This window comes from Psittacula echo (genome assembly GCF_963264785.1).
Source record: "Psittacula echo genome assembly, chromosome: 1".
Classification (NCBI taxonomy): domain Eukaryota; kingdom Metazoa; phylum Chordata; class Aves; order Psittaciformes; family Psittacidae; genus Psittacula; species Psittacula echo.
In genome coordinates, this window is record NC_137735.1 from 133945828 (window position 1) to 134017916 (window position 72089).

Here is a 72089-nt window from a genome sequence, read left to right on the forward strand (position 1 = left end):
AACATGGAAAAAGAAAGCAACAATAGAGAATAATACTTAAACCCCAAACCCTCTAAATTCAATCAATGAAATATTTAAACCCACAACAGGGCAATGAAAATAGAGCTGCAGAAGGATGGTTGAGGCATTTTCCATATACTACATTAAGATCATAGCTCTTGAAGATGCAGTTATGATGATGGGACACTTAGCAACAAAGAGTACGAAATTTTTTCAAAGCATTCCAAACTACCACAAAACTAACCACCTGCCTCTTGAGCTGAAAAGCCTCCAGTGAGTAGCAGCCAGCTGAGATCTAAAGCCAAGATCATTGAGAAAAACTATTCACATACCCCACAGAAGTATTAAGTTCTGTCATTTGGCTCTTACTCCTCCATTATCTACAGTCTAGGGATTAGAAGCCAATCCACCTTTGTGACTCAAAATACATTTTGATTATGCTGCTTCATGATTATCATGCTCCATGGCAAGCCCTCTATGTTGTTTGACAGCAATAAAAACAACAGAACAAATTTTAAAGATATAGGAAGGTGATAGTAGCTTCTCACCATACTTCTCTTGCCATCTCTAATAGAATTAAGCGCAGAGGCAGAATGCAGCACCATTGGGTGCCTACCTCGAATCAAGTGAAGAGCTGTGCTGATACAACAACTAACAAAGTACCTTATTTTGGTATAATGAAATGTTATAAACTTTACTTTGCTGCATTTAAAGCAGAGAAGCTTGTATAAATACTTTAACTCCACTCTTTACTGTAAGGGTGGTGAGGCACTGGAATGGGTTGCCCAGGGAGGCTGTGAATGCCCCATCCCCCGGCGGTGTTCAAGGCCAGGTTGGATGAGGCCTTGGGTGGCATGGTTTAGTGTGAGGTGTCCCTGCCCATGGCAGGGGGGTTGGAACTAGATGATCTTAAGGTCCTTTCCAACCCCAACTATTCTATGATTCTATGATTCTATTTTGCCTTCCAGAAAACAGCTTGTAAGAAAGATACGCATTAAAAGTGAAGCTTGTACCTCCTGGGCCATTGCCCACCTAGGAACATGAAAATCCTCTGAGAATTAAAGGAAAGACAACTGACTTCTTAAGAATCTCTTTCTGAATCAAAAACTAACAGCTCTAGAGCAGAATTCTGGTTGGCAATGAGGCGTAGAAATGCTTTAGTAGCAGCCTTTGGTCAAAATCAAATCAGGAAAGGGACCAACACCTCACAAGAAAGCTGCATGCATTCACTCAGAAATGTAAAGTGTTCTGCTGTCCAGTTAAACCCCTACAGTCCTGTTTCATTGAAGGTTTTTCCTCAATACGCTACCCGAATTCTTCCAGAATGAATACAATATTATATGTCTGTCTTTCCATTGTCTAATAACATCATGACTTAATGGAAGTCATCAATTACTTATTCTAGTCTGACCACAAGAGGCATGGAGACAGAAAGAGGGCTTGGTATTTCAGCCTATGATAATGTATTTTTCTGCCTTTCAATCTGCATTTTTATTTAAAAAATGTATTAAGTTGTTTACTAATCTGCAAACCTCTCAAGTAATAGTTAAGCTTTGGGAATGGAAAATTTTGAAGCTTGTTGAGATGATTCAAACTGATATTTTTTAGTAAAACACTCATTTTGTATTCCTTCCCCATTCATCCTACAGAAAGTAAAACAATACAAAAAAAAGCTTTCCACTTTTAAACCCTTTTCACTTATAAATAGCTTTGCAAATCAAGATTCACAAGGAGAAATGGAAACTGATGCAGAAAAGAACTGCAAGAATGAATGGACAGACTAAGAAATCCCACGCGTTTACAGGAAAGTCTCACCAGGCTGTATCCATCCAGCTCAAAGAAACAGCTAAAAGATGGCCAGATCAGGCTTAAGTGAGCTGCAAGCTTTTCCTGTTTGCTGGCAGCTCAGAAAATAATTGATAAGTTAATTTAAAATTGAATTGGACATTGTAACTATTGTAAATAAGATGGTATCTGGAAAAGAGATCTGAAAACATGAATTTGTTACCATTCAAAGGTAAAGAGGAGGGACATAGCTGTAAGTCTCACAGAACACAATAGGGGTACTCCTCCAGGATACAGGCAAATGAGCTCAGCATCTGCTTTTGTTCAGAGCAAGGATCTAAGTGAAGGTTTAACTCTGAGATTATAGCATTGTTTCGGTTGGAAGGGATCTTAAAGATCATCGAGTTCCAACCCCCCTGCCCATGTGCAGGGACACCTTCTGCTAGACCAGGTTGCTCCAAGCCCCCTCCAACCTGGCCTCGAACACTGCCAGGGATGGGGCAGCCACAGCTTCTCTGGGCAACATGTGCCAGTGTCTCACCGTCCTCACAGTGAGGATTTTTTTCCTAATAGCTAATCTAAATCTCCATCAGTTTAAAGCCATTCATTCCCCCTTGTCTGTCACTACATGTCCTTGTCAAAAAGTTCCTCTCCAGATTTCTTGTCGATCTTCTACTGGACTTCATACAAAATACAAACATGCAAAAGAATGAATTATAAGGATCAAAAACTGTGATACCTAGATTCTAGCCCTTGCAGAAATGAGAGGCATTATGTAAAGTGAAGTCAGTGTAACAAGCCAAAGTAGAAATAACCATTTCAGAGTGTTTACTAACCGATTTGTCAGGGCGCTTCCCTCAGATTTGAGCAGGTCGCATCTACTTAAAAAAGCAGACTAAGTTTGAACCTTTATGTCCCAGGTGCCAGCTAAATAGCCTTTCAACTGGACTATAGAAAACACTATGGGTGTCATCAATCCCTCAGTTCTGTCCATAGGATGACAATGAGAAGCGTTACCTCCAAAACCTGGCTTAGATCTGCTTCATAAAGGAGTTTCTGAAACACTGACATACCATGATTATGTGTTTGTTATCAAGAGAACACAAGCCTTGGCTACCTAATACGCTATTTTAATTTTGCAAATTATTTCCACATTGGCCCTGCGTTCCTCACTTCCAAATGTACAGGTTTCATTGTGTTTTAATGAACTGAACTACACTGCACTTGTCAAAGGCTAAGAAAACATACCACATGCCAGCAGATAGGTGATCACTTGACAAACTGTTTTAACTTGAAATGCTGAATATTAAAGTGAGGCAAATTACCCCATTTCTAAGAGAACTGCTCATTGCTTTCTGAAATCCTTTTGAAAATGATGAAACAGCTAACTCTTTTTAAAGCTGTCAATGAAAGTCAGTTTATCTGAAGAGCCCTTCTACAGCAGTCACCACAGTTTGGCCTCAAAGGACCGTAACACTTGTACTCCGGTAGTTTAGGGTTCTGTATCATTGATACGATTTTAGTATTTCTTTCCTCTTTGTCAAGGATGTCAACTGTTAATGTATCAGATTAAAACACTACAGCTATCAGGAAGTGCTATCAGTTCTTTGCTGCAATTCCACAGAATATAGAAATGCTTCATTCTACCTCTCTTACAGCCTATGCAGTGCTGCCTCAGGAATGTTCACAAAGAGCACTCCAACTGCTCTATTAATCTTTCTTTCACAGATTTACTGGGGGAAAAAAAATTAAGTGAAATGAAATGGCTTGTCCTCATCTCTGCTTTTTAAAGCACTATAAAACTTATTTAACAGCTTCAGGATTTATCTTTTAGATCATCTTTGAGACTCTACAATACTAAAAATTCTAGTTTTGAAGAGAAAGCTCATTCAAGACAATCAAACTATTACTCTGCAGCTGCATCAGCATTTTAGTCTTTCTGGCACAGCTTTTAACTAGAGGAATATAGATCTTCAAAGGCTGAGAATCTGGATAGGACAAGATGTTTCAAGGTTAAGTGTACAATATACCAACAACTTTCTCCCAGCAGCATCTAAATACATAATCTCTTCTTGTAAAACTGTATTAAACCCTCAGAGCATTCAAACACAAAGTTAACAGACATCAGAAGAGCAGCCACCTCCCTCCCTCTCCATCTCTCTGAGGAGTTTCACTCTCTCCTAACAGCCTCACCTGGGAAAGAAAGGGGTAAAGGGCTGAGCAACTGCACATACTTCACTGTATCTCCTCACAATCAGAACTCCAAAAAATAGAAACATACAAGAATCTGCCAAAACACAACTGTACATCATGTGACTCTCCCAAAGTTGCTTCTTCAAATGTTGGACACAGCTGTGAAGTTCATCACAGAGTATTTTCTTTAAAGCCTTCCCAGAACATCAGTCTCATATGCCTGAGTGACTACAAATGTCTTGAAAATGTTCTTTTTGCCTCAGTAGATGATATAGTTTATTACTTCCTTCCATCCCTTAAAAAGAAGGACAAAGACCAAGAACTGTATAAAAAATTAATTTACAAGCAGAAAACCAAGGCAAACTAACAACTTGTAAGCCAAGCCAACATAACCTGGCTATGAAAGATACTGGCAGAATCTATAAGCAACTTCAGGATTTCATCACATGTACTCATCTCCATGTGCAGTACCTAATTACTTTTTTTTTTACAGTAACATTTCCAGAAGTATGAAGGATTGAACCCATATTTTTGTTAAAGATTAAAAATAGCAAAAAGATCATCAATAAAAACTAGATGTGATGAACTATCCTTGCTGACTTACAGGTATCTTAAAATGTAACACACAGGGAGAAAAATCACATCCTGGACATGTGTTCAAGTAAGACTGCTACAATAAGCCACTGACTGTAATTTGGATATGTTTTTTCTGTTTGTTGGTGTCCAGTTTTATAGTCTAAATTATGCAACTGATGACTTCTGATTTTTATTTAATAAACACACCAATAATTCTTATTAAGGAAATACAAGTTTTGGCAATTGACACCAAGTGAAGGTTAATATTGTTCTCATTGGAAAGTTATCTTTGTTCTAGTAACAAAAGTTAGACAAAGTATTTTAAGTTTCTAATTTATGCAATCAAAACAGGAATAGCTGCATCTTTGTTTTAACCTATGAAAAAAAGTCATGACCAACAGGACAAATGTATCTCCAAATACTGGACAAGTATTTTCAGTCAAAACTATGCAATTCTCAAGATGCCTTAGTTTCACAGGGTTTTTAGAACAGATTGCACAGGGGGGTTATCATACTGTTTACTGGAAGAGAGAAAGAGTAAGAATTTGTGACTATACCTCAGCATATTTTTTGTCACAGTAAGACATTATGGTTCCTGAGGTAAATTATTACACCTTTGAGCTTATGTGCAAAACTGATGGATTATTCATTTGGTTTAGTTTAGATAATCACTACTTTAACAAGTGGCCAAATCCTCCTGCAAGTATTCTGATACCTATTTGAAATGCATTTCCCTCTCAGCCATTTGTACTGTACGGTGCCAAAGTATACTCTGATTTTGTAGAAACGAGGACACTTATTTGCAAGAGGTATTTGAGATGTTCTCTGTGTCATACTGTAAGGACTTCTGATTAAGACCGTATCGCTCGAACTATAAAGCTACGTAACTGAAAAGCTTTACCTGCTCAAGTTCCTGGTTTCCTAGACTTTTCTTCATGCTTGTCAATATAAACACATGAAGTTTTAAGTACGCTTATTTATTATGAGTCTGCATATTCTTACATTACTATAATAACATTATATAGACACATCTGTATGTTCTTTATTTGCAAAACTAATTAAAGATCAACATATTCCACAGGATTCAAGGCACCCATTCCTTGGATGCCTATACAACAGCATAACCTGAGAGTGAGAAAGCTCAATGACAACACCACTTCCAAAACTTCTCTATCAGTGGAAGGACAGAAAAGGAGGGAGAATAAAGAAGGGCAGCTGGGAACAGCTAATTCTATGAAGCTGCCAACGTATTTGGTCCTACACTCTTGTTCCATTGCAATTAACGTCAAACAGCACGTTCGGCTCAGTACATTCTTGCATATATACATCTTTCTTTTGTTAACAGCTGCTCTGAAATTCCTTTCAGAAGTGAGGCACTGCACTACAGGAACATAGTTCTACTACAGGCCTATATTCCCATACTGCAGGCTCAACTCTTTCCCTTCGTAAAATCCAGAAGGGAATGAGACCAAGAATGGTATAGTATTACACTATTCCATGTGGAGCTCAACCCATTGACTGCACTTTAAAAAATAATTTAAATTATGCCTTAGTCCAAGCAAATTATTACTAAAATAGAACTGCTCGATAACCCCAATCTCTGCATCTATAAAGAAACATATCTGCTGTCTGCTCAAGTCAAAAAACACAAGCTTATTTGCCTTGATTAGCAAGTTAAAGTATTTCACAATTTTGTTCTGTGTTAAGAGGTAAATACTGCAGAAAACACCATGTATGAAATTTAAAATACTCTCCAGTTGAAGGTGTTAGGAACAATGCTCAAAGGAAAATATTTAGGAATTACTCAACAATCATCAATTTATGCTCATTTTCACTGTTTCTTGCATAGTTTTTGAATTTCCTCTGGACTTATCTTCTCTTTTTTCCTACCTAATTACCTCCACAGGATGGATGAAAAAAGATTTTCATCAGCATATTTAATGAAAAACATTTCTTTCAAGCAAGGCACAAAATTTAGATTTATTTGATTAATCCCAATTCTAGTTTTACATTTAGTACAAAAAACAACTTGAACGTAAGTGTAAATACAATTTCCACAAAGTAGTTCAATGAGATTTAAAATCAGTTACGTATCCAGAACCGTAAAGCACAACTAAAAGCAGCCCAGGATATACAGATTGCTTACCATAACTGGTGAAAGAGCTCATAATGTATGAATATATTTAACAAACTCCAGTAATAAGTTATCTCCTTTCTAATCTTTCATTTGAAACATATTCAGCAATTCTGTACCTAACAAAGAAAGCATTAAAGAATGAGAAGTGCAGATAAGTTTTACTCAAGCTGAGGCCTAAATGAAACACACGATCAAAAATTAAATAACAGAACAATGACTTAAATATTTCAGCTGAACATTAAGAACATAAATGTTAAGATAATATAGAAAAATAGCAAGAGGTTGAAAGACTTATTTACTTCTCAAAGAGCCTATGGTGTACTGTAGCTGCCTGAAATATTTTAACAATTATAGAAAACCATATTTCCAAGTTTGGTACATTTGTACTTTCTAGATGACATACATTTAAGACAACCATCCATGAACTTATTTACAAATAGGAGCTTATTCATTTTAAAACTTGTATAAAAAAATCAGTTTTGGCACTACCCATAAGGCAATGGATGATATGTACCTAAGATAGCAGAACACATAATGAAAGCAAAATCAGAAGAAAATCATACATTTTAGCTTATTAAAGAAACTGTGAGACTTTAGTTATAATTAAAGAAATTAATCAGCATTTGCAAGTCTATAAAACACCCTATTCAAAATACTGATGATTCTTTCTATATGCAACAGGATACAGCTTTAATCTGTGATGCCACTGTGCCATGTCTTGTAGGAGAATATGATATTTCCATGGTTATTAAATTATCAAACTAGTTTATTACCAGAACATAGCAAAATGTTTAAGGAGAACACGATTTGACTTTTAAGCTAAGCAGAAAAAAACATTACTCTGAAGTCCAGCCTTTGTTAACTATTTAAAAAAGTAATTTTGCCATTCACTTCACTGAGTAAAGACCATAGTTTCAAACTTTATTGATATGAATGGTTTTAACAACTTCCTTTTTGCATTTCCAACAGCTTCAATGACAGTGGAACCTTAAAATTCAATTTCAGTGTTGCCACATTTGTACTGCAAAGACTGAAAATGGATTCCATTTAAATTTAAAAAATAATCCTTGCATTTATCTTAAATTTGTAAAAAAGATTTTTTTCCCCCTGAAACTTAAGGCAAACATAAGTTTTATTGGTTATGTTTCTTTAAGTCTGAGCAGGTGTATGAGGCTGTTTAAATATCAAAAAAGCTAATGCCATATACAGTATTACCGACAAAAGTAAAGAATAAGGCAGCATGCACCCTTAAGATGAAAAGAAATTTTAATTTTACAAGATGTTTAAATAATCCAAAGGCAAAAAGGTCTGTCTCCCCTATGAGTATCTTCATAAAACATGGAAAGTTTAGAGGACATCAAGTTACTAAAATATTCCATTCAATGTTTATACAAATACATTACTACAATTATAAGTATACATACAGTCAACTGACATCTCAGTGTTAACTAATTACTTAAATTTACAAGACAAACATAAATAAAGCTGTTAAAACAGGCAAGTACAGTACTGATCTATCATTCAGCACAATGCAGTTTTCATTTCTTTCACCTTGAAAAGAATCAGATTAGAATTGTGCGAAGTCGTTCTCCAAACCTAGAAATAAAATGAAAGAGAATTAAGTATATCTATGCAGGTATTACACAGCATGGGCATATTCCAAATGCTTAAGTCCTGTTTCCAGAAATGTAATTTACCATTTAGCAACCTTCTGTCTGCTCTCAGAAGAGGCCACAGTCTTTAAGGTTATTTTTAATAATGACATCGGTTACAGCATCGAAAACAAACTGCACATTTTTTGTGTCTGTGGCACATGTGAAGTGAGTGTAGATTTCTTTCGTGTCTTTTCTCTTGTTAAGATCTTCAAATTGACACTGAATGTAAGCAGCTGCTTCTTCATAAGTGTTTGACCCTAGAAGGATAAAAATTGCTCAGTAAGCAAACCGAGAAAGAACAAGATGCATAGTGTATCTTTCAAGGAAATGGTTCTTTGGAAATAGTTAACCTAAACCTGAAGGGGAATAGTTCCACAGCCATTGCTTCAAGATACCACAAATGAATTATGAAGGAAATCTTTCAGAAACATTTTTAAGAATAAAAACTAAGGAGACAGCTCCAGCTGCAGGAAGATTCTTTCCCTTTACTTCAGCAGAAGACAGAACAAATCATTAATGACCCATCATTGTTCCCTAAATTAGGATATTTTGTTTCCTTCATTCAAGTTACTTGCTTTCGATTTTTATGTTTTTAAAAGCTTTAGGGTTTTTTCAAATTCAATTGAAGACATTTGGCATACGCATTCCCCCTAATTTTTACCTCCAATCTGCTATTTTCAGTACAATGGAACAGTCTGAAGTTACAATGAAATGATACATAAAAGACCTAAGACTTGTTGAATGAAATAATCCTCTTTTGCTATGTATTTCCTGAACAAGCTACCTACTTCTAACATACATGTACACTCCCTGTTCAAATACACTCTCATGTGTCCTAAGGAATTCCTGCTAGCAAAAAAATAATTACATCCAAGTACCTAAATAGGAGGACATCAGAAAAAAGAATGGACTAAATAAATTAGGCTGAAGAGTTGCAGCAGCTTCATTTAAATGCTTTCAGTGGACCAGCATTATTTCACTCAGTTAAAAATAGACCTCTGACTTAGCACTATTTTATTTGTGATCATAAAAACAACCTCCCCCTTCTTAGCCTTTACTTCATTAAAGTATTTTAGATACCTAAAGTTTAGAGTTATCAAGCTCCCCCTGTTTTGTCCATCAAAACTGAGCATTTTAGCCAAAATTACTTGACACCTGCACCCCCCCCCAATACCTGCATATTCAGGGTAGCAAATAGTGAGAGGACTCCTTTTGATTTTTTCTTCAAAAAGATCTTTCTTGTTCAGGAAGAGAATAATAGAAGTGTCTGTAAACCACTTATTGTTGCAGATACTGTCAAACAATTTCATGCTTTCGTGCATCCGATTCTGTAATTGGAAAAAACACCTCATTGTATTTCAGACTTCAGTAGTGAGATCAGGATACACATTATTGAATAGATACAAATGAGCCAAGTAAGTTACAGAACTATGTTTCTAGCCTACGGAATCACATTTTACCACAGGGAAACATCGAGAAGCCAAGATCACTACAAAGAACCCTTCCACAAGCAGGGTTTAATCAACTTTTTTCTTTCTTCTCATTTCCAGGTTTAAGCTGTTTAATATCTTAGGAATTTTTGGTATATTTTGACATTTTCCAGTATAGATATTCTACAAAAGTTGCTGAGTTACCTGAATTTGTCCTACACCAATTAGATGTTCTGGATACTGGAAATTAAATTCTGCCCCTAGCTGAGATTCCAGCATAAGAAAAATATGGTTCTACAGGACTAGAGAATCAAGTGAGCAGGTTTTTTTATCTCTTAGCATAATTTTTAACTGTAGAAAAACTGCCCAACGTGTAAGTACTTTGGCCAAGCTCCAGTTATTAAGTAGCAAGGTCCTAGCTACGGCCTTCTTTGACTACATTTGACTTGAAGGGTTTTTTTTCCTTTCTCTTTCCTCCCCAAAATATATTCTATAAGAAGTTGCAGAACTTGAGGAAGAGCACAGAAATTTGTTAATGATTCACACACTACAGATTCAGCATCACTTTAGACCACTCTGCGCATGCTGATATCGAGGGGTCACACCTTGAAAGATGGTAAAGGAACAGAGGATAAAGGAACAGAAGGAGTTGGAATGGGGAAGGCAAAGAAAAATTTCTGCAACTAAGGAAATAAATCAGAGAAACACATTTACAAAGAAACAAAACCTTCAGGTTTTGAAGACTGAGGAAAGGAAAACAAAACACAAAGTAAAGTACAAACAGAGAAGTTCAGCAATTTCTGATTAGATACTTCCAGCATCCATATAGAGACTAAAATGTATACTACTGATAACCTATCCTCCTGAATTTATACATCCTTTAAAACATGAAAGAGTGTAGCTGGAAAGAATTTTGTCTCAGTATTTCTTCTGAGAACATGAAGAAAGACTTTGAAACCTGAAAGCATGAATTTTATCACCATTTCTCTGAGACCTTTCACACAAACCCCATACATCTTACAAAGCAGTAAAACTCTAAAAGATTTATTTCTATCTTTCCTTCCAAAATTTACTCAGTTTGAAAGAACTAAGGTTTATCCAAGAACATTATTCAACATTACAGTACTTGCCATTTCCTCGTCTTCAGCCAAGACCAAGTCATAATCACTTAATGCCACACAAAAAATAATTGCTGTAACACCCTCAAAACAATGAATCCACTTCTTCCGCTCTGATCTCTGGCCTCCAACATCAAACATTCTGCAAAACAGAAGTGCAAAGCAGGGAATGGACTTTAGAGTTTCTAACTTTCTGAATGTTAACCAATAAAATCCGAAATTATCAGCTGTGCACATGTGATCACAACATTTTTAAAAAGGCATAAAAACATTTGCAATATTTATTACCATTTAATGTCTCAGTATGAAAAAAAGTATCTATATAAAGCCTTAAAAAGCCTTCCGGTACAACATTTTATAAAATATGAGAAAGGGCAAGATGAAAGCTAAACAAAACTACTTATTTACAACACTGTATTTAATTGTAATCTATAAAAAGTAAAAACACAGTTATCTTTACTAAATGTAAACTAGATGAAAGTGTTATTCAGCCTTTAGCCCAAATGAATTAAAAACTTTATTGAGTTAAAAGGTACTGATCAACAGTGTAGAATTCTTTACAAGCAGCATGGTTTCTAACAGTTGGAAATAGTGCAGTATTAAGGAAACTGGATACAAGTAACACTGTTATTCTAGTACTCTGAATGTAAATATATGAAATCTAATTTTCACTTTTTCAATTGTCCATTTTAAATAGGATTTTTTTAAGAGATGCTAATATTTTCAAAGTTCTCTTAAAAGACAAAACAAGCATCACATAATAATTATTTTCCCTCTAATTAATGCATTTTTTTTGAAACGCAGTTAAGGGGGTGGGGAAATTGAGCTCTGTAAGTCAAACTTGTTTCTTTTAAATTCTTAGCTTAGCAGAAAAGAAAACCTTTCTCAATGGTTTATCTGTAATTGAGCAAACTGAAAGCCTTATGCAAGGTCCTTTCATTAGCACCATGTATTTTTAAAAGCAAGTGTTGCCACAACTGCTGAGTTCTGCTTCTTTCAGACTATTTAAGCAACGAAGTTCCAGTACCCATACAAAATGGGTACATACAAATCGTTCCAGTATCCATACAAAATGGGATACAGGCCAAAAGCACACCAGATATTTCTTATGATTGCTTCAATTCTTTTTTTCAGGTTATACAAGTTGTTTGTTCCAATCCTCATCCTTGCAAAAGACTTTGACATATATTTTTTCGAATCAGGGTGTTTACAATAATATGATATATATCTGGAAAGCATCACAGAGCACACACTTGTTAAATCTGACCTGTATTTTTGTTATCGCCCTTTCCTGTTTACCCTGGACTGTAAGACTGTACGGGGGCAGGCAGATAAAAAACTTCTGATGTTAAGTTAGCGTACAATATGACTAGGTAAATTGCACTTGAAGAGGTTCAATTACAGTTGTTATTTTTAGAAATCTTCAAGTGCTCTGAGGTGCTAGACTTTTATTGAAAAAAACACAGCAAAAATAAAAAGACCCTTTGCTTTCCTATAAAAAATTATCAGAAACATCATAACCTTGAACAAGGTCTTCTATTTGTGTACGCTATTGCGCAGGTGACAATACTCATTGCTCAATTAATGTTCCACAGTGGAATAATGCCACCTTAAAAACACTTTGAAGATGACTCCTGTCAGAATTTAGAAATGAAAAAAGGATTCCTCAGAAGTGTTCCTTACCTTCAGAGACATCTTTTGAGGGGAAATCTCTGTCTGGATATCAGCCTATATAAATGCAAGTCAGCCACCTGCTCCTAATTAGTTCTCAAATAGTGAGTGATGGCTGTACCTATAGGAGGGTATTTTGTACTTGTATACCTTAATAATTAATACCTTAAATTTTAGTTGTTACTTCTAGCAATTCTAATGCTAATGTTTTATCATTTTGTATTAAGACCTGAATTCATTAGGTTATCAGAAGAACATTTCTACAAAATAAGGTGTTCTTTGAAGGCAAAAGCAGTAAATAATCAGACTCAACTTCTGAAATAGTCTATACAAAAGATAATGAAGATGACTTGCAATTTGCATTTGAGATTGAATCAATAATCAAAGCTAGGCTAAGTGCTTCATAGAGAAGGTAGAAATGAGGCCCAAAGTCAAAGAATCTAAAAATGCACACAGCAAAACAGGAAAGAAAAGATAATGAAAAACAACTCAAGTACACAATATTGCACAGCTAGTCGCTTAGGTACCCTCATCTTGGTATAATCAAGCCTTTTATGCCTTTAGTTCATCTTAAAAGTTCTTTTCAATGTTATGCAAGAGTATACTTCAAGCCCTGCCAATGCCTCTAAGTTATCACTATCTCCTAAAGCACCTAAAATTTAAACACCTGCTGTTGAGGTCTTTTATATGACAGCTAAATACTTCCAAAGACCTGTCTTTAATTTACACATTTTATCGAAGTGTAATCATACAGTCCTTGTAATAGACTTTATAGGACTGTAATGACACAATCTTTTTAAGAGTCAAAAAAAATCAGTACAGACTGGAAGTAGCCACCTGCATACAATCACTGAGTGTAAAAGAATTTAAATCCATCTACAATAGGGTCTGAACAAGAAACATTAGTAAGTTACTGAGAAAACTGATAGCTCCTCAGAATACTGAAGACCTCCCTTGAGGCTTGGCTAAGGGCTACTCTTAGGTTTGCAAGAGGTTCATTCCCATTTAACAGCTATTATTTTAAGGATTAATATGAATTTTGTATACTTAAACCCTAAAACAAGGAAGCAAAACATGTTTCTACAGTTCTGATGGCCCTGAAGCATCCATGTTACAGTACTCACTATGCATTTACACACAAAAAAATACTTTCCATTAAGATACCAAGCAAATATATTGAAAAGACATAACAACAGTCTCTGCACAATTTAAATGCAGATGCAATGTGAGTTTTACTGAGTTTTCTTCCCATTCTTCCTGATCAGGAACAGGTAGGATATTACTTCATTTATACTATCCTATGCTTTTATCATGAATGTCTTTGGGCATAAAATGTTCAGATTTTTAACACTATTTTGTCAATCCCACACAACAGGAGATATAAGTCATATTAAATTAATAAATAAGGTACTAAAGTACAACACATTTTAATTAAGTTCTCCAGGAAAACGTGCTTACTCTTTCACACAACACCAGAAAATGTTCATAAGCCTTCAACTCTCCAACTGAATTTAAAGGGACGAATCTGATAAATGAACAGCTATTTAGCATGGCAGAATATTGAGCATTTTGAGATTTTAATTTACATATAAAATATCTTTACAAAAAGCTTCCAATACACCCAAAGCATTCATTATTTAATATCTGCATATTTATTTCTGAGTTATTACAAGAATTCCAATGACTCCCCACGTCCCTTCAGAAAATTCAGCCAAGCATGTAGAATTTTTTTCATAGGGAAAAAAAAAAAAAAAAAAGGATAAGGGGTGCCAAAGTTGTAATTCAACAAATTTTTCTAACGACATCATTGTACTTTACAGAAAACCATAACAGACAGATGAACATGCAGCATGATTTACATACTTAAAATGAAGATCTTTGAATGTAAAGTGAGTTTCCACTATTCCTGTAGTTTTCACTCTAGTCCTGAGAACATCCTGTTGGGTTGGAATGTAGCTGGTTTGTGCTATCCTGTCCAAGTCATTCAAGTAACTGAAGGTAAAAATAAATACTGCTTTCAGTCATTCATAAAATAGCAACATAATTACAAAGAAGTTCTACGTCCATTCATGACTTACTTTATAAAATAGCTTTCTCTGAGATAAGGCAAAACCAAGACACATACTTCCCCTGAATTTTCCAAGGTTTTTGAAATAAGCTTTAGAGACACAAAAGATATTTCATTCCAGAAAAAAGAAAACATATCCAACTGACTCCACTACAAAGAATTCTTCTTCAGAAATCCCAAAATGCAAACATGGTTCCACGTGCACCAATGTTATTTGCACTCACTGGAAGAACACCTTCATTTTTGCAACATACTGAACTACAAGTTATTTTGAGTAAACAAAACTCAAAATTACCCTGGATTTGATAACAGGTATGAAAATAATAACTCCGTGTTTTAGTCCCAGAATTAATGTGTTTACGAAAATGCTTAATACTTTAACTTTCTATGAAGAATTTATAACTGCACACTTTTTTACAACAGCATACTTTCATTACCAAAATTCCTGCAAACCAGCCCAACATTTCTAAAAGCCATACAAATCTTATTTGTGCTTTTTCCACAGTAAATAGGGAAGGCATTATGATGTTCTCAGAGAGTAACCAGAAGTTTGCAATTTTAAAGATACAATTGTATGGCTAGAAGAACAGTCTTACGAAACTGGAGGCAGAGCTATCTAAAACAACAAAACATAACCAAGGAGGTTACTAAGACAAAAGTGATCCATAATTGAAGAAAGTCTGTGCAAGTGGTATCTCTTAAGAGATCTGTCATCATGAGCTCAGCTTGTTGCCATATCTACCCTCTGTACCCTTAGAAGCACTTCAGCAGACAAGTAACAATCATGCTGGAAGTATCGGTATTATTTCAATACAATCTGATAACATTCCTATTCATTCAGCATGTCTATAATTATGTTACACCAGCTGTAGTCTTCTCAGTTACCACATCTGCATGTTGGTTTTTCACATTATTCTAAAGAACCTTATTTTAAGGAAAGTGAAAATCAATTTCAAACACTACAAATTAATTCAGAATGATAAGGATTTAAAAAATTGCCCTATGAGCAGTATCACTGCTACATTGTTATTTACCCTGTTACCACTCTTTCACTGGACTCTCTTCCTTGACTGACTTACCATTACTTGCTGCCATCACATCTTATCTCTCACACCCCTGATTCCTTAATATTTTACTTTTTCAGTGAAGTATCCTAGCAAAGAAGACCCATCCTGATTGCTGCTTCTGCTCAACATGTTTCTAACAGACTGTTAATTAACAAAGAAAATGCAGCAATGTTGAACTACAGAAGAAACTACTATGAACATGCCAGTAGTATCCTCAGTAATACAGAATCACATCATGCAATCAAGTTTCCTGGACGTGTTCAGATACTAAACAAGTATTTGAGTCATGTTTTTGTAATAAAAATGCTCTGAAAGTTATTTTGTCTTCCTCAAGAAGATGAAATAACTGATCACGCATCAATATCACTCATTGATAATTATACCGCATCTCTTCCTTTCCAAGCTTAAAATTTACTTGGAGCATTTTGACCTAAGTAGACAGTATCCTTCTGCAGATACTTCTAAGCTCACATAGTACTTACTAAGCAGCAGAGTCATTAAGCTGGTATTCTCTAGATCTGTTGAAGCAAGCTTGAACACCACTGTCTTTCCACAGTCTCTTGATGACTCCAGCAAGCTCTGAAGTCATAAATCCTTCTTCTGCTGCTCCAGCTAACACAAAGAGTTGACGAGCATCATCCTTTAGGATATAGACAGAAAGTGGAGACACAAACATTGAGAAATACAACAGAAGTATTATCACCTAAGAAATACATTCAGCACATTAATTATTCTCTTAACCTGGTAAATGTGAATGTAACCAAACAAAAAAATTTGAAGGAAAACAACTGGGTTTAGTGTTCTGCATAGGATATTAATTCCCATATTTTTCAACAGAAAGACTAATAAATTTAATTTCTCATTAGCTGATAAAGCTTCTGATCTGTTTATAACTGGAATTAAGCTTTTATAAACAGAAGCAGTAACATTGTGTGCTCAAGTCTAAAGTAGCCTTATTTGCTTACCAAATATCACAAACTGAACAGAATGGTTACAATGCATACTAGAACCTTCAGTAATGCAGATGTATTTTGATTGATTGAAGAAAACACATTAATCACTTAAGCTTCAAAAACCAACTTTGTCTAAAAGTAACAAATGATCATTTTACCAAATCTTGCATCAGGAAGTAGAAAATTATTTTTTAAAACCTTTATAGATAAATCAGTTACAAATATCCATTACCTTAATTGTTCTACAAAGACCCAGTTTTCTCAGTAACGCAATATCAAGGAAACATTAAGATTTTTGAAAGAGCAAATGCTGGATTTGAAGACTACATATAAGAACTGCCTTTGAGAGTGAGGCTAATGGAGTATGGGATGTCAGTTCACCAGTCTCCTTTAACAGAATTTGATCGGTTGGCTACCTTCATCCAATTCTGAGTGAGGAAAGAAACTTTAAAATGTTAGCCCTGTAAGGCACTGGAAAAAGAAGAAAATGGCAGAGGAAAGAGACCCATACACATCAGTACTCTACTGTGGGTAGCTACCTGACCTTGGTTATTAGTTCTACATGATCTAATGCCAAGGTATGTCAGTCAGAAAAATCAGCATATTCATGGCTTGTAACTACTCCCACAGCATGTACTGTTTGTCCAATGTCCAATGATTACGAGAACAGATGACACTGGAAAGTGGGAAGGAGAAAAGAGAAACTTGGGCACATTAGCCAGGAACTGAAAGTATTTCAGTAAAGAGGAGGATTTTAAAAAGCAACATGTAAGGTTATTCTCATAAACAGTAAGTTAAAATACAGAGGCAAATTCATAGAAAAGTTCTGTCACCTTTGCTGTTCAAACAATAAACTGGTGGGGAAAACCAAACCAAACCAAGTATTTCAGGCTAAGCACAGGAAGTAGTGATTGTTCTAAAGATACTGTCTGCTGTAAACTTAAATAATCAAAGATCAGGACAGGGAAATTGTTTACAGATGGATTCAGTAACACTGATATTCATAGCCTGAAAACAAAAGGTTTACATACAGTCTGTCAACTCGAGGCAACCTTGAAGAGATTTTTATATATATGTATACATATGTAGTTATACATATGATATACATACACATATATCAGATATCTGATATATATCATACTATGATATAGTTGAAAGTCTTTTGAAAGCTAGAGTAGTTACAAATCTAAAACCAAGCATTTGTAAAATAAAAAACCAGAATACTGATTACTGTACATGCACAGGACAAATTGTGGACAACTGAAAATTCAATGGGTTGCACTAATAATTATATAAAAAAAGCCCAGAGCAGTAAAGATCAAAGGGCTGGATAGTCAGATCTCACAGACTGTCATGTGAGCAATATGCCTGCACAAAAGAAACTTGAATGACAATTCTGCTTTTGAGTATTGTTTGTGGATGCAAATACAAAGGACCTAAAACCCACAGAAGGCAGCAGATCTTGAAGAAGAGCCAATATATTAACATACATGATGGAAACAGCTTAGAAACTAACAGTCAATTTTGTCATGAATGATTATGCCATTTTATACCTAACATGGTCTGACTTTTCAAACACTCCAAATTTACTCTGTTTCAAACAGCTCTAAAATGGGACGAGGTGAGGGGGGTGAAGGGTGGTGGAGGAACAAGAAAACCAATTTCAGCCCAAACATTAATATACAAAGTGGTCTCTGTTACCCCTTTCTAAGCATGAAGAGTACTACAAGACACAAGTTAGCATGCACTGATCAAGTCCTATTTTCATTATTGATGAATGCTAGGTATTTTGTTTTAATTATACTGGAATGTAGCTTTCTCCCTACATATCATCATTTTTATACCAGATTTCATAAATAAGATTACATAAAGAAACTAATTTAACCATCTCTAGCTCATTACAGCAAATTTCACATTCAGAAAATGGTCTTTATTCCTTTAAAGTACATTCACTACTTGTCTCTCAAAACACAGTTTCTACTTTAGTACTGAAACATCCTGTAGGATAAAGGAAAATGTACCAGTCTTGAGATGGACCATTAGTGAAGCTGCTGGTGTAATCTGTGCTCTCTTGATTCAAGAGCTTTAAAAAAGAAAATGTTAAACTCAGTGCTTTACCTTTAGTCTTACGACAGAATTAAGAGTGTGTAATTTTCCAAACAAACTCAGCCCATTTAGAATAAAAACCTCAGAAATGTATGGAAAAAAGTCAGAATGTAATGGTTTTCATCAGGAATTACAATTCTGAGTTTGTTTTTCTGGTTCGTTTCTTTTTCCTCAATATAAAAAGGATAAAATTGCAACAAAATACCATTTAAAAAGCTACATTATATTAATCAAGGAGTACGCATACTTTCTTTTTTTTTTAAGTGAGACTGATGTATAACTCATGCTCTGAATTCCTTTTTCCATTTCTGACACTACAATTGACGCTCCACAGCAGTGATGCTCTGAAAAAAGAATTTGGACCACCAAGACCTGCCTAAGCGCAAACGGATGGACAGCTATTTTAAGATCAGCCCTGAAAAGTTTGCCTCATCATTTACATAGCTCTCTGAAGTTGAGAAACTCAAGACGACTTCAAATTGATATCATGCATAAAATAGCCCTCAAAATCTTCTTGTTAGTCATTTTATCTGCTAACACCTAAATTTACTCCTCCTCCGTTTTCTCTTTCTATGTATTTAGTAACACAAGTCTACCATCTGCCTCTTTCCAACATTAACTGCCAGACTCCCGAGAGGACTTCGTTGCGCAAATACTGAACTAACATGCAATAAGATACTGTTACTGCCCTGGAAAACTTTAGTCTTAAGGAACAACACCAGCAAACATGAAAATAATGTAGAGATGGATAGCCAATGAAAACAAAGTTTCTACTAGTTGTGTTTACAACTGAAGAGGTGTCATGCAGAATTAGATTAAATCTAGACTTCACATACAATTTTATGACCCACTTTATGTAAACTTATTAATGTTTTCTTTTGACAACCATACAAGGTCACTGAAGATATACGCTAGTATTACTAGTGCTAGGCTAGTTCCCATTTGAGAAAGTGAGCATTCTATATTCTGACATTAATTTCTATGGAGAGAAAATGAAAATACACATCCTGAACTAAGTTTCAGTGCTATGCAGACTAACAGCTTTGATGATCAACTTCAGCACTGCAGCAGAGAGCGCATTCCTGCAACCAGAGGATACGCAAAACCACTTAAGCTCAGCGTTTTACAGAGATTCAGAGCATCTAACCTCCCAACCAGACATGGACATAATCAGGGTCACCACAAGTAAAATTATAGAGTTCGGACTGGAGAAACAGTAAGCCTTAAAAGAATCAATTAGGCAGACCGGTTTTAATAGCTGGAATGGCAAACAGACCCATCAGAGGTTTGTGCATGGAACATTAGATGAAATGAGATGGAAAAGGAGCAGAAAAGCTTAGAAAAAGGTCTATTCCTTGGGGGAAAGCCTTAATCCTAAATACGATATAAAAAAATGGGATACCAGCAGCAGAGTTATGCCCATGTAAAATAAAGTCCTCCACACTGGAGATTAGTATGAAACAGGATTAAGCTTAGAGGCTGGTAATGTTTTAGGCATTGCTGTGCCTATCACCTAATAGAGAAATGTAGACAGCAGGTAGATACCTACCTATTTAAGCTGTTTTTATGCAACATGAAGATGTCTAACTGAAATGACTTCCAGAACATAATGGGCCACAAGTCCATACGAGTAAAGAGACCTAAGTGCATAGCTTAATGTTTTTCAAAACCTCCTTAAGACTCAGTTCTCCAAATTCAGGCAGAATTTAGAAAACTGTATCTAAACAAACAGCTGTTGTGAATCAGCCCAGTGCTGACTGCTGTGTAGGTCACCTTGCCATGTAAAGACCAATGACATTTAGTTTTCAATTAAACTTTTTAGCCTATAAAGAAGATTTTTGGATATCTGGAGATTTTTTTCGGAAAATAGTAACAGACAAAAATTGAAAATGAACGGATATTTCAGCCATGTATCTGTGTGCATACTTCAATACTTACAGCCCTGCCTGGATCACCAAAGTCTATCTTCAACCTCCCCATTGCTCTAATGATAGCAATAATGGACTGAATGGTGTTACTGTAGACAACAGCTTTGTACTGTTTACATTCTTCTTCTGAATAACCAGCTTCATGGATAATCCTATGAAAGGAGAAAAACCATAAATTCTCTATTCAAATAAACAAAATATTTCTCTAGGATAGTATTTCACCATACTTACTTCATTTGTTTCACAATTGTGCTTTTTCCTGATTCACCAGCTCCTGAAAAATAAATGTGTGAAAATTGACTAGACTTTTAGTGATCTTTGAAAATACATTTAATCTCTATACTTCAAATACATAACCAATATAAAAAACTTAAATAATTAAAAGTACATTTGTAAAAAATGAATTTTTAATATCAAAATGTGTCTTGAGTCAAAATTAAGACATTGTAAGAACAAGTCATTCTGTTCTAAAAAGTTTTTGCTTGTCTTTTTAGAGAAGTGAACATATTCTTTACAGTCTGCCAGGTGTTTCTAATGCAAGCAGATATCAACTGTTCAACTTCAAAGGAGTCTAAAGCTCAGTTCCTCAAAGAACCTTTTAAATCAACACCTCACCAAAAAACCTCCTTTATAAGTACTTCAAATTGCATTAATGGTTTTCAGTATTGCAAATGAGCAGCTTCAAACTCTCGACGGTTCTAGTCCTTGCAACCATCTTTTTGGCCCTTGCAAGAATAAACCAATTCCTTTTTGTTGGAACAGATTGCATGGGGTTTGCCAAATGTACTAATACCATCCTCAGTGCTTTAGAAAAGTGATAAAAAGGGCAAACTATGCCAAATTATGAAGCTTACAAAAACAACTAGCATGTCTATCAGCACATATGACAAAACTGCCATTTTTGCTGCCTCAACAACCTTAGTTTACTTTACCTACACTTACATCTGCTTCTTTCTCTGAAAAAAACATGCAACTTTAAAAAGAGGTGTGATCTAATCCCTTTAAACTGCACACTCCCAGTTTGTGTGTGACTTGTGCTGTACCCTCCTTCCTACATTTCCTCTTTCCCAAGTGAGTATGATCTTCATAGTCTATGGTGTTTCTAATGTAAACATATCACCAATTGCAATATAATCAAATAAAACCCTCTTCTTCAGAGGTCACTGTGACCACAGGAAGCCACTGATAAAGACCATATTTATTCATCTTCAAAAAAAGGGGCAAGAAGTGGAATCTGAAGCATTATGAGAGTCAGCCTCACCTCAATCCTCAGACTAACTATACAGTAAATACTCTTGGAAGCAATTTCCAGGCACATGATTGAGAATTGCCAGGATGGCTTTATGAACTGCAAATTGCACCTAACTTGGTAACTTTTTGTGAGGAAACAGCTGGTTTAAGGGATGGAGGACACCAGTGGATGTGATTTACTTTGACTCTAATAAAGCTTTCAATGCCACCTCCCACAGCATCCTAGCACCAAATTCGATAAATATCAACTTCAGGGTGTCTGAAAATCTGCCAGACTTAAAGGCTTGTGGTCAATGGTTTAAAACCTAACTGGAATCAACTCAGATGAGGCAATCTTTAGGAGACTGCACTGGGTTATTAGAGTTTAACATAGAATCATAGAATAGTTAGGGTTGGAAGGGACCTTAAGATCATCAAGTTCCAACCCTCCTGCCATGGAAGGGACACCTCACACTAAACCATCTCATCCAAGGCTCTGTCCAAGCTGGCCTTGAACACCACCAAGGATGGAGCATTCACAACCTCCCTGGGCAACCCATTCCAGTGCCTCACCACCCTCACAGTAAAGAACTTCCTCCTTATATCCAATCTAAACTTCCCCTGTTTAAGTTTGAACCCGTTACCCCTTGTCCTGTCACTACATGAGTGTCTAATGAAGAGTCCATTCCCAGCATCCTTAGAGGCCCCCTTCAGATACTGGAAGGCTGCTATGAGGTCTCCACGCAGCCTTCTCTTCTCCAGGCTGAACAGCCTCAACTTTCTCAGCCTCTCTTCATGCAGGAGGTGCTCCAGTCCCCTGATCATCCTCGTGGCCCTCCTCTCGACTTGTTCCAACAGTTCCATGTCCCTTCTACGTTGAGGACACCAGAACTGCACACACTACTCCAAGTGAGGTCTCATGAGAGCAGAGTAGAGGGGCAGGATCACCTCCTTCGACCTGCTGGTCACTCTCCTCTTGATGCAGCCCAGGATACGGTTGGCTTTCTGGGCTGCGAGCGCACACTGCCAGCTCATGCTCATTTTCTCATCGACCAACACCCCCAAGTCCTTCTCTGCAGGGCTGCTCTGAATCTCTTCTCTGCCCAACCTGTAGCTGTACCTGGGATTGCTCCCACCCAGGTGTAGGACCTTGCACTTGGCATGGTTAAACTTCATAAGGTTGGCATCAGCCCACCTCACAAGCGTGTCAAGGTCCCTCTGGATGGCATCCCTTCTCTCCGGTGTATCAACCGAACCACACAGCTTGGTGTCATCAGCAAACTTGCTGAGGGCGTACTCAATCCCACTGTCCATGTCACCGACAAAGATGTTGAACAAGACCGGTCCCAACAACGATTCTGGAGGGACACCATTCATTACTGGTCTCCAGCTGGACATTGAGCCATTGACCATAACTCAGTGGTCCATCTATCAAATTGATGTCTCTCCAATTTAGAGACAAGGATGTCGTGCAGGACAGTGTTGCATGCTCTGCCCAATCTTCATCAACGAAAGCCAGGATGACATGCACCCACATGAGGTCTGAAGGTGACACCAGCCTGGGAGACCAGGAAGTAGTCTGCAACTCTGGTCTCCAATGTTGGAGAATAAACGTGCTAGAGAGAGGGTCCTCAACAACCTAGAGGCCTGAACTAACTGAATCTTATGACAGTCAACAGAAACAAACATGAGGTCCTGCAAGTGGCACAGAATTACCCATTAAATATGGGTAAAAATAATAAAAAAATGAATAAAAAAATAAAAAATAATAAAAAAAAATAAATTAAAATTAGGGAACAACTTTGCAGAAAACAGCTGTGGGGATCAGCAACCTGAAGAGTGAGTAGTGAGCCCTTGTGGCAATGAAGGTCAACCACATACATGGCTGCTGCACTAGGACGAAGTTAACTTTCTTCACAGCAACCCATATAGTTCAGTACTTTGGATCTGTGGCTAAACCAGTGTCGGCAAGATACTAGCGTTGTTGCTATTGCTGAAAAGTGCATGCACAGTATCAAGGCTTCATCTCTCTTCCATCCTGTCCCCACCCCTAGTAAGAAGGCTGGGGGTGGACAAGAGGATGAGACAACTAACCCAAGTTGACGAAAGCGAAATTCCATACCATATCATGCCATGTTCAGCAGTAAAAGTTCATGGAAAGGAGAAAAAAGGGACATTTCTGGTTGTGATGTTTGTTATAACTTTTGGAAGGGTGATTATGAAGAGTCTAAAGCATTAGAGCACCCAAGTCTTATGAGGAGTGGCTGAGGGATCTGAGGTTGTTAAGTCTGGAGAAAAGGAGGCTGAGGGAAGACCTTATCACTCTCTACAACTACCTGAAAGGAGGCTGTAGTGAGGTGGGTGTCAGTCTCTTCTCCCAAGTAACCAGTGATAGGACAAGAGGAAATGGCCTCAAGCTGTGCCACGGAAGATTTAGATTGAATATTAGGAAAAAATTCTTCACTGCAAGCACTTGAACATGCTTCTCAGGGAAGCAATTAATTCACCATCCCTGGATGTATTTAAAGACATGTAAATGTGGTGCTCCCAGACATGGTCAGTGATGGACTTGGCAGCCCTAGGCTAACAATTGGACTTTATGATCTTAAAGGTCTTTTCTAACTTAAATTATTCTAGTGATGCATTCCATACATGCTGAGGCCCTGCTTTCCAGGAGGTGGCCAAACATCTGCCTCCCATCAAGAAGGAAGGAATTAATTCTTCTCTTTGCTTGTGTGTGTGAGCTTTTGCTTTTCCTATTAAAACGTCATTATCTTGATTCACAGATCTTTTTGCTTCCTTCTGTTTTCTCCTTATCCTTAGGAAGAGGAGAGTAACCAAGTAGCTCTGTGGGTGGTTGGGTTGTTTAGTCGGAATAAACCCTGGCCAACAGCTATCAGTGCTGCAGGGGCGAAACTGCAGTCAACAAGTCAAAAGAAGCTGTTATTCCCCAACAGTCAGCATTCATGATGCTGTATCCGAGTACTGTGTACTGTTTCCCCCTCCTCAAGCATCCAGTAAAGGAGGAATTGATAAACTATACAAAAACCAGTGGAAGATCTCTTAGTTGATTAGGGGGCTGGTGCACAAGGCATACACAGAAAAGCTACACAGAACTGGGCTTTTTAATCCTGGAAAGACTACTAGTGCATGGGGTGAGGTGGAGTGTGTGTCCAATTGCTGTCCTCCCCATAAAACCCACTTAAAACGGCTGAAGACAGAAGCAAACTCTCAGCCATGTCTTTGGGATAGTCTTCAAACCAAACATGTATCTTCATGACAGGCTCAAGCGAACTCAAAACCAGCTGCCAATAGTTGTCCCACCTCCTCCCCAACACTGCTACTGATGTGATGTGATGACACTGCTAACGATGACTAGACTTTTCTTACTCCAACACACAGCAGAATGAGTGTCAGCACCAACAGGAGCCAGCATGCTGCAGAGTTAACTAGCTAAGAAATAAAGTAGGCCTGTCAACATCAATCTAAGATTAGCTAAAGATGGCATTAAGCAATGTCCAAGTAAAAGACTTTTTATAAACCTGCAAGTTTCTTCATAAAGTAGCAATAGTTCTCAGACTCTGAGCTGCCATCAGAGCTCACTATCAATATACTATTATAAATAGAAAACAAAGTCACCAGTACAAAAGTTATTTGTTATTGTGACACCAGAAGCATCTGTAAACCCAACTAAGACCTTATCTATAAATACATAATTATGGACTTAAGCACAAATAGGTGGCAAAAGTTCAAAGATTAGCTTTTTTAATGAAATTACTGTAATTTGCTTTGGGTTAATATTTTTATTCAGACAATTTGAAGAAAGTATATACCCCTGCATTCAACAGAAATCGTTAAGAAATATTACAGCATTTGATTTATATAACCTCATGAAGTGCTCTTTCTGTTAAAAATTCGCCATATTTGACTCACCAAGCAGGTCAGTGTCAGGGCTAGTCACAGTATCAAAATTTAATTATTTGTAATAATCTTTCTGCTGTTTTTCTGGAGTCAGATGTGTTTCTCTATGGCATTAGAATTCACACGTAACAAATACCTAGAACTCTCACAAAAGCCATTTCAGGAATATAACCACAAACACATAATATGTAAGAAAAAAACCTAAGTAATTTATTCCAGAGTACCTAACATCAACAGTGAGTTCCTGGAAGGTGCATTCCTCTATTTTATTTAATGGAAAATAGAAACAGCATGCTTAGGTTGGTTTTTTTTCTCGAACTGCATGCTAAAACACCTGCAGCTTGCCCAACAATCTTTGCTTTAGTAAGAAAATTACACCTTACTGTCCCATTCTGAAAGAAGATTCACCCTTTTTGCACTCCTAAATGCAGAGCTCGGCCAGGTTTTCTGATGGATGCACTTGTAAAACTTCTCCTTTATCTCAGCATGAATAAGTTGTCCATACAGCAAAATTAGAACTAATTCTGTTTTAGAAAGTTTTAAACAGGAACAGCAGTATCAAATATTTCATGTGACAGCTGCATATAAAATGTCAGAGCTAGCTGTACTGTCACAACCAAACCCCACCCAAATTTAGACAGACCTGATTGCATATTCCTCAATCATCTAGTAAAGGATGTTATTTATTGCCTACTACTCAAGTGTGATACTTGATTTCAGCTTCACTACTGCCAGTCATTTGAACAATCTTATTGGCTCAGTTACTATTTATTAGACCTAGCATAAATATTAATAAAAAGACTACAGTTCTGCTCAGACTAGAAAAATAGCAGTGTGTCAGATCTGAATTTGAAAGAATGGTGATTATTTTTTGTTTGCTTAGTTTTAAATGACAGTTTAAGCTAACTGTCAGGGGATCACTTTGACAAAAAGTTTTAATAACTGATGGGTGTTTTCATTTCTTGCACACTTTGTGTCCTTTTCGCATTCCTCAAAGAAAAAAAAAAGGAAGGAACACGTCCTATGAAAATCCGATTTAAAACTTATATTCACACAGTTCAGTAGTAACATAACTTCAGCTAAGTCTCACACTCCTATTACATCTCCTTGCCAGAAAGCAGACAGATCCTTATGCTTCATTAGGCAGACTGGTGAAGTATGGAAGCAAAGCATGTGCAACTTGAGACAATTAAACACAGCAAGCAGCAGAACCATGTTTTCCCCCATAGATTCTACTATAATCTGAAGGTCTTCTGCCTCAAAGTTTCATAATCAAGATCTACCCTCACCTGTCAATAGTTCTACAACTAGTATTGGTGATATCCAAGCAGTCGTTAACCTGGATCCATCATGAGTTATAACAGCACTCAGTGAATTTATACCTAGCATATAAACCCAGGCCTATGACTAACCCTGCTGCACCATCCATGGCACAGTTGATCTGAAGCTCAACTAAATAATAGGACTACATTTGTATTGTAACTTTTCTTTCAAAGCCAACTTTCACCTTTGGAAACAGAGAGAAAAATCAAAGCATCTTCATGTTCAAATAACCAAAAGACCATTTAACAGATCAACTTCACATATAGTACTCTGAAGGAACCGAGTTGGGCTAGCAAAGCTCAAATAAGTTTTAAGAAACAGCTAAAGCAGTACTTGATTTTCAAAACTGCTATTTGGCCAGTTACACAAGATCTTACTATAAAGTATTAAAAAGACAGACACAGTTGGACTCCATCTTAAGGGTCTGTTCCAACCTAAATGGTTCTATGATCCTATGACTCACTATTGTGAAATTGTAGCAAACATCATTTTAGACAGATTCTATATCCTTCTACTTTCCAAATAGAGTAGGTCTGTGTTTACAAAGAACAAGTATTTTACAATTTAATTAAGCAAGTCAGGAAAAATGTTACTTTAAACTCCTCATAGTGTCTCATGATTTATTATCCTACACACTGCCTACATAGCAAGCATTCCAGAACTACAAATTTCTGGAACAAATGTTTTCGGCACCCAAGCACAGAAACTGGTGTTTGTAAATGCTGAGATCCTAATAGCAACATTTCTACCTTGTGAAGCATTTACTACCTGCTTGCTGAAGAAACTAATCAAATACCAAAATAAAATGCAATGCACACTTCCAAGTTCACAGGATCCCCCCTTTAGACGAAACCAACTGTCAAGTACTGCAGTTCCCAATAGCACAAATACACTCCATGCAACACTAACAAAAAAATTGTAGACTAAATTTCTGGGAAGGAAAAAAAACCCAAACCAACCACCACAAACAAAAACAACAAACACAAACCCTCAGAACAGGGCTGGCTTTGAATGACCAAGTTACACAAAGGATAGAACCCACTAATAGTCTTGTATGCTGTCAGCAGAGGGCTCAAGTGTGGACAAGAGTAATTAATATAAAACTTTCAATGGATGCTTGTCAGCTTTTCAGACTGTTAAACAGGAGACTTGCACCAAATTAACATACACAGACACATGCAAAACTTAAAACGCAGATTTGTAAATTGTTGGCTTCATCTACTGTAAAGGCCTCTCCTCACAACAGTCCTATCCAGTCTTCTGTCAGATGTTAGTATTTTCCAGTTGAAGGCACAAGATGAATGGTGCCTGTTCCTTCAGCTGCTACTGGTCACAGCACAAGCTAAATATCCTGTGATTTTTACTGTTTCTGCCATGGGGCCAGTAATCTTTTATAAAAGCACATGGCAAGCAGACAGTTTGGAAGTATAATCTCTTAAATTTAACACCTCACAACACATTAGCAGACATGACACACAAATTAGAATTCAAGCTGCTAATCATTGTTACTATACTCAAAATACATCAATATTAGTACAAGAAACACACAGTGAAAACTTGTTGCTACGCATCCACTAGACAGGCTGGCCACTAAACAAAACATTCCCTGACACCAGCACCTACACTGCTCTACCTCCCTGTGAATTAATTTTTGTCTTGTGTCCCCACTCTCGCTTTTTGAAGCCACCCAAAAGTTACAGTTCTTGTCTACCACCATCTTGTATTCTTCTAATTCTGGGGCAGCTGCTGCCACTGGGAAAGATCATGTTCCTTTTCCCCTTCCCAACCATTTTCATACAGTCAACCAAAGGTTGACAGCACTCTATTCTTAGAAGGTGGCATTAGTCTTGAACATTAGTCCATAGCTACTGGAATTTGAATAGACAGGGAACTGAATGAGTTAAAAAGAAAGCTGTCTGAAAAATATCTGGAAGAAAATATCTCAGCAACTTAGCCATGCAGTAACAAAGTGCGAATCCCAGATTACATCACTGGCTGAAACCACAGGAGTGACAGATTCTAAAATTACGACACTGACACAGATAAAAGATTTGGGCTAATTCTCAAGATTTCAGTTGCTGCACACTGACTTAGTTCTCCAGAAGCAGCACTGTTTACACCTGTAAGCTGCTGTCACTTTTGAAAGTTCCCCATCAAATCAAGAATTAACTACAAATAATTATTTATTTCTTAGGTCTTCAGTATTATCTTAGTAGATGTCTGAAATCAACAGCACAGAAAAACTATATATAAATTATTAAATAAAATTGTTAATATAAAACATTACCTCACAGGAGCATTTGCTTATTAACTAATGTTAGTGTCCTGTGTATTTGTCAGGTCTACACATCCAATAAACTGCTTTGAGTTTTCTAGATATCCAAGTCATTACTGTATTAAACAGATAAGCAAGTGCTAACAACTATATTTAGTTTAGTACTGAAACAAAGTATGGGTTTATATTCAGTATAAGCTCTGAACTCAATGAATTCTAAAAACAAAGTTTATGGTGAAACAAGCAGAGCACAAGCTCCACTTTGCAAAACTTAAGGTAATTTAGGTTTTAAGGTAACTTTTAATTCACTTCTTTTTAAGTATGAATTAAGTTTCCAGCTACTTCAAATATCCTATTAGTGCCTAGTATCTTTTTATGACAAAGGTTATAACCTTTTTTTGAAATAATCTTTTTGCTTAGAATTTGATGCATGTGATAAGCAGATATAGAATCATAGAATAGTTAGGGTTGGAAAGGACCTTAAGATCATCTAGTTCCAACCCTCCTGCCATGGCAGGGACACCTCACACTAAACCATCTCATCCAAGGCTCTGTCCAAGCTGGCCTTGAACACCGCCAAGGATGGAGCATTCACAACCTCCCTGGGCAACCCATTCCAGTGCCTCACCATCCTCACAGTAAAGAATTTCTTCCTTATATCCAATCTAAACCTCCTCTGTTTAAGTTTAAACCCGTTACCCCTTGTCCTGTCACTATAGTCCCTAATGAAGAGTCCATCTCCAGCATCCTCGTAGGCCCCCTTCAGATACTGGAAGGCTGCTATGAGGTCTCCATGCAGCCTTTTCTTCTCCAGGCTGAACAGCCTCGACTTTCTCAGCCTATCTTCACATGGGAGGTGCTCCAGTCCCCTGATCATCCTTGTGGCCCTCCTCTGGACTTGTTCCAACAGTTCCATGTCCTTTTTATGTTGAGGACACCAAAACTGCACACAATACTCCAAGTAAAGTCTCACAAGAGCAGAATAGAGGGGCAGGATCACCTCCTTTGACCTGCTGGTCATGCTCCTCTTGATGCAGCCCAGGATACGGTTGGATTTTGCCACGTGCAATTTTATGTGCAAAACACTGCCTGCAGCTTTTGAATACAAATTAGATCTCATCAAAACTGTTCTTCTATCTATATTCTTCAATTGTTTCAAATTACTGGTTGTACAACTACTGCTATGTAGTAGGACCCTTTTATCATTATGTGCATCACTTACACCATAACCATGCTGTGGACTCAGTATCTCACTATGAAGAGCACCAGTACAATCCCCCAGCAACTGTGAAACATTCAAAAGGAAATTTGGTACCTTGGAATTCAATCTACTTTAAAAACACTTATCTGTTGAAAAAGAAGACCTCTCAAAAACCCACATCATTGCCTTACAATGGGACAGTGCCATTGTATGTTAAAACCTGAAGCATTTCCTTAAATTAAGATGCAGACATAGTTTCCTTTATGCAAAGTGCCAAACACAGCAAGACCATGAGAAGCTGAGACTTGAAACTTTGGATATAAATTTCTTTCTTATGCCATAAATTAAGTAAGGGAATGGATGTGTATTTAGAAATGAAAACCACATAGTAGTCATGTTGGCTGCCTGGTAACTATATGCTATACCACCAGTAGCTAAAATATTTGTGGCTCCAGGTTTACCTAACATGTCAATGCTGACAGCAACTTTTAAGATTATCAGTTGATTACCTAAATGTCTCAAAGACCAGCCTCCACACTACTATACTCTAAAAAATATGTGAATCTCCTCAAAATTCCAAGTCCAGAAACTTGTCAGTATCATTAATAGCAACTAACTGATCTTTTCTTCAAAATTAAAATAAGATTTAAATTTGCTACTTAAAAAATTAGAGTGGTTATCTTCTTTCATACATGAGTTTGAATGGATATTTTATGTGACCACACTACACAACATAAATGTCAAGCACTCCAACAGTAAGAATCACCTCCTTTGCTCTTGCAAAGTTCACCAAGACAAGTTACTGTCAATTTCTGCCAACAGGGTACAGCATGCCTCGTCCAGATCTCTAAATACACATCCAGTAAACCTCAAGAAATTTAGAGTGCCCTGACATTTTCCTTGACAGTGTAGTTAGCCTTCATGAGCTTTTACTGTTCACTGAGCTATAAATATGATGTGCAAAGATGGCAGGTTCAGTGACTGAGAAGCCAGACAGAACTTCTATTACTAAGCAGACCATCTTAATCACAGATACTTCACTAAAAACTCAAACAACGATGCAAGAGGCATACTTTATGCAGGTGGAGAGATACAACAAAAGAACCTAGAATTCACAGCATATTTTCATCTCAGGCTTCGCTTGCAATTCAGAACAACAGTACTGTTGGATCATCTACAATTATGACAGATCTGACTGTCCCTGATACCTCGTATTACTATGTAACTGTACAAAAAGTTGGTAAAATCAGACAGCAAAGTGCACACATCCTGTCAAAACAGGAAAAAGATCTCATGCAGATCCCAAATAATTTTATTTAAAGCTCTACTTATCATGTAACACCAAGGCATTATTCACAAATAAGACAAATGGGTACTGTCAACATTTAAATGAAGGCAAATGCAGTTATACTAAAGGTGAACCCATTACTGCAAAAGTAAGGCAATAAACTTTGGCTCACAAATTTTCAGTCTTCATCCACACCTAACAGTGTGTTTCATCTCACAGCTTGAGGACTATAATCCATAAAAATAAGGAGAATAAGCATACTGGTTTTGACTTAAATTCATTACAGAAGTCTCTACCTCCACCAAAAAATTGTAAGGACTTACAAAGTGACACTGACTGACATGTGAAATGAAAACCTAGCTAACAAAACTGATCCTTTCAAAAGCAAACATTTTGAGAACTCTTACGTGTGACTTTGAGTGTACATGTATCTGAACCAGGAAAGCAATCATTATTTTGTTACATGCATTTTCCACACAAGGCCACCCACAAGTAGAGTACTATTTATAGTTAACAGCACTAAAACAAAAATCTGCCTTTTCTTGGTTGCTGTTGTTTAAACAGACTTTGTATTTAACTGTTCTCAAATTAAACTGAGAAAGCTTTGACATATATAAAAACTTCAACCCATTCAACCAGGCAGTTTCACCCAAAAAGCTGAAATGCAAGGAATAAGAGAGACACCTACATAAACAGCTGTTTGCTAGGCCTCAGACAAGTATGTTGTCAAACCTCAATTTAATCTAACCCTAAAAGGTCCTATGTTCCAAGACGGCAGGCAGAGAAAATAACCTAAGCAGTCTCTCATCTAGGAATTAAATGACAGCTTTTGCTAGCAAACACTGAGGCAGTAAAGCGTATTAGAAGGAATCCCTGTCAATGTCTTTAAGAGCCTTAGAAAGCACATAATGGTTTTGCACAGAGTTTACCAGATTTATTAAGGATCAGTAACTGAATCTGCATACAGCTGAAATCTTCTTTCAAAGCATTTCAAGAAATATTTAATCCATCAAGAATACATGCAACACTAATGAGACTTAGCAGTTTATTTTCAGTCCACCTTTCTACAGTACATCATTGGTAGATTTAGAAATCAACAAGCATTCAAAGAAGCACTTCATTAAATAAAATCTATAAATACTCTTATTTACTCCCAATTTTGTTATTGCAAGACATTTCTCTCCAGTCATAGCAACTTCTAAAAAATTGCATTCCAATACTATATTCATATTGTGTTCTGTTTGCAGTATTAGCACAACTTTACTGTTTCAGCTGGAGACTAGTATCTCCATTCTCCTCTGTTTGGACATTGCGCTGGCAGTTATGCTTCTTGCCCAGTACCACCTCTCATTCATGAAAGTGCTAGGTATAAAAAGATTCTTCCTAGTCTAGTCTACAACCTGTAAATTACATTAACATAAGGAAACACAAGTCTGAGACTCCTTGGACTTGGCACGAAACCAAATTCCTACCAGCATTTGCTGATCAAATACCCTAATCAACACACTCCTTGAGAAAGACTGGCACTATCTCCTATTCAAGCAATCAGGTTTTTAAATAAATGGGTTTTGAATAGAGTTTGACATGTCTGCCAACTGGACCTCGCAGGTGAACACAATTTCACATTACTCTTAATCTAATTCAGCAGTAAACTGTGACACTGAGATGCAGAAACAAAGAATCATAATCTGCAGCCATTTTCCCCTGCAGCCACTGCTACTCATTTCCACTATTCCATTTGCATAAGGCAAATGTATTTCTGCTCCTCCTCATGTTTTCATTCAGGTCCTCAACAAACCATTATGACATACCAGTTAAAATGACTACTCTAGCAGCAAACTGACTCCAAAGAGGACAGGCAATTTGACTATTCAACCAGCAGAAAACTGAATTAGGCATTTAGAAGTGCCAGAGAGAGGGCAAAACCATTCAGCCAACAACACAGGGCTTCTAGAATGGCTTAGCTGCTTACTAGACAACATGTACTGCTTATTTCCAGCATTCCGATGTGGATTTAGAAAGTAGGCAAGAGCCTCTTGAGTTTTACTGGAAACTATTAAAAAAAGCCCAGAGATTCAGAACCCCTATGATTGTGATGGGTAACAATTCGTATTATAAGCCAAACAACTACAACAGTTCATCCATGCAAAAAGACCCAACACATATTGTATGCTTGAAATTATTTTCTCAACTTTGTAAAGAAAAGATGGGATACAGGTAGCCATTTTATTCCCACAGTACTTTAATTCCAAGAAATAGAATACACTACATTCTAGATGATCTTAAGAATTACAAACGTGCTTCACAGCTTCAACAGAAATTTTCATTACAGTACATCGATTTCTTCTTTAACAGCAATCTGCTTAGAGCAATGATTGTAAAAGACTTCCTGTCCACTCTGGTTGCCTAGATACTGTTATATTTCACTGAAGATTTAATCAGGTACTTTTGCTAAGTATATTACACACTTCAAATGCAGTACTACATTTCTAAAAAGCATGTATGAAAAAGTAATGAGGTAAGAATTTATTTCATATACTGAAGCACCAGATATATATGGTGCTGATTCCTTTAAATAAGTAGCTTTATGAAAAGCATTTTTAATTTCAATATTAATTCATATCATTACATGTAATACTACAGTTTACATGCATCTCTAAACACAAATACATAGCTCCCATATATAGACCTATGTCAGCATTGCTACTTGATTAAGTTCATACTGAAACATACAGGAAATAGTCTTATTCAGAGCTTCAATGACTCTTCAATTACCAAAGCCAGAAAAGGAAAGCAATTTATTTGTCTATCATATGTTTAACAACCCATCTCTTATTTAGCAAATTGATTCTTAAATGCTCTATGCCAGCTACCCCCATCAGTTGAGATCCTGAAAGAATATCAAAAGAAAATTTTAACATTTACACAAAAATATGGTTTTTCAAGAAAGGGCCTAGCCATAAATTAACCTAAAGTGAAACAGGAAGTCAAAAGCTGACCTGAACAGATAACATACTCTCAAATCAAAGACTAATGCATATGGATATCTGTGAAACTAGGTAATTTTTAGGCCATTTTGCTGGGACACCATAAAGAGATAAATGATACTTTACCTCTTCCTGTTACATACACAATCTATAGACAATTCCAGAGATTTTGAAGCTGGCTCCACAGCTCTACAAATTCCAACAGCTAAGCCATGATGATGGGAAGCACCTTCCAAATCCCCAACTCTAACACTTCTTATAACTATAATGTGAAAGGGTTATGAGCAGTCACAATCATGGATAATTAGTCTATAACATCATAATCATTCCTTCATTTTCCACCCTGAATTTCACTAAAAAACTTATTTTGCCTTGTCTGGTCCTACTTAATGGGCAAGGAGAACAAAATTTTCGTGTAAGAAGAGATGAGTTCAAATCTTTTCTTACATTCCAAATTGTCTCAGCAACAAGAGATTAGTTTTGTCTTAATCATCTAACATTTCAATATCTTAATTATTCTCCCACTCAGAAACACCACTAAGTTGAGCCATTTCAAAACCTGCATTTCCTTCAATAGTACACTCAAGACTTCTGGCTCTCACAAGTTCAAAGTTCTGATTCTTTCAACTGCTCTGCACATTACCAACTTTTTTTGGATACAGGATCTCTCAGGTGAAGCTAACTAACTTTTCCACTTACAGAATAACAAAACAGTAATTTACATAAAGCCTGAGGTAACAGCAGGACACTGAGCAAACAAAGGCAATAAACAGAACAGCTGACCTCAGGTAAAGCTGGACAATGACTAAGATTCAACCTCAAAATAGCAAGTTTTTCATCAATAAAAGTTGTCCTACATACACACACTTGGGGGGAAGAAAAAAAAAAATCTTTTAACAGCTAATTATCAAATCATTTCAGATCTTTATTTCAGCATTTCCATGGCAGAAAAACTTCACACATCTTAAATACCTCTTTTCTACTTTCAGTTTTCTATCGTGACATTTGCCAGGATAGCATATTACAGGAAACACTGCGGATGCACACGAAGCTCAGTAGCAAAACTAACTTCAGAATTTCATGCCCTCTGAAGCTGGACTCATGGCTTGGTTTCAAAATATTTAGCGAGGCTTTAGGATGTGCTGACTATTCCCAGACAACCAAAACAACTAAAATGTGTGGTAGCAAAAGAACAAGTCACTTTGGTGATGTGGTATGATACCAGCAGAGTCTTAACTCTTTCTAGCACAAAGCCCAAGTTCAAGTTGTGCCAAAAGAGCTATGCAAGGAGCTGCTTCCAATACAAGCTAAAAGTAACTTCTCAAAAGTAGGTTAGCTTAAATACGCAGTCATTTCAGAATCTATAGGGCTGAAGTAAACTGTCATATCAGATAGAACAATGATGACAACAAACTGTACCACCAGAAAAAGTAGGAAGAAACTGAGTCAGCATATTATAGAACTTACATGTAGTCTTGAGGTACCAGCGATACTGGGAGTGAATGGCTTACCAAAAAGTACCTTACCAGAGCATTTTTGGTCTCTTATTTGGCGGCCAATGGAAATATTACATGGTTTTTAAAAGACAACTTGAAGGAATTTTTTTTTTTTAAACTTACAATGTTTTCTAACTCTTAAAATGTATTTTAAAAAGCCTTAATGCCTGATGCAAAAGAGAAGTAATTTTTATATATCTGTAACTACACTTTTTAATCAAGAGACAAAAAAAGCAGTCGCCACTACTGGTATCACAACATAGTACAAAACATAGTTTCTCCTTAACCCTGTCTAAAACAACAATCACTGAAGTGAATTTTTGCCTAAGGATGTTAAAGAATTAAAAACATACAATCAGAAATTGTTTTTATGAAAAATTCTTCCAAAATTAAGATTTAAAATAATGTAACAGATGACCTGAAATCACTAAAGATAATTTATACTGTAGGGTAAAAAATCTATACACACATTACAAACCACTATTAAGATGCTGTAAATTATACCAACATTCAAATGGAAAAAGACAAACATAAAAGAACCTAAACTGCAATTACACAAACAGCCATAGCTGAATGGCTGTGTTTTCTGTACATCCATAAGTTTCTTTTCACAAAAGCAAAGGGGATTATTACACTATGGGAATCTAGCAATTTTGACTTTGTTCCTTGAAATTATTGTTATATTTAGTACAAAGGCTTGAGGATTTCATTGCCTTAACTACAAAGTCAGACATAAAAGTCCACATAAATAACATCCTGATTGTCAGAGACCAATTGTACCATATTAAAATGCAAGAGAGCTCCTAGGGCAGAACTCCTGCTAAATCTAAGCAACAGGCAGAAAGTTGGGGAGAAGCAGACAAACAACAAGAAAAAAAAACCTTAAACAAAAAAAAACCAACACCCAAAACCATTAGACACTTCTTTTAGGTACCACAAAACAGCTTTTAAATAAGAGGTGAACTTGGTAAACATCTATAGATAGCTGTCTGTGAAGGTGAGACAGGAAATTCTGCCAGAAATGTTTTAGACTAGGCAGGTATACAGATGAGGTCAACAGCTCTGAAACTGTGCAATGCTTGTTTGTGAGAATAAGGCTTTTTTGAGAGCTTTGATAAGTTCAAACTTCGAATGCCTTTTTTTGTCTGCAAGTATGAAGAGAATACTCTGGAGGAAAAGCAAGAGGAATAATGGTACAAACAGCATATCTGATGCGTGGTCAGGTCTGGAGCAAGGCAGGTATTGCCAAGGACTGCAAGGATCACGCTGGTGAAAGGATGAATATCCAGTGGGAGTCAGTTGACTGAGCAGACAAAGATGCAGGTCTGTAACAAAAGAAAAGCAGCCAGAAAAAGACGCCTGCAATGTGAAGATTTAGAGGAACAACGGAATAGAATTGTTTTAGTTACAGACTTAAGGAACAGAAAGAACTGCAACGAAAAAGACAAAGAGCAGTACTATGTCTTAAGTTAAAAAACAGGTATCTTTCAGAACACATCAACACAACGTTTCAGTATGAATCACAAGGGTCTATTCAGGAAGTGAAAAATGGCTCTCTTGCTCATAAGCACAAAGGTATCCATTGAACTTCAATCTACAAACATGATTATTCAGAAAGAAGACAGATAATTTAACAGTTGACAAATATACAGTCTGTGACCTGCTGGATCCCAGGATCCACTTCTAAAGAACATTTAAGACACATCTATCGCCTTTTTGATTCAAGATACCAAGAACTTTAACACTGAATTGGCTATATTGGGTGAAGAATGTGATAATCCACAAGACAAAGTGCTAATCCTATAAACTCATGCTGCCAGTTTGAATGTATTCAGAAAGCCTGATGAGCTAACCTCATACCAGAAGGCTTTCTACTAAATGAGGTACTGCCTGTTTTCCTGCAGTTGGCATAAATTCCATCTTATGTGCTTTAGTTAATTTAATAGAAACGCATTTGTAAATCCACACCTGATCTGGGTCACATGTATATTAATGCAGCACACAGAGCAGTCACACAGAACCACCATCTCCCAACATGAGTAGAATTACATTCCTTCTGCAAGCACCACTGGAATTCTTATTTGTTCAACACTAAAATTAAGATGAGGAACCACGGAAGAGAAAAACAACTTAGGTTTACTGCTTTCCCTACTTGGAAGCCTGCCAAAATATACATTGCTTTCCTTAAAAAAAAAAAAAAAAAAAAAAAAAAAAAGAGAAATCACACTAAGTATATGAGTTTACCTATAAGAAACAACAATGGCAAAAATACTATAAAACAAAATATTACTTCAACCAGGAAACAGAAGTTTAAGAACTGTCAACTTGACAAAAATATTAAAGTGCTTAAGGAAAAGTACTTTTGTATGTTACGTTTTTAATGCTGTATGTTTTGTTTGAGTTCCCATGACATTTAAGTATTTGTCACACACTAATATAATTTTGAATGACAGAAGCCTATTTATTTAATGATTTTAAAAAACAAAATTTCTGTGTATAAACAAGCATTCTGAATTTGCCTTACAAACTACATACTCAAATTCAGCCTACTTCTAATAATGAGGACGGTGCTTAGAAATTTTCCAGTAAAGGTTCTGCTGATGGGATAGAACATTGAAAGTGTGTAGGATTACAAGGTTAAAATACTGCTGTACATGGATTTCATTCAGAATTCAGTATTTTTATTCTACGGCCTGCAAATCTGTACAAAATGATACACCAATTCACAAATACGGTGAAAGTTACATATTCCAGGCCACTACTACTTTGCTCAGCTTAAATATGTCTGCTTCCTTCTAGAAAGAGGACAACAAAATATGTATCTAACATGGATCAGTGATATTGCTCACAAAGTCATAGTGTAGGTACAGCAATGTCACATCTATCTCTTAATTAAATCAATGCAATTTCCTGTTTTAGAAAAACCTTCAGGAAAGCATATAATGCAAGAAATTAAATTTTAAGGCTAGAAATAGACTGATTTTATAAAAATATATTCCCTTAATTGAGCATTATAGCTCAAGCTTCTGTAGGATTCTCTAATTACTACATAAAGATGTAATTTTTATACATGCTGGAATAAATCCATCCTATTGGGTTAATAGGTATAAAGCGACATACTCTATCTATATAGTAAGGTATTTTAGATGTCTCTCACACACTGTATTTCCCTGGCAGCAGCCCACAATTTGCACTTTTCATTTCAGTATCTTTTTGACAGAACAAGCCCATATATAGATGTAGGAGTACAACCAAGTAAATGATAAACTCTGACATATGGGCTGAACAAGCAATTGGGAAAGTGAACAGTGAGAAGACAGTGACTCCAGTGGAAGTAACTTTAAATAATTTTGCCATCAGATAAGGCATTCACATAACATTTAAGACATCTGACACAGTTACAAGGAAAAGTAACAGAAAAACTTTCACTGTAAGATATGTGAAATACACAAATACATCCACAGGTGTATATACAAAACCTCGAAGATCAGTAAACATGTAGGTAATTTTTTGTTTAAATGATGACTCAAACACTGGTCCTAAAGAAGTCAGCCTGCTAGTTTTCAAACCTCCTTTTTACTAGGGGAAAGTTAAATACTAAACCAACACACATATATTTGAGCATTTGTTCCATATACTAAGATTTCATGAGATTCCAGCAGAGAAACATACTTTTCTCAAAAGCTGTTCTGCATTATAAACAATTTATAAAACTTAAAACCAGAAACTCATAACATAGGGCTTTAGATATAACAGCATTAAACAACTGAAAATGGTGAAAAAATTAATTCTAAAATTTAAAACATCTTTCTACAGATAGCAACTTTATCCATATCCCCAGAATATAAGAGATACAAAGATGACTACCAAACTACGTGTACTAGAACTTCCACACAGGAAAACGGAAGACTGAAAAATCATTTTAAATGCCTTGCCAGAAGACATACAAAGCATTACGCTGACACCTTTGAAAAAGTCAGTAACATCTTCTGCAGTACTGCCATTGAACCCACACAGGACAACCTTTCCATGCAGCAATTTGAGGATTCCAGAGGCATACAGGACCAGGCACAGGACCAACCAAAAGCCTATCACTTTCTGGAAAACAAACCGATTAAAAAAAGCTCTAATCGCTTCCCTCACAAGCAAATTTTACAATCCATAAACACATTTTAAGACATTCCTTTTTCCCATACTAGTTTATTTCATCTCTTCGTCTACACATGAAAGAGCTTCACTTTCCTGTTCCCTTCTGGAGCTATTTTAGAATTTCACAACAGAAAGAAGTTATTTAAGAGGTCTATTACAATGTCTGCAGTGAACAAAGCACACAGATGAGTAATCTAGCATAATCAACGTCGAGGTTTGCCTGAAACTGTAGCTCTGGGAAAGGAAGGGCTGCATGAGGAAAGTTGCAACTCAAAAGCTCCTTAACTCAGGATTAGGAGGATGCAGTCTGGTTTAGCTAGATGGGATATACTGCAAAACTTCCTACATCATCAATACAATCCAAATCTTTCAGTATTCAGCTGTCTGCAAGTTGTACAGTATTTTTAGTTCTGCACCAAGGTATTTATAATTAACCCTCTCACTTTCTTTTCTCTTGTACAGTCATTTTTAAAATCACCTTATTTTACTTATCTTTACAAGCAAGCACATCCCTCAGAACATACAAAAGGGTCAGCTCCAAGTACTTGTGAGCAAAACTCAGCAATACATGACAGCATATTATGTAGGTCACGTAATTTGTGGCTCACAGATTTGGAACCCCATCTAGGTTATACTCCCTAAGCAACTTCCACAAAACAAAACAAAACAAAAAAAAAAGAAGTTAAACGGTGCTTTGCCGTGTGTTCCTTTGACGCTTTCCACACTTTATTCTTGCAGCAACAGTTTAGACATTCAGGTCTACAAGAACCATTAACAGCGAACATCTCCATCCTAGTATCTCCTTCCTCTGAGCCGAGGCACGCAGAACCCACGTCACAAGTTTCAGATGTTATCCCCTTCAGATGGAAGCCAGCGCCCGCTTTCAACAAGGGCCCCGGAGCAAATGACACCGCCCCGTTACCCCAGCGGGCCCTGTCTCTAAACCCGGGCAGAAGCCGAGACGTCCATCTTCGTCTACGGCCTCTGTGTCCCCATCCTCACTCCGGGAACTTCTGAGGGGCCATAAGCACAAAGCTCAGAGGCGTCACCAGAGGCGAGCATCTCACCGCCCGCCCAGCCGCCCTGCAGCCCCCCGCGGTGCCGTCTCAACGGCGCCCCAGCTCGGCTGGCACCTGCCCCGGCGTCACCTCAGGCAGGGCGGCGCAGGGGGAAGAACACCTCACCTCAGGGCTATGGGGTTACTTCATGGGACCATCACCTCCAGGCAGCCCTTACCTAAGAGGAGCAGCTTGACCTCCCTGGCCGCCTTCTCGCCATCCTCCCGCAGGTTCCTGTCGATCATCTTGCTCCTCTCCACCGCCGCCTTGTCCTCGGCGCTCAACGTGCAGCCCATGTTGGGGAGGGGGCTTGTTTTACTTCTCCGGGAGAAGAGAAGCGAGCGAGCGGTGGGACTCCTCGCGCGGGGCCGCCGGAGAGGCGCTGAAGGGAGGAGGTGGGGAGTGAGTGTCTCCGACCTCTTTCTGCTTCCCTCCCTCCCTCACCTGAAACGCAACGGCGGCGCAGGCACAAGACACCCAGTTTACCTCACTCACAAGCAAGCGGAGGGGAGCGGGAGGCTTAGCCTGAAACCCGCCCCGAGATAAGCGGAGCGGGCGCAGCAGCAGGAACCACTCACCGACCGGGGCCGCCGCGGGACGAGAGGAGGCTACAGCTCCCGCGGCACCACCCCCGCCCCAACGGAGGCGATCGGCGGCGCGCACCGCCCACACGGCGGTGCGAAGCGGGGCTGAGGCGGGGCGGGCGGGGACGAGAGCGCGCACGGCGGGAAGGGCGGGGCGGCGAGGGCCGCGCGTGCGCACGGCATCGGCGGGCCGTTGTAGGGGGGAAAAAAGGGAGGGGGGGGGAACGGGGCAATGGCAACGGAAGCAAAACCGGAATGGTGTTAAAAACGGGGGCGGGGTAGGGAAGATGGCTTCCTTCCCATCAGGCGGTGTCAGCGAGAACGCCGGTCACCTGCCGGCAGCGGGGGAAAATCGTTGAGGGCTCGAATTTAAACGTTTCTGGGCGGGCGGTTCCATTGGGTGGTGGGGCGGGGGAGCGCCGGGCAGGGCTGTACCATCGCCTTCAGGGGCGGTTCCATGCGTTGAGGCCGCCTGAGGCGTGGCGGGCAGCGGGAGGTGGTGGAGAGAGCGTTGTGCTCGGAAGTAGTAGCTGCTGTGTAATCCTGCCGTGGGGCACTTCTACCTGGCAGAGGGGCTCGGATCCCGGACCTTACCGTCGTTGGGTGCTCTGTGAGGAGCGGGACGGGGCTAGGTCAGCGCAGGGCTTGCGCTTGTTGATGCTTGCTGGTCAACTCTGTGTTCCTCCGTGAAAAGAGAGCCAAGGGAAACGATCTCATCCCACGGCCCAGAACTATTCCATTAACTTCGTTTTCATGTGCCTGTTTACTTGCGCGGAGCTCGAGTGTAGTACTGCGCATCCACATCAGATCCAGGGGTTGTTGTGTTGCTTGACTGTTGTGTTCTTTAATATCAAACCGCTAAGAACATGCAGTGCTCGCAGCTCTTTCCCCAGCGTGCACATACTGAGGTGTTTGGAGTAGAAAAGAAAGCTCTTGTTGGCCTTGTACCTGAATCTGGTCCAACCTCCTGCCCAAGGCCAGGTCAGCTGGGCTACTGCATGACCCCCGGCTTGACTTGTGAGCCCAGCCAGCTTGAAACAAAGTACATCTCACAGAATATCATAGAGAAAACTGCCTGTACATAAGATAAAATGAGATAAAATGCCATGAATCTCAGCAAAGTCTCAGTCAAAGCATCTCATAAGACACAACAGTCTACACAAGGCAGATCTGTTAAACTGAGGTTAATCTTCCCCAGTGAGTCCTTCGGATGTTTTGATTCTGTAGGGTATCAAGGATTTCTGCCCCCAGAATGTGCTCAAAAAGAGCGGAATTTTATAGTACAGGAGGTCTTTTAGCATTAGAGTACACAGACTTTAGGCCAGACTCAAATACTGCTACACTTGGTAAACTAAAATTTTTTTCGTATAATACTTGATGGAGAAGTGTATCAAATGTTCATTTTTTTATTGGATGTGTTGGATTTTCTTCTTCACAGGGATCTTTGCTGATGCTGAATAAACCATAAGAAATGATGTAAAATGAACTAGATAACAATTAAACTGACTTAAACAGTTTTTAACATTTTATAGTTGGTAATCAATCCTAGCAAAGTATGGTATAAAATTCTTTCTTAAAGAAACCCTGAACAACATTAACTTTTAGGACTTCATCAGACCTCTGAGACATATTCAGTGTGAGGGTGGTGTGATGCACTGGTACAGAGAAGCTGTGGCTGCCCCATCCTTGGCAGTGTTCAAGGCCAGGTTGGATGGGGCTTGCAGTAACCTGCTCTAGTGGAAGGTGTCTCTGCCTGTGGCAGGGGATTGGAACTGGATGAGTTTTAAGCTTCCTTCCATTCCAAACCATTCTGTGATTCTGTGATTTTATTTGGCCATCTTCATTGTGCTGCTGCTCTGGAGAATGGCTGGGCATCTGAGACTTACTTCTCTGCTACCGGCCATTTGCCTACCTGAGTGGTTCATGTACACTCTCCACTTTCTGTTCTCTTGTGCAGACTGGTACTGGAGGATAAGAGTTTTTACAAAACAGTTCAGCTCACATACGGGAACTTAGTCTTGTTTTAGGGCTCCTGGCGTCTTCTGTGACAAAGTGAGAGGTAGTGATGTTGACTGCTGCTGAATGGAGTTAGGGGAGAGGAAAATGAATAAGCTTTCTGGTTTGGAAATAAAGGATAAAAATAACATTGTTTGGATATCGGCAAGTGAAAGGGTACAGATTAGGGACAAAAAAGTAGTAAGCAGAGATTATAGTAGACAGAAATGTGATAATGAGAGAGGTAGATGTTATGAGGATGAAGACACTAGAAGTAGGACACCCCAACTTTGCATGGATTTTGTTTCACTTAGTCACGTGCCTGGCACACACATTTTTATACTTCTGACTAGGAGTGTCTGCTATGGTTCTATCTCTGCCCTCTTACCCTTTTAACACTGTCACTACGCCTGAAGTGTAAAGGGTGAAGTAGGCTGGAGTTCCTTTTATCTCCCTGTTGTAGGAAAATAGAACTGTCTACTATCTGCTTTTTGACATATTTAGCTAGTCTGAAATATAAATAGATTTCATTCTGGTTTTAGTCCTTTTATTTTTCATAATTAGGGACTTTTCTACTACCTTTGTGCTATTACAAGCACATGGATAAGATGTACCTGTTTGTACATGGATGACATTATCAAAACCAGGGCTACTCCTGGTTTTTTCTATATTCTATTTTCTATATTTCTATATTGTTTTTTTCTATATTCTCCTATACTTTTTCTGACATGCACGTTCCTTGTGTTGAAATTTGCAGCCAGTTTCTGTTGATACCTGATTTTACAGGTGTAGAAGAAATAGTCATTACAGGTTACATGAGCTTTTCCAATATTATTTCCTTATTCTGTCTCCTTTGAAATAATAAAAGGTATTTTCAACTGTGTTCAGCGATGTCAGTTGTTTAGTTCTATTTCTAGAATAACAGCCCAGGTGATAAATTATTATATTCTAGAGTCACTTCACAACAATAGAAGCTCTCAGAAACATGAAATAACCCATACTCTTTTTACAGTGCCCAAGATGGCTGAAGAATGATTGTACTAACTAGTGTGGCCAGGAAGCTTTTAATACTCAGAAGAAACTTTGTCTGTGCAGTGCTTTACAGGTACTGTCTTATATGCTGTTTAGTTGTAGAGCAGTGGAGACCTGAATCTCTATCTGGAGCTAGTAAAGATCTGTACACGATGCCTTAATGTATTTTCTTACAAATTAAAATATTCTACTGCATAGTAAAAGAAGCTGTAGTTAAATATAGTCTGTATTTGGGCAATACACCATCTATTAGTTTTATTCCAAAATGTCAGAAATGCATTTGCTCTAACCCATTGATAAGATTTGCTTCACAGCAGTGTAGTTATATGAAATAGCGTATTTCATCCCTATAGTTAGAACTGTACAGATTTTCACTTATCCAACAAGTTGGGAGATTGCTGAGAAGCTGTGCGAGTGTTTTGCTTCTTCAATCCTGAGAGAGCATTGTTTTAAGAGATTTTGTTTGCTTGCTTTAACAACAAATAGCTGTTGTTTCGTATGACCTCCTTTTGGCTCCCATCACCTGCTCTTGGGCTCAATTTTCTCTTAGGTTATCCTTAGTTATTACTGCATGTGCTTAAAAGATAGAACTTCTCATGTTTGGTGTGGAATATGTAGTGGTTTGTGGGGATAATAATCACCTTCCAGGCTTCTATTTTGCTGGTTTTCAGATATTAATTTATCTGATTCAGCCACTTTTTTGCTCTCATTTTTAACCAAAGTATGCAAAATCATGTATGAGAAATTGAATGTAATTGTTATGAAAGAAATAGAGGAAAGTGAGCAAGAATTTTAATTTCTATGTATCTGTGGAAAAGTGAATAGACCAAGGTAAAGTACTTTCTGGATAAAGCACGGCGACTATATGCATAATTATAGCTCAATGCCTAAACTAAAGTAAAATTTTATCTAATTCATTTCTTGTGCTAAGAAAACAAAATGCTCCCAGGATTCAATGCAAGGTACCTTCTTCCATACCACTGCTTCACTTTTTAAATTATTTATATATTGCTGTTCTGCCTTTAGCCAGCTTCTTGACATTTTTATAGTTCTAGCAACCCCCATTTCTTTTCCAGATAGATTAGGGGCTTCCCATGTGTGTTGTGGTCCCATGGGCACCATATGTAGATGATTACCAACTGCAGGAAGCTCTGTTACACTATCTGAAATTTAAACAAATGAAAAAACAGTAAGTAGACATCAAAGCAAATAGAAATTCACCACACCAGCACCCATAGTGCTTGTTAATATGGATTTAAGTAACTATTGTCATTGCTTTGGGGGATTCTGAGGTGTACATCGTGCGAGGATGGTGCTGTTGGGAGGGAGACACGTGCCATATAAGCCAGTGAGTGCTATGCATGACCTAGTGCCCAGTGCTGCCCTGAAATACACAGTGAGGATTCTGTTAATGTTAATGAAGGCAGTGCTAATTACACTAACATGAGAGGAGAATCAGCTTTGTGTACCCATACAGTGTAATCCAGAGGTCCTTGAAAGTAGACTGCGTGTATTTTGCTAGGAGAAGGCTCAGCAAGGGGGCAGAGGGGAATTTGACATTTAATTCATATTGTGTTAACCTTTCCAAAAGATCAGGTTTCTAACAAGTTGTGTGAGTCTGTAAGTAAGTTGATGACTTCAGTGTTCAAAACACTGTAGATAAGTCCTCTCCTAAAATATGATAGAGCAAATATTCTTGAAGGCAGATTACTTTTTGAGAGGTCTGCATGGTTTTGAAATATTATCTTGTTAAATTTAATTCTCAATAGTTACAGCAAAAGAAAATACATAATCTACTGCCTGTTCTAACCCTGAGCTGCAAATGAATTAGAATATCTAGTAGAAATGAATTATGCATAAAATAAACCACAAAAAAACAGGCAAATGTAATATTATGAAATACGTGCCTCTTTGGTATGTTGTCTGTGCAGTTATATTGTTCTTTGTTCCTTTGTAGGTATGGAGAAGTTGAAATTATTTCACAGTAAGTACAAAACAGCATTGTGAACCACTAAGTGTGTTTGTAGGTGTTATTGCATATAAGTAATAATTAGATATACATAAATATATAATGTGCAGTTGTTACATCAGCAAAAGTTATAAATTGGGTATCATTCTATTTGTGTAAAGCTTTAGTAAATCTTTTTTGTAGTGACTGTTTCAATTTCAAATTATAGGAAGTAAACATCAGTGTATATGCAAAAATGCCCATCAGTATAATGTTTAATCTTATGATGCTAGGTCATCATAAGTTGGTGTCTTTTTAAATGCATTTAAGATAGACATCTTTATTCAAAATCCGTAGAAATACAGTGATTTAAACAGCTACCAAAGATGCTATATTGAGACATTCATGAAAATTACTGCAGGAATGTACCATTTCCTCTCACATGAACACAAAGTAACTGTGATGAAATATTACAACTTTTTGATGTCTCACACATACTCTGAAAGGCACCTCTTATGAGTAGGTCCCTCAAATAGTCCGTTTTCTTTTACTGCATTTAAAAATCACATATGAACATTACTTACTGTGATAGATTCTATAATGTATTAATACAAGTGGTTTTTCATTTCTAGTTATAAATATGCTACGAATCCAGTAACCATTTTGCTGACAAAGCATATCAACAAAGAATAGGACTGATTACTTATGGAGAGTTGGAGATTTTTTCAGTAATTGCAAATTTAAAATAAAATGCAGTCAAAGTCTATTGATTGTATGGAGCAGATTATGACCATGTTATCCAATAAACATTTTTTTTTCTTGCAAATGAAAAGTACATGATATTTACATGTAAATGAAAAATACTATTTTAATACGTGGTCCTTTTATTCTTGCAAACAGTTTATGGTTATGGCAGTAGCCTTTCCCTTTTAGAATGTTGGATAACTGTGAGTACTAATCAATAAATACCAAGTAAAATAACTTTGAAATACATATCAAAGTGGGTTTTTCCTTCTCTTCCCCAGGCATGATGGCAAAAAGTCTTAATACCAGACCTTGGGACTCTTATTACTGTGATTCTGTAGGATTTTCTTGATTACAAAAGACAGAGAAGAAACGAAGTCTTAAAGCTGCCTGTGTAAAGCTGCCTAAATCCTTTCAGTGATTGCTATGGAGCAGCAACATGAAGCAGGTTTGAAGGAAGGCCTTTGCCATGATTTTATGTTTACATGTATGCTGAATCTTCAGAGTGTTCCTGTTCATTCTCAGCTAAAGAAGGTTCAGATTCAATCCAGAGTTGGACTGAATCTAAACATCTGTGCTTGTTTTTACTCTTAGCTTGTCCTTAGCTTTGAATTCTGCTGCTTCTGAGGAAGGGCCTGTGTTCCCTGAAGATTTTGGGGGTTTTTCTTATCTACACCAATTGATCTAAATAAACCAACAAACCTTAGATTTAAGCAGCTTATTAGAAGTCACATAGTTCATGGTTCAAATTCTGGATAGACCAAAGACAATGGAAATATTACAATTACTATTAGTTTGCTGTTACTGTACCTCAGTACAGCCAGATTTTCTCTTTTGAAACTGCTCAAGTGCTTCAAGTTATACATGTGTTTAAGTGCATTCCTGATCTACAGCCAGGGTGCTCAGCGTCTGTCAAAATTCTTATGAAGTTAGACAGATCATGGTGACACACTGCAGTGCAAAAACTTTGATTTTGTTGGGTAAGTTAGAAAAGTCATTGTAACCTTTTTGTCTAAAGTCTGATACTAAAGTACTTGGGAGGAAGGTAAAAATACTCACAGTTATGCCTTGAAATAGTAACATCTAAGTTAATTTCCATTTCCAAATTTTGTGTGTCTATTGACTAATTTTCTCACTACTTTCTCCTTAAATGGACTAGAAAAAGCAGAACACTTCCTGGCATCACAGAGATGTGGATAAATATGCAGGATATTCTCTGAATGCAGCGGCAATATGGGTTGTATTTTGGTGGTTTATATGAAATGAATAATTACTCAGAGCAAAACAGATAGTTTTACTTCAGGAAACAGCAGTTTATAATGCATCTTCCTTCACCTTCCAAATAGGAACAAGTGAACCCAGTACCTATCTGGTTATATTCCAACACTCCTTTGTTTGCGTTGGCATTTGCTTCACTTTTATATAAATTAGTTCAAGTTGCTTGGGTAGTGTTAATCATTCTGTTGTTTGTCTACATGTTCAATGTCCTTAAAGCTTGTAGTAGTAATGGGCTGCTAATTTTTTTCAAGTAGACTGATTCACTTTCCTCAATATCTGTGCAAACTACAGAAAATCAATGGTGGCAAGTTATTAATTTTCAATTTTCATTGTGAATTGAATAACATTATGGTGTTTAGCTGAATAATACATTATATCTAATGGTGCCTGGTATTATAAATTACACTTTTAATATAATCTTCCCTTTGAAAGCTAGGAAGTTTTGCCCTGGAGTATTCTCTTGATCTGTTTAAGTCTCACACATAAAAAAAAAAAATCATACGTACCCGAGGAGGATTCTGACAGAATTTTTCTCTCAATAAAGTTTGTAGAATCAATTGTGTAACAGAATAAAATCAATTTTTTTTTATAAAAAACGCAATGTTAAAATACGCATAAAATCTATTTGTAAAACAACAAGAAAATATTTTTAGTAATATTTTGTCTTTAAAATGTTATATTTAGCAATAGAAATAATATATATTAGATAAATACTGTCAACATTATTAATGCTAAATCCTAGATCCATTGTAAGGAAAGAAGAATGCTGTCATCACTATCTACAAGACTCAGTTGTAACTTTGGATTACACAGTGTTGAAGAAAGCAGTAAAAGATCTAGAAATAAAAGCCTTGCTCAACAGTATAATTTATTCTCCTCTCCAATATGCAAAAATAATTCTTCCTTGCTGTCACAAGATCACCTGCTTGCATAATCTGGCAAAGTATTCTATGCAGTTTATTCTGTCATTTTGAGTTTTGGCTAGTATAGCTAGGCTTTATTCCCAAGAAAGTAGATGCTGTTTTCAGCTTCTCTCATGAGAGGCATTCGGAAGATGCAGACATTTTCCTAACTGAGGCAGAACTGTAAAACTGAGTTGTGAGCCTTTGCTGCCAAAATTTGAGGAACCCAGATTAAGAAAACTATGTATGGATAAAACTGTCTAAGGGAACAAAAACAGGAAATGTTTTTAGATAAGAAAGAGCTATCAGGAATTTAAACAGGAAAGGCTGAGTACAGTTTGTTACTGCAGAATGCTAATGCTCTGTGCAGAATGACCATTGCCCTAATGATTAGAGCTTTAACAAAAACTCACTTCAAGTTCAGATAATCCAGGTCAGCAGTGCTAAGTGGTCCGCAAGGTACTTCACTGGTTAAAAAAGCTGAAAATGCAGTTACACACAGGGGAGGTGGATGTCCAGCTATGCCCGAAATTAGCAGGACCAAGTTGCAAACAAGAATTATCATCAGAAAAAGATGTAGGACACTCCAGAGAAAGCAAAGTACTCCAGCTAGAGTCAGGGAAATCAAAGGCAAGCTGTGATGTCCAGCAAAGCACCTAGCTCCAGCTGGAGCAGAGAAATGCAGTACAGTTGCAGGTCTACAGGAGCTGATCATGGGTATGGTGCACGCACACAGAATGAGCCTGCAAGACAGAACGCCTTTTAAAAAGGGGAGATGTTTGAATGGTTTAAGTGCCATTATGATAGTGGGCTTTATGGTGTGGCTAAAAGAGCTGCACTTGGCCATGGCAAGGCAGGTGAAATATGATCAGGCACCTGCTCACCATGCTGATTACTACTAGGAAACTCAGAGGCTTCAGGGCTCACTGAAACTTGCCAGTTATCAGCTACTTTGCAGATGGGTAGGAATTATTGTGCCAATGAAGAGCTGCATTTCACAGATTTCCACTTCCCGAGGCTCACAGCAGTTATCCAGGGAGGCAACTGGGCTGGGCTGCAGCCTGAGGCTCTGGTTTCAGGGCAGACCTGCAAGCAGTGGACAGTTAGACTGAACGCTTAGACTGAAACCCAGTCAATAGTGAGCAAAACAAGACTGCTTTTTTACAAAAATGAAACAACAACAAAAAACCAGCAAACCAACCAAAACACAAGCCAAAAATCCCCCAAAAACGTTATAACATTCTCCCAAGTTCTAAACTGACCCATTTGGTAGGTTTCCTTCATCTTAAATAAGACTTCTCTCTCAGTGATCTATGCTTCCTTTATGTGTTATAGCAAAGTAGGAGTAAGTTGCATGACAGCCCTTGTTTTTGCTAGGCAAAGTTGTTGTAAGTCTGGGCTATATTGTGCTTTATAATTTCCGGAGATATTCAGATGTATGTTTAATTAATGTATAAACAGTAGGTTTCTACAGTGAGTTTCTGTGCCTACAAAAACAGATCTGGTGTTATTGCATTATCTATTAAACAGTAACAGTAAGACAATACTTGTAAAAATATTTTTAAAAAGGTTTTGTGATAATGACACTGTAATACTGCTGCCAAGATATACCCTGTTGTAGCCTGGTCATGCTGAGTCAAAATAACAGATATACAATTAACTTCTTTATGAATTTAAAGGCAGGAATAAAATCAATTCAGATCAATATTTTACTGAATTTTATTTTCCAAAAATGAACATTTTTCATTTTTTGATGTAAACCTGTAAGATTTTTGACTAAGTATTCCATGAGGTTCAGATTGAAAATGTGGCAATATGCTTTATCCATGATTCAGACCTTAGAGGGATTTAAGGGAAGTGAGCTGGCAGATTTTTAAAATATATATAAAATTCTGTATCTTTATATAGATATGTATATTTGTCATTTGTGACACTTTATGTAAATATTATGTCCAGATTTTCCACCAATGGATGTGATTTGTAGAAGAGTTCTGCAGAAAACAGGGCTCATTTCTGTTCTGTTCAATGCTGTGCTTGATCACATTGAATTAATTATCCTATCATATCTGATAAAACTTGCACATGACTCACAGGCCAACAAAACATTAAGTAATGGTTAGGCTAGACAGTTATACGGAGTAACCTAGAATGATTGTAATGCTGGGCCCTGAGGGGGGAAAGTAAAAAAGAGATGTTTATATAGCTAAACAGAGAATATGTGTATGAAAAGGCAATTTTATCTCTTCTTGAAGTTTTAATGAGACCAGTATTGAAATACTACTTAAAGAACTAGTGTAGATGCACCAAAAAAGAGAAGTTGAAAATCTACAGTCAATGTATAACTCATCATAAAAATGCCCAGGGAGATTTCTCTAATAAGAAGGAGGAGGAACATGAGTGGCAACAGAAGGAGCTGGCTGCACTGCATCTTACAGCAGCTTGGACAATCTCTTCAGAAGGTGCCGCACATCCGTCTTCTACCAAGATGAAGGCATGGATTCAGAGCAGTCACCTCATGCCAGGCAAAGCACTCAGGAGACGGCTGACTGTCTCCCATGACAAGTACATAATTTAAAGGTTAGCGATAGATGGAGGATCAAACTAGACAATCCTTTTTTATATTTCATTAATGTCAGTCTACCTATGATAAAATAATTTAGGAATGAATTATAGCAAATCTCTTCTAATTAGAGATTACAGATTGCTTCAATGTGATCTTGCAGAAGATCTACAAGCAAAGCTGATTTTCTAAATGGTGTGATTGTCCCTTGGTTAAGATAAAGCTCTGTGACTTTGACACAGAATTCTGTAATTTGAATAAAAGTAATTTTAATTCATTATGAAACATGATGGAGATGCCTGGCATCTTTCATGTTCCTTTGAACTCCTTTTTAGCTCATTGCTAGCCTAACGGCTGCAAGACTTTACAGTTACAGTTCAAAGCCTAATTTATGTTACCAATTAAAAAACACCTAAAAGACATTGAAAACAAGAACTGCGGGCACAGAAGTATGCAGTACAGGTCTGTCCACCAGGTTTACCAAGCCTTTTACTGGATCTGACTGCTGAATTTTGACTCAAAGGTTTCAGATCTTGGTGACTGGCAGAAAAGAGAAGATTGGAAAATCACTGGTGTAGTTTTATTATTATGCAGAGTAGTCAGACTCTTGAGTCTCTCATCTGATATCTAAACAAGATAGTATGTGTAATTGATAAATATGACAGTAAGAGCTGGGAAGAGAACAAACAGTGCTTTCCAGTTACAGCATCATGGGTTAACATGTGATGTGAATGTGTAACTTGACCGTGGAGATTACAGAAACAAAGGACACTGTGACCAGCAGTAATAGTGACCTGATTTTACGTTGGGACTGCCCGCACTGTGCAGTGGTCAGGGGCTGGCAATTTCAGAGCTAGCAGGGACATTTTGTGCTTCAAGGAGGACTATATGGCCAGGTGTACTGCAGTGCCTCACCTAAACTGCAGAACTGGCTCCACAGCTCAGTTTGAAAATGTCTGTATGACCCGGACACCCTCTGCCCTGTCTGCAGTACAAGCAGTGATGAACATTCAGAGCTTGCTATGGCCCATTTAAGGCTGTAATGGAAGAGCAAACAACCCAGATTTCAGGGATGAGGAACAATAAAGGTATGGTGGCAGTATTCCCAGGAACAGGTGTTACACTATTGACTTGGCCACACCAGCCTAACCTGCCTAAATCTAAATATTATTTTTCAGACCGAACTTTTGCATTTTGACTTCCTCTTTATATATGTATATATATTGTTTATTCACAAGCATGTTACAGCTTCTAGTGGGTTGAAGCAGGCAGTGGGGTATCCCTCTATTCATACATTTCTGGTTTTTAATAGGATCTATTCAGAGCAAGACAAAAGCCTGACTGAATGCTGGGAGAAATTTTGTATCATGGAGTCATTTAAATGTGAACTAGGACATTCTCTGGACAATTACATAAAAATGGCAAGTGACCCTCTGTACAATAGTTGCTTTCAACATGATCCAAGGCCAAGACAGGCTTTTGACAGTTACATAATGCAGATGGGTCATGATCAGCCAACGCAGAAATGTTCAGCATTGTGCAAAATGAGAATCACATTTAGCAAAGTTGAAACCAAAAGGAGAAAAAAAAAAGACAAAAAAGCCTTAATTATCAGTATGCTGATCAATTTCTAATTGATAATATTTAAATTTATAAATATCTGTAGTTCAAAAACTAAATGCTAATGGAAAGACTGGAAAAGGCTGAAATAAGAAATCTGGGAGATCTTCAAGCTTTGACATACCTGCTTGCAAAACCATTTGTGATATATTGTAAATGGTTTATAAAACTACAGATCAGTGATCATATATGCTATATCCATATGAAATGCATGTGTTTTTATTTAGAAATAATTTACTATGCCTCTAAAATAGCTATACCTCTAAATTAGCTATAGAGCAATTTAGTTACACAACTGAATTCCAGAATTCACAAATCCAAATAATATAGCTTACTACTAGTGTCCTGCCACCTCTGCTTTTCTGCAAAAAAATACACTTGCATCAGTAAACACCACAATGCAGTAGTGTGAATTTTCCCTTCTCCCAGTGGTAATAAGGTCTTAAACTAAATGGAATTCATAGAATCATAGAATCAGCATGGTTTGGGTTGAAGGGACGCTAAAGGTCATCCAGTTCCAGCCCCCTGCCATGGGCAGGGACACCTTCCACTAGACCATGTTGCTCCAAGCCTCATCCAACCTGACCTTGAACACTGCCAGGGATGGGGCAGCCACAGCTTCTCTGGGCAAACCTGTTCAAGGGCCTCACCACCCTCATAGTAAAGAATTTCTTCCTAATGTCTAATCTAAATCTACCCTCTTTCAATTTAAAGCCATTCCCCCTTGTCCTGTCACTATATGGCCTCGTAAAAAGTCCCTCTTCAAGGTAATTGTGGCATTTCTGTGTACTTAATTTATACTGTGAAAGCCAAAGGCTTTACAGATGTATGTATCTTTCCATTTAGAAAAAAATTGCACTTAAAAACTTTATATATATTGTATATAATACATATAAATATATATAATATATAATATATATAATATATATAATATATATAATATATATAAATATATATATAAAGCCTAATATAAATTGGCTGCAGGGAACTAAAGCACAAGCTTCTTTGCTATCTTTCCTATAATTTTTTCACTGTAGCTTGAGGAGAAATCTATTGATATTAAACAATAATTCATGGTCTCCCCTTGCATTCTCTCTTTTACTTCCTGGATGAGACCAAGAATATTAATTACAATACAGGAATTGTAATATCATTTCAAATTTATTATCTTTTTGTGTTATCCCTTCTTTGAGAATAGCTGGCCCCTAATGCTCCACAGTATGTATTCCAAAATGCTGTAATGGACAATCACATAAAAATACATCAATGAGGAACTTTTTTTGTAAGTGAGTCTAATAATGGGTTGTTTGCACAAACTGGTGTTGCAAATATTAGTATCTTGATTTTGTGTTGCTAAAGACAATATTTTATTACTGAGTCTGATATTTTTTTCTCTCCTAAAACCTTCTTCTATCCAGTAAAATACTTTATAGTAGTGAAGAAGTGAATTACAAGTTGTGTTGAAAACAAGATTTTTATATCTACCCTTAGGTTCCTGCTTTTAATATGTATAAACTGAATTACAGTGGTGAATTTTATCAAGAAGCAGGATTTTTATGCTAAATCATAAAAAGAGGCTTCTATTACATGTTATGCGGTCTTTTCTGCTTCGAGGCTAGCTAGTTCTGGTTACTACTTCTTTGTGCCATGATGCGTGCTGTCAATCTATGGAACAAGTATTCAAGTGACTGAATCTGAATCTGTGTTTTGACAGAGCTTTTTTTCTAAAGGCTAACTAGGTAGGGAATTATCCCAAAATACTTACATCTCTCAACACAGTAAATATGCAGGGATTTAAGCTTTAACTGTTCTATGCAGCCTTCCTTACTATTAAAGAACATAAATAAGTAGAGCTACATCTTTTTGTGGAACTCTAGTACTTAAACCAGTACATCATCTCTGTATATCAGTGTAGAATTGTGGAATGACAGGTCCTTGATAGTAGGAAATGTGTTCATTATGAAAGTAGTATTGAATCAGTTCATTGCCAAAAACAAATAAAGAAGTGACAAAGCAATCAAGCACTGGCTGACAACACATAGTCAAAAGCCTGACAGGTTAATCTTTAATCTTGTTTAATATACTTATTGATTAATAAAGACCTTTCCAACTATACTATGCCAAAATCTCATAAAATTGGGTGGAACTTGCATGAGAATAAAGCGAAAGATATAGAGAGAAAAGTAAGGTTTCATCCGAACTGTAGTACTTCACAACATAAAGTATGTAGATATCTTATTTAGACCATTATCTTGATCCCACTGAATTTATAATGAATATTTCAAGAATTGCAGTGAACTTCAGATAATGCCCTTGCTGCACAGAGTATCTGATAGTGGACTTTATTCACCTCAAGGCAAAGCAGAAGTGCAAGCTTACAAATATTTAAACCTTTTCATTTAGTTTGGATGAATGAACCTCCTTTGAGAAATACAGCATTTAGCTTTGAGAAATACAGTATTTAATAAACCATGTGCTTTGCTGTGTTTTTCAAAAGCTTGCCAGAGAGGGACTCTTCATTAAGGACTGTAGCGATAGGACAAGGGGTAATGGGTTTAAACTTAAACAGGAGAAGTTTAGATTGGATATAAGGAAAAAGTTCTTTACTGTGAGGTTGGTGAGGCACTGGAATGGGTTGCCCAGGGAGGTTGTGAATGCTCCATCCCTGGCAGTGTTCAAGGCCAGGTTGGATGGAGTCTTAGGTGACATGGTCTAGTGTGAGATGTCCCTTGCCATGGCAGCGGCGTTGGAACTTGATGATCTTAAGATCCTTTCCAACCCAAACCATTCTGTGATTCTATGATTCTAGGTATCACAATGCTGGCCAAAATTCACTTTGAGTCATAAACCTCCACCTAAATTTCCTGCATGGTTTTTCTTACTAGGAAAACATTATACTTCATTGACCTTTTTTGAGACAAAGCTTGCATTTTTCCATATTAAAAGAAAAAAAAAAAAAAAAAGGAAAAGTTAAAGATACTTGCATTTATTAGTTTAAAGGTAGTTACATTTATGTAACCACTTTTTCTATCAATTTTCTGTCTGCTACCCAGAATCATCCACAATTAATTAATTCTATAGAAAATAATGCAAAATAAAAAAGACTTCATGGTGACTTAGATATCATTACTATGTTTCAGATGCTATCTGGCAACACTGCAATCATGGTAGGTGTGTACATTACTCATCTTTGTTCTTTGTAATAAACTCTAGGATATAGGGTGCCATTTTTGTTAGTACAAAAAGACTGTTCAAACATGGAAGTAGAAACTTGGGTGAAGCAGAAACAGAACATCCAGTCCCTTGGGTGATGTTCTGAACGTACACATTCAAAAATGTATTCTTTCTCGAAAGTGTGGCATGAGTAGTGAATGATTCAAGGAGAAAGATGAGCAGCCCTGCAGAGAAGGACTTGGGGGTGCTGGTCGATGAGAAAATGAATGTGAGCTGGCTTCAGTGTGCGCTCGCAGCCCAGAAAGCCAACCGTATCCTGGGCTGCATCAAGAGGAGCATGACCAGCAGGTTGAAGGAGGTGATCCTGCCCCTCTACTCTGCTCTCGTGAGACCTCACTTGGAGTATTGTGTGCAGTTCTGGTGTCCTCAACATAAAAAGGACATGGAACTGTTGGAACAAGTGCAGAGGAGGGCCACGAGAATGATCAGGGGACTGGAGCACCTCCCGTATGGAGACAGGCTGAGAAAGTTGGGGCTGTTCAGCCTGGAGAAGAGAAGGCTGCGTGGAGACCTCATAGCAGCCTTTCAGTATCTGAAGGGGGCCTACAAGGATGCTGGGGACGGACTCTTCATTAGGGACTGTAGTGATAGGACAAGGGGTAATGGGTTAAAACTTAAACAGGGGAAGTTTAGATTGCATATAAGGAGGAAGTTCTTTACTGTGAGGGTGGTGAGGCACTGGAATGGGTTGCCCAAAGAAGTGGTAAGTGCTCCATTCCTGACGGTGTTCAAGGCCAGGTTGGACAGAGCCTCGGATGACATGGTCTAGTGTGAGGTGTCCCTGCCTATGGCAGCGGGATTGGAACTTGATGATCTTAAGGTCCTTTCCAACCCTAACTATTCTATGATTCTATGAGTCCGTGATTCTATGCATATACTAACAGTTGTTGGCTGTGAAAAGTGAAATTTCTTGGTGTTAACAATACTGGTCTAATTAAAAGGAGCCAAAATGATAGAAATGACATGGCAAAGGCTTGTGGGAGAAAGAATCCTAATCACCTGTAATCTTGGGAGTTTAACCAAGTGGTTTCCCCCCACATAATGGGAAGCATAATTTGTAAAGGCCTCTTAAGATCTGTAATGTAAATGTAAAATTGTATGAGGAAAGCAGCCGGTATTAAGTTCATATTGTTAATGATTATAAAATGCGAGCAAAGCCTATGTTAAAGTAAGTAAAGTTAAATGAAAATTTACAAAAGATTGATGAAACATGAATATGGAAAAAATAATGCACACAGTGATGCTATCCAAGAGTGTCAGAATTGCCATATCCCCTGCTGTTTGCACTCCTGAAAGCATTCAAATGACACCTTGCATCTAAAGCCACAATTACCAAGCCTCTTCTTTTGCTTCTGTACTGAAGAGAAGAGGGGGATTGCTATGGAGACAATATATAGCTAATAGCTGGAGGGTAGGTGGAATAAATTCAATAAATAAACAGGTACAGCTGAAAAGAAGGAATGAGGGATGACAACCAAGTCTCACAAAACACTTCTGATTTTATATTGAAACTTTGAAACTTATGTAGAGATCAAATACTGTCGCTAAAAACTGATAAAGCCATTGAATCAATCAGGGAAATACATCAGGAAATTATGTGCTAGTCAAAATGAGAAGCTAACAGACAATCATAGGACCTGTTACTAAACCCTACAGCTGTTTCTCTGGCTTTGAACTGGTCATTTATATTATGGCATTCTCTGATCATCAGATTACTAAGAAATCCCTCTAGGTTTCCAGTCTGGGCATTGTGTGAGCACTTACCCTCTCTATTTGCCAATTCATTTCATCCTGTGCTCCTACCACCAGTATAAAGCTGGGCTGGTATGACAAACCAGCTCTGAGGAATAGAATCAAACAATCTTACAAATCACCTGCTGATTTAAAAAAGCAAATATGTGTCTGAGAAAAGTCATTAAATAATTCATAGTATGGCAAGTGACATAGAGTTACATTAATGGAAACAACACTGTTACCATGGTTAGTGTGAAAACCATGCCCAAAAGGAGCCAGTGCTGTTGACTGCTATTATTGATTCCAGAAAAACTCATTAGTTCTGCTTCTCAGCAAGTTATGAAATACTGGAGAAATGCCTGTCATTGTTCTCCTGTCAATTAGAACCAAATATAACAAAAGTATAATCTGGTTTTCATTACTGTGTCTCTGTTCCATATATAGCTCTGGCCCATTGTATATTATTTACTGTTGATCAACAGAAGTATTTTAATTGTGGGAAAGGAAAACTGACTGCAGTTGTTGCCTTCCAGTAGTCTTTCTGTGTACCTGGTCTGGCTTCACATCTTTCATTGCAGAGACAGATCATAAATACTTTTCCTTTAGTGACTTTTCCCTTTGTAATCAGATGGTTTGTGCAGGTTTATGCTGCCTTTGCTCAGATTCACAACCTGGTTCTGATTCTGTCACTGGCCATGTGTCACATCCTGGAAAAAAAGGAGGAGGGTCTTTTTGGTAGGGTTGGGGAGGAAGAGGAGAATGGAAAGGCTGAAGAGTTGTTGAGATTTTTCTACTAGAGCCTCAAATTCAGCACATCTCTTCTGTCTCAGTTATTCATCCAAATGGTAACTAACCGGCATGATGACTATTAATTTTTTGTGCTATTTGCAACAAAATGTCTTTGTCCTTTTTATTAGCATATAGCCTGAGTTCTTAAAGTTCATTTAAGTTCCTCATTACTCTTCTGTAAAGCAATACAAATCTTTTAATAATTTGCAAATACAGCTGACAGAGCTATCATTAGAAATTGGTTTCAGCTCATTCTTCTCCCTGTTGTCACCTAGTATCCTTCTAATCAAATGTGCCTGGCAATGAACTACAGCAGTTGGAAACTGACATACATTATCTTTTGCTCCTCTTATTGTAGATACAATAACCTGTTACAAAGAAAATACAGTGACTGCTGAGGGCAGTAGTATGCTGACATGACTAGATCCAACAAATAGTATTTGCCAGAGAAACTCATGAGCTATTCACTTTAATTGCTGTCATAATTGGTGGAAGAGAGCAAGTTGGTGTGCTGGGTTGTGAAGAAAGGAATATGAGGGATCATAACTGAGAATCCTGGACTCTTACTGCTAATACATCTTCATTTTAATGCAAATAGTATCAAGAGGACCAACATTGCTCAAAGTTTCTTTTACGACATGTTGACGTGTAGCAGATGTGAACATGCATTGTACAATTCTGTATGTAGAGAAATATACAGACTCCTCACATTCTCCTAGGATAATAAAAGCCTGATGTGCAGAGTTCAGTGAACCCTGATGTGCAATAGTTCTCTGGCTATTCTCTGATAGCTCTCTGATTCTTCTCTGACTACCACCATTCTCTGACTACCACCCATTGATCTCAGCCTACACTTTCTGCTCTTAGGCCTCTACTCCTGGGTTGCCACCAGACATTGCAGCAGCACATGCCCTGTTACTTGACCTGTTCTTGGTATAGCAGGTGTCCAGAGAGTGCAGCATGGGGCTGGCCACATGTTAACCTCTTCGCTAACAGTGGGTGCACAGTGCATGCTGGCATCTGTACTGCCACAGTAATTGAAGGTAGATCAGCTGCGTCCAAACTGTGCTCCCATCCATCTAGAAATTAGATATCTAATCTAAGCAATTTATCTAGTCTGTGTTACCTCCATGTAAGCAATGGGAAAGAAAAAGTTCTGAAAGACAATTTGTCTCCTGTTGTATTCAAGCATTAAGGGATTAGATGAGACACTGATTTATCAGCCCCTCTACACTGATTACAAAGGGCACCTATATGACTAGCCTAGATTACACCACTTTCCAGATGATTAGAGCTTGGAGACAGGAATCCCACCAAACCTGAGTGACAGGGTAACTGGTTGAAAAATAAAGTACTTCATTGAGGGAAGCTGAACTATGGGACTGCATAGAAGTTAACAGGTAAAACAATAGAAGTAGTGAACCCATAGATCTACATGTCATTGTAGTAAAGTATTGTAAATGAGTTTGTAGTGTAAAGAAGCTTTGTTGCAAAATGCCATACTATACCCCAGAAATGGAGACATTACCTTGTGTGTTGAAATTCTTGTGTTTTCACTGAAACACACACCACCACCCCCACCACCACCCAAATAAACTAATGTCACAGTATTTTGTAGTTTTATTTATGGGCACTGATAGTGTTCTAAAGTATTTTAATGTTGTTGAGTTATGGATACCAATGTCTAGGCACAGTAACTCTGTGAGCAAATTATCAACTGTACAAATAAACAGAATTCCACTGGTCCAAGTACAGCAATACTGATTTATGCCAACTGTGGTTGTAAAGCTATGTATTTTGATGGGAAGCTTTGAGAAAAATAATTCCATAATATAAAAAGTGTAAAGAGAAATCTGAAAGCAGAAATAATTCTCTCCATTTAACTGTCCAAGATGAAACACAATTGCATCTTTTCTTCTTTTGTGCATTCTTATTTATAGTACACAGTAAACTATCGAATGGAAACAACTGGCATATTGTGTAGCTTCTAATGGTGGCTGACACTAATTCAAATAGATGATCTTGACAGCATGCCCAAAGAAATGTTTCAGCTTTACAATCTAGAAAATGTTGTGTTTCTTCTGTGAACTAAGTGCTTGTATCAAACACATATAGATACAGTTTTTAAATAAGAACATAATCTTATTTCATTGTGGCTGCATCATTCAAGTTTGTCGCCCCACAGAGAGGAAAAGGAGTTCTTGAAAGGGATAGAAAGCCTCACTGCTCAAATGAAATAGTACAAAAACTACTCATACAGCTGCATACTCAATCATATGCATACTCAATCATATACATACTCAATACTTAGTGCAATACGTACTCAATCCCATGTTTTCATCTCTAAGAATGGTATTAGCTGCCAGGGCTCAGAGCAGAAGGTGTGATTGAATCCTGAGACTCCCCAGATAAGGCTGTGTGAACTTGTCAGGCCTGCACCAGAACTGTGGCAATGTACAGACTGCAGCTGCAGGGTAGCCAGGGATCAGACTTAGGAGTTTTGAATGGATGCATGTGAGCATGTAGGCCTGTGATTTTGGGGAATATCAACTCCATAAGCAAACTGTAGAAATAAATTCAAGGTGCCTGATGTATCAGGCTGTGGATGTCTTAAAGTTTCTATCAGATTTGTATGTTTGTATGAAGGGTGAGAGATGCATCTAATCTGGAACACTACCAACAGTACAATGGAAAGTTCAAGACTGCTAGACTTTCCTTTCTCATGCATTATACTTAGAGGTCATTGACTTTCTATATAAACGTTTGGCATGTTCTATATGTTTGGCAAGTTCTATAAAAAACCTCATTTGGTCAGAGCAGTCCTAATTAGTACAGAAGTGTGTGAATAGATCAAACGCTTCTGGTGGTTTTCCTCTCTGGTATCGGAGCTAACATTTATTCTTTTGATAATGGTCCCTTTCGGTTACAGACATGAGGAATCCAAGCATTGTGTTGTGTAGGCTGCAGCCCAAAAACCTTCACAAAAGCTATGTAGACAAGGTGTGGCCTGTAAGGTGTTTTGCGTTTACAGTAAACTGACATGATGAGAAAAGGTTCTGTGTGTGACCTTGCTGTTATGGACAAACTGACAGCTTAACAGCTGCCATAGCTTGTGTTTTGTACCAGTTTTGTCAGAAATGCTGTGCGTGTGATATGTCTAAGTGTAAATCTGACTTATTTTAAGTGAATAAATACTAACTCCTGTTGGAATGCTCACTCCAGAATAACTATGAAATGGTGTAATATCACAAAGTCTGACATTTCAATTTTTGAAAGCATTCACCTGTTTAATAAAACACTCAGGAACAATGTTTTGTCTTCACGTGCAGCATTATATTAGTTATATGCATTTAGTTATAAACACGAGTATATCCATTAAAATGATTTGTTGTGATAATTCGGAGTAAGAATCACTTTCAGACATCATGAAAGGTCTGTACAAGCTGATGTGCTGTTAGAAGGTGTCCACTACTGTGCCAAAGTGTGACACATTATGGCATACACAAATGCTATACAGCCTAAGGGGAAGCTTCTATGCTGCTGGGACTAGTTATTCCTGGGTCTCAGCTCAGCTGCTTACTGGATTTGTGACTTCAGGATTTATTCTTACTCTCTCTGACCAGCTCTGCACTATTTGTTTTTGCTGAAACTACCTGTGGTTAATCTCGGCCTGGCAGCTCCAGTTTTGGCAGAAGGAGTTGGAATCTTGTCACTTCTGATGCTCCAGTAGCCACTGGCAGTTAAACCATCCCTGGGTTCTGCATACCTGCTCTGACAGAGGGCTAAACCTCAGACAACTCCTACAGAAATCACCTAGTGATAAGCATGATGCATTATATCAGACAGTGATGTGCCCAAAGTGTATCACTGTTTCCTGTTTCCTGTTATGACTTCAGTGCAATGCACATGTTCTACTGGCACCAAGAGGTCAGCTGATAAGAGTAAACCCCACATTTTCAGTCTCCAGCCTTTATAAAGATATGGCCTGATTGGCATTAGAAGAAATAGAAAAAAAATGTCAGGATAAGTCATAAGGAAGGTCAATATTTTATTTAATTTACATTTTTATATTCTAGGTATTTAAAAAAAGTCTTTTATTCAGTACGCCCATTCGAGGGTGAACAGCCTCTCCTTTAGCATGTCCTAGTTAAGAGGGCTTCGTACTAGACTATAAATGTGACTTTTTATCCTAGTTGTGTGCCATAATATTGACTGATTTAACTCTGCATCCATCAGTGCAGTCTATTGCACCCTCATTCTCTTGATTGTCTGTAATGTGTGTACTCCATAAATAACATCAGTTCCTCTGTTTCTGGGACACAGCCTCAAGGGGGCTAGTTAAGTTTTATCAATGTTTGGGTTGTTTTACAGTTTGTTTCAGAAATATACTGGCAAGTGTGACTGCAAATAAGTTACCTACCATGCCATGATTGTGTAGACTCTCTTGGTCTTCTTGCAAATAATTTTGGATGTATACTGAATTTGAATTGTGGACTCCACAACATTGGTTGTATTTCTGCGGAAATGATGTGCGTTTATCAAACCGAAAACTGAGTGTTACTCATCTGTATTCTGTCCACTGATTTTTCTTCACAAGAAGACTAAATATGGGTCATGGTTCTCTTCTGTATAAATGTGTATTTAAGATTTGGAATTAAATTCAGAAATATAAGAAAAACAAACAAACAAACAAGCACCAAACAAGAAACAAATTGTTGAGTGTTACCTTTGGATTCATTGATGTTTTGTTCAAAATGGTCTGTGAATGAGGCTTTACCTCAAATTAAAATGGGCACAGTTATCACACCTGCTGGTCAGTAGCAAAATATACAGCCTTAGTCCAATATACAGGCCCCACTCCAAAACAGCAACTGTATTCTATTGTAAATAAAAAGTTAATTTCCCCCTGAAGGCTATAGTTATGGGATCAAACATTAATTAGAAATCTTATTATGAGAGATTCATACTATAAACCAAATCACAGATGTCAGCCAACAATATAATTATGATATCTTGGTGAGAATTTGCAAATTATAACCTTTAAATAATGAATTTGAGCCAGCCAGTTCACCATGAGTTCATATTCCTGATTTTCAGCATTTACACTTGTCCATCCGTTAACAACTCAATTTCACAACTTCATGTGATGCCTGTGGGATTAGACCCTGGGTGTATGGGCACAGTGCAATGGGAAGCCACTGGGAAGGCTGCTACTGTAGAGTTGAGGGTGTTTCTTGTGAGATGCCCATTGGGACCACAGCATACTTAAAGCATACTCTTCATTTTATTTCCTTGTTTGAGCGCACAGTGTGGGTTTGACAGAGTACAGCAAAAAGGAAATAATTTAGGCAGGATGTCAGCTTATTGGGGAATGAAAAAAGGCTCAGAGGCAAAGAAAGCTGTGCTTGGGCTCTGTTCTGACAGTTTTAGTCAGTCTGTAGGGCTATTAAATCCTGGCATTTCTTCAGAAAGCAAGGCGCTCTGCAGCTAAGGCAGGTTTATAAGGGTAAATTCAGATAAAGACCAACACAGACTGAAAAGAAAACAGATAAATGTGGATAGGGCACACTGTAAAGGACTAGGTGGGGAATACAATTAGTGTTGTCTGGACAACAGGCTGCAGAGAGGTTATTCCATTGTCACAGCAACTAAAAGCCGAGAGGGAAGAGCAATAAGCAGTGGTAAGTGCTGTGGGCTTAACAGTATTCAAAGATGTCCCACAATGCCTTTTTTCATTGAGTTTCGGATTAGGTATTAACTGCAGTTGTTTTATCCCTTTCCTGCAGTGTACAGTGTGCACTGTTCCCATGTTACAGGCCTGTTTCTGTGGAGTGCTGTATGCTTCAGCAGCACAAAGCACCCCATCTCACCCCTGTTTGTAGAGGAAACCTGTGTTATCTATCTGGTAGTACCAACATCTTTTTATATTTTGCTTCAAAGCATCTTTAAAATATCTCCTGGGCTCTGCCTATGAAGATAGTCTGATTTTTCTGTCCATTTCACTTGTTTCATACTTGCATTATTCTACTGACGTCAGACTGGTTCCTGTTTTATACCATGCAAGACAAAACAAAAGATAAGATTTTGTAGTGTGCGAGCCTATGGCTGTGAGTGATTTGGTGTCTCATCAAACTTGTCGTGTCAGACGGAAATAAAACTGGAAACTGGGCGTGCAAATGAGCAGGTATTGACTACTGACTTCTGCTGAAGACGGGCTGCAGCAGGAGAAATCCTATCGGTAACAGTGTGAAGTAAGGCTACAGACCGACGGTGGTTTTGCAGCAAATGGAAACAAGCCGCAACATTACAATGCACTATTTATTTCAAATCATCTCTGTTTTGGCAAGCGGGGCTTCTAAAAACAGCGTCTGTGGACCCGGAGCCCCGTGTTACTTCATTGAAAACACCATTTTGCCACCTAGTGGTGGGCTCTGTTTATGGTCTGTGCGTTTCCTTCACAAGCTTGTGTCTGTTTACTGTCCTGTGAACTGCGCGTTGACCAGGCAGTTTTTTCTAGAAGGCATACAGTAATTTTCCAGTGTAAATGGAGTTTGTTGGGGTGAAACAGCCAACTCTATTTCTCTATTTATTTCACGTATTGCCTGGTTTGGAAAGTTTCTTAACATTCAGGATCTGTATTATTTTGCTAAAGATCAAAATAATTTGTCTTTTAGCCCTGTTGAAGGTTTTAATGACAGTGCATTTTCCAAAGTTTCACTCTGGTCTGATTTTCAGAGTAGATAGAGGACTTCAAGCTGTACCACAGCCACGAAGAATCTCTCCTACCACCCACAGCTTTTTAGACTCCTTGGGCTGTAGGTGCGCTGGTGCATTGTTGTGTTGCATGTAATTTTGATGGAGATAGGAAGCTGCTCTACAGTCCCCATACAGTGATAAACCCTTGTGGAACAGCAGCAGTATTAAGCAGGCCTTGCAAACCCCTGTACTAACTGCAGGATTTTGTGCATGGAAACAATCCCATCTGGGTTATATTTAGTTATAACAAAGCTGTCTTTTGTTTAACATCTCAGAAACAGCTGTGTTTTGTCCATAAGTCAGAGAATGAAACCAGGAAAAAAAAAAAAAAAAAGGTGTATTGTTTTAGTCTGTGTAGTTCTATTTTGATGTTTTCTTCTTGAGGGGGGTTGCATGGAAGGAATCAATTTCCTGAATGGTTTGCCAAACATGTCATTTAAACCTCTGAAATATATGACAGAACTCCAGTGATCTTTTCTCTTACTATAATGGCTCTTGTACTGGAGAGGGCTTGCTAAGTATTACTGGTGAAATTATACCTTCCTAAGAACACTGGTGCTGGCTATGAAAAAAGGACCATATAGAGAGGAAAACCATTCAGGACCTAAGACTCTAAGGCAATTGCAGACACTTCTTCACAAAAAAAATGTCCTGTTTCTAAGTTCTCCCAGTCACTGGCAACTGATGAGAAGTCAGAAAGTATTGTGCAAAGACCACAGCACAATACTGAGGTTGTGACAGCCTCAGCCTGAGCATGGTTGCACTAAGTCAGCTTGGGGAGGGGCTAAGGGCACCCTTAGCAAAGGTGAACTCAGAAGTGATGGGGATGGTCTGGTAAGTGAGGATGGAACTACACACAAATATTCCATCCTCATTTTTGTTTGACTGGTTATTCATTCACAACATGGCATTGTTGTGCGTGTTCCTTTACAGGCAGACTGACTAGGATTTCCAAATGAAAGCAAGTGACTGATTGTCACCTCCTATAAAAATCCATCTATAGTGGCAAAGCATCCTCCTAAAGGCTAAAATAAAATTCATAGGGCAAGAAAACATAGTCCAGAATTGGATGTGAATTGACAGGCTACACCAAATTTTATCAACTTCCTGAATACATTTTGAAGTAAACTAACAAAAATATCCACAAAGAACTATTTTAACTCATGATGACAAATATGAATCCTAAAGAGGATTTATTGTTCAACTTTTCTTATCTCTCCTTTCTCCCCAAAATTAAAGAATTTCATTTATACAGTCAATTTTCAACTTGACTTTATTAACAGCAGAACTCATACAAAAATACTTGTTTGTTTCATTGACTTTTTAACTTTGGTGAGATTAATGTGGATCTGTAGAAATTCCCAATAAGGGTGTTACTTCTTCAAATATCTTCAATATTCTTATTAATTTCTTCAAATGAATTCTTTCATCACACCTGTAAACTGTCGAACAATGGTTTCTTCCTCATATGTATGTCAAATCATACACGAGTAGAGCAGTGAGTTTTACTGTGCATTTGAATCAGGTTGTCATGGTACAGAAACCTGAAACCATGACCCTTATTTCCGTCAGCTTCACCTCTTTAGTAAACAGATGGTATTTGGTTTGGCTGAGTGAACCGAGATGTTTCTGAGCTGACTTTAATGATCCATCTGTCCACCAAGTTGTTTTTCAACAAACTGTAGGATCATAGGATAATTCAGGTGGGAAGAGACCTCAGGAAGCCTCTCATTTAACCTCCTCTTTGCCCATTTTGTTGATTCAGAGGTGTCTCTTGTTCCTATCACCCTTCGCCCTTTGCTTTCCAACCTGTTCACTGCCACCTCCCTTAACCATAGGCTGTTATTTCCGTCCCCACAGTTTCAAGTTTGAAGCTTGTCTCACCAGGTTGGCCAGCCCATTGTCAGTCTCTTGCCCTATGTTGTCATGCGGATCACATCTCTCCCTAGCAGTCCTCAATCCTCAGAGAGGATCCTTTGTTTTTAAAAGCCAAATCCCTGTTGATGACGCCAGTTACATGACTAGGTATTGATTTGCAGAACCATCTGCTCCTTCGCACACAAGACCAAGGAAACACTGCCTGGGCCCCCATGCCCTTTAGCATCATGCCTGGAGCCATGTTGTCACTCCTGACTACCTGTTAACAATACAAGCAGTCTATTTCATTGCTGAAATCAGATGCTTATATTTGAAATATAACTTCAGTCGAATGTTCTTTTAAATATACAATTACTATAATTTCAAGACTTTAGATAATTTTCTATTTTCTTATCCAAATTTGATCAAACATTGAAGCTTGGAAAAACAGTTACTTAGAAGTAAATATAATCGTAGAAATCCTTTGAACTTATTTCACCACATTCATCTTGCATCAATAGTGTGTCTTAATAATTCTTTTTTACTTGTGAATTTTATAGACAGAGATAGTATTTATTTCAGCTATCCCTAGACTGGAAAAATCTGTATATCTCTGTATACCTGTAGACTTTTCTGGTGATTTGTTTGTAGAGTGCTCTCTTGATTTTGAACTCACAAAGTAGAGAAAAAGGACTTTTCATAAGAAATGACCTTCTCACAAGAAATGACCTTTCTGTTTCTGAAATATCTGTTCCTTCAAGAATCCAGGAAAAACTGTCTGCCCTGGTTAACTCTGCTCAAAAGGGCAATTAAATATTTCCCTTGTAGCTCACACCTTTAATTCATCTTGTACCTCAGGTTGCACGCAATGCAAGGCAGTTCTCAAAGAAATCCTGAACTCCTCCTCACTTAACATTTCATATTTTCTGTCTTAAAATATGTTTTCCAGTGGGAATAATTTGCTACAAATTAATTCTATGATTTCACAACACCTCTGCAGTGCCATTTAGTAGTGTCTTGGCTTCCCATTAACTACAGTAGTGAGTGGGATTTTTTACAACAGTATTTCTTCTCAGTATTTCAACTCTTTTCTGTAATTACCTCTGCTGTTAAAATGGCCTCATTGTTAAGTTTAGTGAAAACTTCACAAACATTCGTTGTCTACACAAATGGAATGAAATCTCAGCTACAAAATGCCAATTGATTATACAGCCTCGAATGAAAGATTATACTTCTTCTTTTGCATTATTATTATAATTTTCGTTTATGTTCTGTTCTGAAATATGCAGAACAGCTTTTTTTTTTTTTCTCCTGTTGTTCAGTGTTTATACAGAATATTTGATATTAATTCCAAGTTATGAAACGAACATTTATCTTTGTAGGTTGTCAGTTTAGGAGACCATATGGCAAAAAGTTAGCAAACCAACAAGGGTGTCTTAGCAGAGAACAAAATACACATTCTTCTGTAAAGTACTGATTTCATATTATTATATTGGGGATATGACAGATATAAGGTACAAGCAAAAAAAGGGTGTTGCATCTATAGTCTCATCACTTCATGTAAAAACACGTGTTGATCCAGTTAGCAATGACGGATAAATAAAGTCCCTAATTTTTCCGTAGTAAGTCTCTGCCTATGTAAATCTACAAACATATTTCACAATTAATGAATAATTATATTCATCATTAGGAAACTGTCTGAGTCGTGTGAAAGTATAGAATTGTGCTGTCTACCAAGAAAGAGGAGAAAAGTTTATCAATGGCTCTGTTATATGACATCTATAAATAATCCAAGACGTGCATCTTGCCTGCCCACTTTGCAAGCACACAAAAAGAACACAGTGATGGGGAGCAAAATTCACTGCTGGCTGCTTTTTCTCATGCATAGATCATCTGTTGATCTAAAATGAAACAAAATTAGTGCTCCATGATCTTCAGCAGAGCAGTAACCAACTGGGCCTATCTCAAACCTGTCTGGATGGAGCAGTTGAGAAGTTCTTGTGCAGGGAGAGAAAGGATCAGTGAGAAAAACAACCTGCTTGGTTGTGAGAATACTTAAAGAAGCCTATACATGCAAGATGGAAAAAATAACTTTCTCTTCACGGCAGAAAGGACTGTGCTTGCTTCAGAAGCAATTTTCTCCTCATTACCTGCTAGCAGGACTCCAGTGGTAATTCAACTTTTAGCAATGTGAGTAAAATTTAACTTTAAAGAGCTACTATACCCCCAAAGCTCAGCAATAATAACGTCCTCTTTTTTTAGGAGAGAGACTGCTGAGCTAGTTGGTGGTAAATTATAGCTTCCCTCATAGATCCATTGTACTCGGGTATCACATCCTTCTCCTCGCCAACCTCCATTTTCCAGGAGCTACCCTGGCGTCTGCACCCTCCAGCTGGGCAACTCACTCGGACACAGATCATGCTTAGACTTCCCATATCTCAGCTCTCTCAGCTTTATGACATGGTGATGTCTAATTCATGTGGATGTCTGCACTTGCAATAAAATAGGAAGGTAGAAGAGATGCTTAGGCCTGCTTATTAGTTTCTATCACTGACCACCCTTTATGTCTTCCAAATATCATCACTCTGTACTTCAGTCCTTCCTAAGCTCTGATTATCCTTCTTTTTTCTTATTTTAGCCCTCAGGCATCAAACACAATTCTGGTGAGAGCAGTAGTTTTAAAGAATTGGTTTTAGTTTAAAAAGCAGTTTTACAGCAGGATTGATTTATTTAATAGCCATCTTTCTAACAACCAGGAACCTTGGGAAAAGTTGCCTTTGTCCTCTGTGCTTTAAAATGAATGATTTTTCATGAGTAGAATTGCCTATGAATTCTTAATATGCAAGCTCTATGAAAAGCCAACTTAAAATGCTGAGCAGCAGAGAATACTAAGAAAGACTGAATTATGTTGCATTAGCAAAAGCAGTCAGAAGACCAAGAGTTGATTTAGGCACTGGAAGTCTCAATCTGTGACAAAGTTAGACATTATATGTCCTGTCCATTCATCTTCTGCACCATGCTTTTCCAAACATCACATCTGCAGTTCCTGATTCTTTCTACAATTACTAGAGGCAGCATAGGATCACTATAAATAGACAAAGAAGAAAATATTCGGGATCTAGCAGCTCTTTTTGAATGAGAAAGTACAACTCCCAAGATTTAGCTATAATCGTGTCAGTCTTTGTTAGTGTACGCTAAACCCGACCTCCCAGAAGAGAGAAATCCCAAATCTCATCCACCTCTATTCAAGTAGGTACCTGTAGCAAGAATATGTCTTTGAGCCCTCACACTGTCTCCTGCTTGCCTATATCGAGGAGAAATGAGCTGACCCCTGCAGCTAGGCTCATTACAGTGCCTCTGAGCTCTGTCTGACCTAAATGATGGCCTTATAGGTGATGAAGTAAGCCAGGATCACTATATAAATGTTATATATTTAAAAAC

The 72089-nt window shown here is 37.7% G+C and overlaps 1 protein-coding gene across 1 annotated transcript; it reads right to left on the minus strand.

Annotated features, from left to right (window-relative positions):
• Positions 1-8222: 8222 nt before the first annotated feature.
• On the minus strand, positions 8223-41911 carry GNAI1 (G protein subunit alpha i1; the record flags this gene model as incomplete). Its single annotated transcript, XM_080633919.1, has 9 exons — positions 8223-8287; positions 8389-8603; positions 9521-9674; positions 10907-11036; positions 14429-14557; positions 16183-16340; positions 20698-20839; positions 20919-20961; positions 41794-41911. 8 exons carry the CDS (start codon positions 41909-41911, stop codon positions 8413-8415), a joined length of 1065 nt encoding a protein of 354 aa, XP_080490045.1. The 3' UTR covers positions 8223-8287; positions 8389-8412.
• Between the last annotated feature and the right edge of the window lie 30178 nt (positions 41912-72089).